The 72,089-nt window shown below is 39.6% G+C and overlaps 2 protein-coding genes and 1 long non-coding RNA gene across 7 annotated transcripts; 2 read left to right on the top strand and 1 right to left on the bottom strand.

Moving 5' to 3' along the window:
* Positions 1–20,579: 20,579 nt before the first annotated feature.
* Positions 20,580–49,578, top strand: cica (capicua transcriptional repressor a). Of its 3 annotated transcripts, none has more exons than XM_060865984.1 (21): positions 20,580–20,690; positions 22,278–25,971; positions 27,940–28,059; positions 32,211–32,352; positions 32,529–32,628; positions 33,028–33,210; positions 33,289–33,421; positions 33,662–33,837; positions 33,926–34,049; positions 35,583–35,680; positions 35,909–36,794; positions 37,169–37,302; positions 37,380–37,540; positions 37,884–38,068; positions 38,420–38,815; positions 39,724–39,971; positions 40,214–40,338; positions 41,733–41,881; positions 44,351–44,482; positions 45,066–45,188; positions 46,018–49,578. In XM_060865984.1, exons 2-21 carry the CDS (start codon positions 22,422–22,424, stop codon positions 46,302–46,304), a joined length of 7,452 nt encoding a protein of 2,483 aa, XP_060721967.1. In that variant the 5' UTR covers positions 20,580–20,690; positions 22,278–22,421; the 3' UTR covers positions 46,305–49,578. The 3 variants fall into 3 exon arrangements, with proteins under 3 accessions (XP_060721967.1, XP_060721968.1, XP_060721966.1); XM_060865985.1 differs by having other exon boundaries at positions 20,589–20,757; positions 33,971–34,049; XM_060865983.1 differs by having other exon boundaries at positions 20,589–20,757.
* A 1,309-nt stretch (positions 49,579–50,887) lies between these two features.
* LOC132842962 (uncharacterized) lies at positions 50,888–53,151 on the bottom strand. The gene is made up of 3 exons (XR_009648085.1): positions 52,955–53,151; positions 52,263–52,364; positions 50,888–51,378 (listed from the first exon to the last, which is right to left on the bottom strand). It is a non-coding gene; the product is annotated as an uncharacterized LOC132842962 (long non-coding RNA).
* A 16-nt stretch (positions 53,152–53,167) lies between these two features.
* Positions 53,168–67,153, top strand: si:ch211-264f5.6 (carcinoembryonic antigen-related cell adhesion molecule 1). 3 transcript variants are annotated; one of them, XM_060865988.1, is made up of 9 exons: positions 53,168–53,348; positions 53,589–53,924; positions 54,755–55,033; positions 57,431–57,697; positions 61,738–62,016; positions 62,393–62,650; positions 62,792–62,915; positions 64,102–64,128; positions 65,546–67,153. In XM_060865988.1, the coding sequence occupies exons 1-8, from the start codon at positions 53,300–53,302 to the stop codon at positions 64,118–64,120; spliced, it is 1,611 nt and encodes a 536-aa protein (XP_060721971.1). In that variant the 5' UTR covers positions 53,168–53,299; the 3' UTR covers positions 64,121–64,128; positions 65,546–67,153. The 3 variants fall into 3 exon arrangements, with proteins under 3 accessions (XP_060721971.1, XP_060721970.1, XP_060721969.1); XM_060865987.1 differs by having other exon boundaries at positions 65,543–67,153; XM_060865986.1 differs by having other exon boundaries at positions 64,102–64,129; positions 65,483–67,153.
* Positions 67,154–72,089: the final 4,936 nt, after the last annotated feature.

Here is a 72,089-nt window from a genome sequence, read left to right as displayed (position 1 = left end):
CTAACTCTTTTTCAGAATCTGATCAATCCTCCATGGAATCCAGTGAAGATCCATCGGATGGCGATATATGTTTATTGGTGTCCGGGAAAGAAGATGCCCCTCCGGCTATAGCACCCACTGTTCGTTCACCACCACCGCCTCTTCTTTGTGCTCCGTCCCTGCCTCGAGCCCCTGAGCATATTTCCATCTCACCTAGGAGTGTCCCTGATCTTGAGCCTCCTTTGGACCATGATTCCTTGCCTAGTGATCCTTCAGTAGCATCAGAGGACATAGTGCCTACTATAAGAGCACCATTATGTCAGGCTACTCGAACAAATACAGGCTACCATCCCAATGTCCATCACTTGCCAGAGACAGTGGGGCATAGAGGGGGTATTGTGAGCTCTCAGCTAACAGTAACTAACAGTGTTTAGACTCTCTTTTAGGCCTTGGAGTTAATGTCGTCGAGTCGACTAATTTAAAACTAGGGGGTAGAATGTGACAAGTGCAATATCTTTAGGTTTGTTTGCCTTTATTTTGATGGGTGGATTTCGGGTCTGAATACACTCCCACGGCTGCGGAGCTGCTCGTTGACATTGCGCACACCTGTGCCACGCATTTAGTGCGGTGTGTTAGTGGCTTTCTAAAAAGCACATTTGAGTCGGGCGCTTTAATTTCTCTCCTGTGTGCATGCTGTGTGGGCAGAAAAGGTCTTTTGGCTTATATTTTCCTGTTGCTTTCCCCTGGTGAGTCGCCTGCTTTATTCTTTTATTTTTCAGTTGCGTAGCATAGTGGCTCTTTTTGGGAAGGGGAAACTTTTTGAAATGTTTTGTTTCCTTTTGTTTTTCAGGTGCGGCCAAAGAGCGCTAGCTGCTGTTACTGTTTCGTGCTACTGTTTTGTTACTGCTGTTTTGTCAGCGGCTGTTTTGTTAGTTGCTGTTCTGCTTACTGCTGTTTTATTTTGTTTATGTACATTTCTCCGAGCTGTTTGATAAACTGGATTGATGGTTTACAGTCGGGGCCATGCGGACGTTGCGGCGGTGAACTGCTGATTTACAGAGTGTTTTGTGAAGCTTGTTCTGCCCCATTGACTTGTATGATGTGTCAGTAATGCATTGCTGGATATTTATCCCTAGTGCAAGTTTATTGAATTAACCGGTTTTGTATTTCTCCTCTGTTAAGCAGTTTCGGTGCTTTTTAAATTAGTTTGGCTTTACCGGTTACGTTTGGACTGTTATTTGTATTCTGTATTCTTTTTGTTTCCTTTGTTTTTATGAGTGTATGTTTACCGTCTATATATACACACCACCTACGACTATCGGATGATGAACTGTGATTAGTGAAGCTTAACAGAGGGAGAATATGTGTGTCTTATTTTCGATTTATCGCTTTTCTTTTTGGTTTATCAATGTGTTAACTATTATGCACTGATTTGTTGTGTGGTTTGTCCCTTCTGTAAAAGTGGATCCAATCTAGTTTCTTCTCAATTGTGGGTAATTAATCAGTAAACTGTACATGATATTTTAAATTATTTTTAAGAGCAAATGAATGACAGCAGGGTCCTTCATATTATTGTAACTTCTGTTTTGGTTTAATTATTCTTTTTTTGGTTTAACTTATTTTCCTGGGTAACCCAGGTGACGTAGTCGGTTCCTTTCCATTCTCAATACTTTAACCAAAGGTTACATAAGCAAGAGCAAATAACAGTAAAGTTAAGTTGATGTGATTCTGTCTCTATTCTCTATCTGACTAGCTAAATTAGCTGTGCAGTGCTGCCAGAGCATCTCTTGGCCTGTCAAGAGATTTATTGCATGAACATTCGTGTGAATAAACGCCCAAGGGCAACGGTGTTTATAAACGGCTGCTCGATAACTGCGCCGCGCGTGAACATGCATTCATATGTGTGTGCAATCGTGCACGAAATGACACACGTGCTTTCCAGCAGCAACATTTGTATGGGGACCAGTACAAAAAGTAGCATGATAGCACACCTAAATGACATTTATAGTCTCTCAATCAAGGTTACAACAACGTAACTGCAATATGGAAACCAATGGATTTACATTGGAATGGGCATAATGCCAGGTCAATACGAATGCACATCCCTCAGTAAATAATAACCATCAGGGATCAAGTATTGCTCTCATGCATACTATACAACACAGTGATATGGTATGGCAAGCCATTTTAGCTTTCATACATTAACATGATATGGATTTTTGATATCAAGAATTCAGTATTCAATACTTAAAATGTAAATATTAAGAGTGTGATTTCTAGTAGTAACCATATTTTTGATATCAGGAATTAAATTTTACACTAGTAAAAATGTAATTTCCGATATCTGCTATTGCATATTCACTAGTTGAATATTGCAAGAGCCAAGTCATATTATAAATAGTATTTTATATTTGAAAATGGAAAAAGAGGAATCTGAGGGAGGCAGTTAAAGTGGGGCCTAATGCAGCTTATAAAATGAATGGGGTGTCAAGTGTGAATGTGTGGCAAATGGTTTACATGGCTCATGGGTCAGGCAGGAGGGCCCCTTAGCAGAATTTTGCTTAGGGCCCCAGGGAGGTCAGGATCGGCTCTGTGTCTGCTACTGCAGAGAGATTTACCAACAATCTCCCAGAATTATCATCCATGACTGAATCACCATCTGACCCCACAGAGCTTGATCAGGTGACAGACTACTTACAGTAGAGACAGTGTTTTGCCACACCCTAGATATTCCAATTAAACTGAAAGTAATTTAAAGAGACGCCACCACCTTGTGTGTGTGGAGTTTGCATGTTCTTCCCGTCCCTCGGGGGTTTCCTCCGGGTACTCCGGTTTCCTCCCCCAGTCCAAAGACATGCATGGTAGGTTGATTGGCATCTCTGGAAAATTGTCCCTAATGTGTGATTGCGTGAGTGAATGAGAGTGTGTGTGCCCTGCGATGGGTTGGCACTCCGTCCAGGGTGTATCCTGCCTTGATGCCCAATGACGCCTGAGATAGGCACAGGCTCCCCGTGGCCCGAGGTAGTTTGGATAAGCGGTAGAAGATGAATGAATGAATGAATTTAAAGAGAAAAATCTTGCACCCTGGTACAATGACAATGCATTACATTCAAGACTATCAGCTAGGAAATTAGAACATAATTGGTGTCAAACTGAATTATCAATATTTTGATTAGCATGGAATGAAGCCTTCATGGCTACAAAAAATCTCTTTTGCTGCTTGATCGGTGTATTTCTCAAGCCTTATTGAAGATAACAAAAATAATCCTAAATTCTTATTAATACTGTAGCCAAATTAACCAGGAATAAAGGGGGGTGCTGTGGAGCCGTGGACTGAGATGGCAGCTTAGTTTGAGTGCTCCCCACGACTTTGCAAAAATCTTGAAAACACGACTTATTCAGACTTAAAACCGGGTCAGCACGATGTCTAAACAATCGACTATTGAAGACTGTGGGGTTGGACCAAAACCACGCGGCTCACAAAGAAACAGAACAACTACCACGAATGTGTTAGCCGCTGATGCTGCTAACAACATAGCTGATGCACAACAGGCCGACCTAGCCGCGGTGCTAAGTGAGCTGCAGTCTTTGCGTACCACGGTTTCTTCGATTAACACAAAGATAAGTGCTGTGGATGACTTTGGGAATAAGCTTGACAATGTGGAGAAACGTATAACTGAGATGAATGGTTCTGTTGCTGCTGTGCAGAGAAGTTTTGCTGATCTAAGAGTGGATATCATTGCCAATGATAAGCGGCTAACAGAGGCTGAGGACTGGATAGGGACCGCCGAAGATGACATAGAAAGAGTGAAACTGCAGCTGACTGATGCTGTAAAACGCATTGCTTATTTGGAGTCAAAGATGGAGGACTTGGAGAATCGCAGGAGACCCAAGAATTTGAGGCTTGTGGGACTACCCACAAGAGTCAGCGGGGAAAACTCAACCCATGGTGGAGTTCATTCAACACATGTTACCGATCTGGCTGGGTCTTGATACCGCTAGACCAGAGGTATTCAACTAAAATTTAAAGAGGTCCAGTAAGAGAAAATTTCTTGACGCAAAGGTCCGGAAGATCATAATGTCTAACTAGTTAGTGTGATATATATTTACGTAGCCTAGTAGTTGTATCAACATCTGCAGGCAATCAATACCTGACTGACAAATAAATTCAGTACAATTCAAAAACATTTTGACAATATTTATTGTCACGTAACATAGAACTGAACATATGTATGATTGTAGATATGTATAACGTTCTCTCATTAAATAAATAAAAGTAGGGCTACATTTCTAAATAAGAGAAAATAAATAAATTGCGAAAATTGTGTATGTTTAAATAAAGTGCTTAACTTTCCCTTTTATATCTCAGTGAGAGAACTGAGCTCTAGCTTGGCAGGATGTTAAACCTGGGCTTGAATGGAGTCAGGGCTGTTCTCATACACATGTGGAGGTGCTCATTAGTGACCCTGGAACGTATTTAGTTTGTATTATGTTCATTGAAGAGAAAGCTGCCTCGCAGTTGTATGTAGAGCCAAACATGGTCAGGATGTATAGGGCTACTTTCCTCAGACCTGGGAAAGCTGTCTCAGGGACGCTGTCTTCAGATTTGAGTGGATATGTTTGCTCAAAACCTTTATGTTTTGTCTCATAATGGCGTTTCACATTGCCACCTTTAATAAGTGTCACGGTTTCTGAACATATGAGACGCACTGGTTTAGTGTGAAGTGGGAAGTGTGAACAGAAATGAATCTGTCCATTCTGGATTAAATGTTTTCGCTGTTCACTTTTCTTTTTTCGGACAGCGGCATTACTCTAATTCTCTCTCATCTGTCTTGCACTGTTGAGTCGCTGTGTTTACTTCAGCAATGCACAGACTTTATTGGCTGAGTCGTATCACGTGGGATGGCTTAACTCGCATGCAATTGGTCTTTGCGTTTCCACTACCTTTACCGTAAAGATTGCAAAAGCTGTGCCAGGTAAAATAGAAGCGCTTCGTCAAGTTTTAAATCATAACCTTTTGTTTCGGCCGTAGGTCCGGGTCTGGATTGGACAGCTTCTGGGTCCGGACCCGGACCGCGGTCCGCCTGTTAGTGACCTATGCTCTAGACCCTTCATCTTGGAAAGGGCACACCGCACTTTGGCAAAACCGAGGCCGGGTAAGAACAAAGTGGTAATCATTCGTTTTTCACTATTTCAAGATCGGGAGTTTGTGTTTCAAACAGCCAAAAAGCGTGAGATCACCCACGAGAATCACAAGATCTTCTTTGCACAAGACTTCTCAGCGGAAACCATGAAGACACAGAGTCCATTCAACGCAGTGAAGAAAAAGTACATTGAAGCTGGATCCTTTAGGGCAGTGGTCCCCAACCCAATATTGTGATATCGGGCCGGGTTTAGGTGACGTCTGGAGCTGAGCGGCTGCAAGCGGCAGTGGCGTTGTAGCTTTGGTGGAGAGAAGGTGTGTATCGCTCTTGAAGACCCTCATTTAATTGCATTAAATCTGGCTAGCACCTAATGAAGACAAACCCAAATTTTTTGAAAATTTCTTCATTCATTCATTCATCTTCTACCGCTTATCCGAACTACCTCGGGTCACGGGGAGCCTGTGCCTATCTCAGGCGTCATTGGGCATCAAGGCAGGATACACCCTGGACAGAGTGCCAACCCATCGCAGGACACACACACACTCTCATTCACTCACGCAATCACACACTACGGACAATTTTCCAGAGATGCCAATCAACCTACCATGCATGTCTTTGGACTGGGGGAGGAAACCGGAGTACCTGGAGGAAACCCCCGAGGCACGGGGAGAACATGCAAACTCCACACACACAAGGCGGAGCTGGGAATCGAACCCCCAACCCTGGAGGTGTGAGGCCAACGTGCTAACCACTAAGCCACCGTGCCCCCCTGAAAATTTCTTTTTAAATTTATTGTCTTTACACGGCCTAAATATAATAGGTGGGGACTTTAATTGTACTTTGGACCCTCTGGTAGATCGATCAACAAAAACGGATCCCAAAAAATCTCAATCTAGGAAAACCATAATACAATATATGACTGGAGATATGGAGGAAACTTAACCCAGGTAAATTGGAATTTTCTTGTTATTCAGGAATACATAAATCTAGATCACGTATTGATTATGTTTTAGTATCTCAAGAATTGGTGTCAAAAATCAAAAACTGTTGGTATGATTGTATAGTTATAAGTGACCACTCGCCCATCTCCTTATCTATATTTTTTGACAAGCTAAAAATATCTCCCACTAACTGGTGTCTGCAGGTATGGTGGCTCCAAAATCCAGAGTTCGTTAAAGATGTTGGAAAGAGGATTGATTAATACTGATCAAACTAATGCATCAATTAGATGGGAAGCATTTAAAGCATACATTAGAGGGGAAATTATCAAGTTTCACAAGCACTAGAAGCAAGGAACAAAAGTCAGAAATGGTTAATTTAGAGAAACAAATAAAATCACTAGAAATAGACATAAATAAGCATGAGGATTATGGCAAACAAAAACAATTATTAGCTCTAAGAACACAATACAACAAGCTTACATGTGATAAGGCAGCAAAAAGTCTACTGTGGTTGAACCAAGCTTTTTATGATCGGGGGAAAAGGCCGGTAAATTGTTAGCATGGAGAATTAAAAAAATAGAATCTGAAAGAGCCATTAATGGCATAACCACACAATCAGGTGGGATCACGAATGATCCACAAGACATAATGCATCCAAAGACTTTTATCAATCATTATATAGATGAGAAACCTCTGCCGACTTTGTTGATCAAGATGCTTTTCTTGACCATCTTCAATTTCAAGTACTCACTGAGGAGGCCAGGATGGAATTGGATAATGATATAACTGAACAAGAATTATTGCAAGCCATAAAAAGCGTAAATTCAGGTAAAGTTCCTGGGCCGGACGGCTTGCCTATAGAATTTTACAAAACCTTTCAGAAGCAGTTGTTAACTCCGCTTTTGAATATGTTTAATGAATCATTTGATATTGGTAACCTACCTCCAACTTTAAGACTTGCTACAATAACTCTTATTTTAAAACCTGGTAAAGCATCAACTGATTGCTCATCATACAGGCCAATCAGACTTATGGGAGTGGACACAAAAATATTATGTAAGGTTCTTGCTAAAAGACTAGATCCATATGCCCCTTTTTTAGTGCATAATGATCAGAATGGATTTGTAAAGAGCCGTCAGGGCTTTCATAACATTAGATGAGTCCTTAATATAATTCACTGTAATAATAATTCCAGAGACAATGCACTATTGTCTTTACATGCAAGACAGGCATTTGATAGAATAGAGTGGCCCTATTTGTTCAGTGTATTGCCACGATATGGAATTGGGGGAAAGTTTTTAAAATGGATACAGTTACTATACACTGAACCTGTGGCATGTGTAAGGACTAATAATTTATCAAGCCAAATAACCCTAGAAAGATCAACCCGTCAGGGCTGCCCTCTGTCCCCATTATTGTTTGTTCTGGCCATTGAGCCGCTAGCCATATCTATTCGAAATGAAGCAAATCTGTCAGGAATTACTATTGGAGACCAAGAACATAGAATATCGCTATATGCAGATGATGTGATACTTTTCTTGTCCAAATTATCAACTAGCATACCAGCAATATTACAATTAATTAATAGGTTTGGTAAGTTTTTGGGATATAATATTAATGACAAAAAATCTTCCATACTCTTCCTAAACCAGGAGGAAAGGAGTAATCCAGTCATAAGATCGCCTTTTATTAATGCAAGAGAAGGATTTACGTATCTTGGAGTTAAGATTACCCCCCAAATTAATAAAATTGTTAAGGCAAATTATGATCCGTTAATGGGTGAAGTACGTGAATCAATTGAAAAATGGACAATAATGCCCATATCAATGATTGGCCGAATTAATTTGATTATATATTGCCTTTGATTATTATTTGATTACAATAATGCCCATATCAATGATTGGCCGAATTTAATTTTTATACCTGTTTCAGGTCACTCCCACTGCCACTGCCAAATCATTTTTTTAAGGAAATTAACAAGATTCTTTGTAGGTTTATCTGAATAGAAAACCTAGACTTAGGCTTAGACTATTGTATCTTCCATATGACAGGGGTGGTTTACAGATACCGAGTTTACAGTGGTACTACTGGGCCGCTCAGCTTCGATGCGCTATGTTTTACTTCCTCACACAGTCTCCTTCAGCCTGGGTTTCTATTGAACAAACAATATCTAAGCTCCCATTAAGATTATACTTATATTCATCAGCTCCAAAGACTTTAAAAAAAACAAACAACAAATCCTTTCCTAAAGAATACCATTGACATATTGGTGATACACCTTCTATTTCTCAGTTCTCTCCTATTTGGAGTAATGCACAGTTCATTCCAGGCAAAGCAGACGGCGGTTTTAAGTTTTGGGCTGGTATGGTGTGCAAAAAATTGGAGATTTATATGACAAAGGCATTCTGTTAACATTTAATGACCTGAGTCTGAAATATTCAATACCTCAAAAATATTTTTTTAAGTACTTAAATAATAAATAATAATAAACAATAATAAATTATGTAATAAATTATTTTATTATTTATTAAAAAATAATAAATAATAATTGAAACATTTTATTTCATCAAAGCATTGTGATGCCCTTCGGAAACCACCGCTGTCCTGTCTGGAGAATATTATGATTAAACCTGGACATGGGAAGCACCAAATTTCTATATTATATGCTACACTTATCTCATATGATAAGAAATCCAGTAAAGATAGAATGAGGGCTTGGAGTTTGGATATTAAAGAGGATATCGTGGTCACAAGCATGCTTAAATACAAATACAAACGATTAATACAAGAATGAAGTTATTGCAACATAAATAGTGGATGAGGACATATATAACCCCTGTTGGATTTTTATATATAACCCCAATTTTTAGAGATGTGGGCACCTTTAATTGATTTCCTTAAGAAATAAGAGGAGGCATGTAATAAGGTTTTGAGTGTGACATATTTTTGTTCTGTTTTGCTTTATTTTAATTACTGCTGTTTTGATCAACATATTTGGAAGGTTTTTGTAATTTATTCTCCTTTTGGTGATACAATTTTTGTTATTTGGTTATTGGTTATGGTTAGTTTTACTGGAAAATCAATAAAAAATGTTGAAAAAAAAACTAGGAATAAAAAGACTGTCGAAAAGCACACACTATCTATTTGTAGCAGTAATGACTTTATGCATTATATCAATGAAATACTTGATAACATCAGGCAGAAAATTCAGACCATTCATTTAATACCAATTAATTTGATAGACGCCATAGATAATATTTCTGTTTTTGATCAGTATTTACCCTGTTTTAATCCCCTTCAAGAGACTGACTTATTTTCACTGATTTCTTCTTCAAAATTATCAACCTGCATACTGGATCCCTTACCCACGTACAGTATTTCTTTAAACAGATATTACCAGTAGCTGCCTAGTCTAATAATAAATTCCTCACTTAGCACTGGCTATGTGCCAAAATCTTTTAAACTAGTGGTTATCAAACCTTTGATTAAATTACCTGACCTCGACCCAAGCCATCTGTCCAAGTATAAACCAATATCAAACCTCCCCTAGAAAAGGTTGTAGCTAAGCAGTTATGCTCATACCTACATAGGAATAACTTTCATGAAATGTATCAGTCAGGATTTAGGCCTCATCATAGCACAGAGACAGCACTAATTAAAGTTGTAAATGACCTGTTACTGGCCCCTGTCAGGGTTGTGTCTCTTTACTGGTGTTGCTTGATCTTTGTGCAGCTTTTGATACCATTGACCATGATATTTTACTTGATAGACTAAAACATGTTGTTGGTGTTAAAGGGACAGCCCTCTCCTGGCTCACGTCTTATTTGACGGATCGCTATCAGTTTGTAGATCTAAATGGTGACCACTCTAAACAAACTAAGGTAATGTTCGGTGTTCTGAAAGGTTCTGTTTTAGGCCCATTGCTTTTCTCCCTATATATGCTTGGTGCAATTATTTGTAAACATGGTATTAGCTTCCACTGTTATGCTGATGACACGCGGCTATACTGTATGTTTCAGATGAGTCAGATGTGAGTCACCAGCTTAATAAGATTTAAGATTGTGTGAAGGACATCAGACAGTGGATGCTTACTAACTTCCTCCTACTTAACTCTGACAGACAGATGTGCTTTTACTAGGTCCAAAGGCAGGGTTAGGGTTAGGGTTATGTAAGCTTTCTGATTACATAGTAACTCTGGATGGTCTTTCTATTACATCCTTTGCAGCAGTAAAAGACCTCGGTGTGATTATTGATACTGGTCTCTCCTTGGAAGCTCAAATAAATAATATCACAAGGGTAGCCTTTTTTCATCTCAAATATATTGCTAAGATAAGAAATATGATGTCAATGAACACTTGATGCAGAAACGTTCATGCATTTGTTACCTCTAGGTTGGATTATTCCAATGCTTTACTGTCTGGATGTTCCAGTAGGAGCATAAACAAGCTCCAGTTAGTCCAAAACACAGCGGCTAGAGTCCTAATTAGAACCAGAAGATATGAACATTTCACCCCCATCTTATCCTCATTGTATTGGCTCCCAGTCAAGTTTCTCATTGATTATAAAATTCGATTACTAAACTATAAAGTGCTTAATGGTCATGCGCCACAGTACCTGAGAGATCTTTTGTGTTTATATGATCTGTCATGCCTACTTCAATCAAAAGGTGCAGGCTATTTGGTAGTACCTCAAGTACAATAGGCTACAGCAGGGAGCAGAGCTTTTTCTTGCAGAGCCCAACGGTTATGGAACAGACTTGGAAGTTTAGTCCAAGTGTCCATTAGTGTTCAGGACTAGGACACAGTCTCCTAAATGCATTTGTTTAGTCTAGCTTATTTCACACCTTTGACACTTTTTCATTGTAACTTTGAACAAATGTTTTAAACTCATGGTATCTTAAGTATGTAACTTAGTGAGCCAGCATTAATGTATTCAATGTTAGAGAATTAAGCACTTATGTACGTCGCTCTGGATAAGGGCGTCTGCCAAATGCTGTAAATGTAAATTTTGAATAGCTTTTCTTAGATAAAGGAGCAGATCTGGAGGGTTCATGAGAATAGAGTGTCTGATGAACTGGGATGTCTGGATGCTGTCAGCTTACCACTCTCGCAAGTCGCTCAGGTTTGCAGACTGTGGAGTGGTGGGACGCTTTAAATCCAAGTAAGCCCTCATGTCACCTTCTCAAATCAAAATCAAATCAAATCAAATTTTATTTGTCACATACACATACATACAGAGTACGACATGCAGTGAAATGCTTTTTGCATCTGTCTGGTATTCAAACATAAGGAAGGCAATTAGGGAAAAAAAAAATGACCAAAAGGAGGTAGCTAAATAAAAAAGTTTAAACTATATAAAAAAAACTATATAAAATATGAAAATATAGTGAAAAATAATGTATATACATATACATAAATACATATAGTTTTAATTATTGTCCTTAAAGTGTCCATGTGCAGTATGGTGTATATAAAGTGTATAAAGTGGTACTGTGCTGTGCAAGTCCAGAGTTAAAGTGACAGTCCAGAGTTAAAGTGTCATAGTGCAAAAGAAGGTGTGCAGAAAAACAATGAAAGGGAGAGGTCCAGATCTAGATCCAGATCCTGGGAGTTTCCTGGTTTACACGTACTTATTGCCTGCAGGAAGAAGCTTCTCCTCATTCTCTCTGTGTTTGCTTTCAAGGAGCAGAAGCATTTCCCTGAACGCGTGTGGATGGTATTGTCAAACAAAACAGCTGAACATGGGTGGGGATTAAATGAGAAATCCATAGGTATAGGTGTTGAATTTGGATTATGGACAAAACTCTGAGACCCATGACCGCCAAGCTGCAAATGTTGGGCCCTTGAGCAAAACCCTTAAATGTGCCCTCTGCTCCAGGGTCAGTATATCATAGCTGCCCCTGCACACTGACCCCAACTTGAGATATTTGAAGAAAAATATTCCACTGTGCTGTAAGATGGCACAGTAACACTGATTGATAAGACCTGCCATAGAGAAACACAGGCTGAAATTATGAATATTTAAAATTTAGATCCTGACAGGTAATTGTTTTTATTGAGGGCATTAGTGAAACTAGTTGTCTAGTTGTCATAGAAAGGTCCTAAGACCCTGATCTGTAATAGTATTATTGTTTTCTACAGTGGTGGAAAAAGATTTTATTTTAAACCACATATTCCTTTTTTCAGTGTACAGGGTTAGCTATCTAATGGTCAGGTTTTAAATTTATAATCTGAAATTTTTGCCTGATATTTTTAATTCTACAACTAAAAAAAATAAATCAATGAAGTTATCTGTCACAACCGGGAGGAGGAGGGCAGACCCAGATGCAGGATAGTTTCAAACAAATAGGGTTTAATAAATAATAAAAACAGAACAGGAACACAGACGAAAACTAAACAGGACAATGGATGAGGGTACACTGACGATGATTCCGCCCTGCCATCGGCAACGTGGCACGGTTAAATAGACAAGACAATTAACAATAGGGAACAGGTGTGTGGAGACGGGGAGGAGTAAACAAGGGCGGGGCAGACACGTGACACGGAACATAAACAGAAGCACATGGCCAAAAGTCCGGGCTGAACCGTAACATTATCATTGCTGCATATTGATTTTGTGCATTTTTCTGTGGTGATTTTATTTATAGTAAATAAAAATCTAGGATTATTTCTGTTATATTCGGATGAAGCTACATTATCTAGAGCAGGAGTCACCAACCCGGTGCCCGCGGGCACCTGGTTGCCCGCAAGGAGCACTTAAGGCACCCGCGAGGCATGTTCTAAAAATAGCACTGGTCAAAATATAGTTCCGTTTAAAAAAAAATTCTTGCTGTAGTTTTTGAATAAAAAATGATTGCCTTAATGTAGATTTAAATTGACTATATTTAATTTCATTTTATTTAATTAAAAAAAATGAAAACAAAAATGTTTTATGTATATAACAAACTCTGGCCTTTTCTGAAGTCAAATGTCAATATTGTGCGCACGTCACATCCAACTCCTGACACAAGGAAGCGGTGCAGCAACAATCAGGAGTCAGTTGTGATTTACCCCCAAAAACATGGCAGAAAAGCAACAGAAAAAATACCATTTTCACGGTGTTTGGGAGGAAGAGTTATTTTTTACGCCAGTCAAAGAAAAGTGTGCGTGTCTCATTTGCGGGATGACTGTTGCTACGGCAAAGCGGCACAATGTGGCAAGACACTTCAGTACGTGTCACAAAAGTTTCAATGCTAACTACCCACCCGGCAGCGCATTAAGGACAGAAAAAGAGGTTACAAATCCTTTCATGCAAGTGGACATGACATGCACTGCTGAGCAACTAAGTTGCAATCCAAACGTTGCAAAATGACCTTCACCTCAAAGCCCATCAGTCTGCATCAAACTTTTTGTGCCTTGTGGACACAGAAAAATACAGTGGTGTATGCACAGCAGCTATGAAAGTTGCCTGCCTTTTTGGTTCAACCTCTCTGTGAATCAGCCTTTTCTAACATGAACTTTATCAAGAACAAACAGACTCACTCAGACTTGCAGTGTCAAATTATTCACCGGATTACAGTACACTGGTGAGCAGAATGCAGTGCCAGGCTTCCCACTAACAGACATTTACAGACAAAGAGATAACATGTGTTCATTGAAAACACCATAACATTAAACTAAAAATGATGCACAGAAATGTGAAAAATTGTTCAAAAAAGACTAGATAACTTGTTGTGACTTGATTAATGATTTCCTTGACATTACTTCCTGACTTTCAAATGTTGGAACAGATAAACATAAATAAATGTTGCATGTTTAAATATTCCTACCGTCATTGTTGTATAAATCATTGTTAATAATTGTGGGGAATAATTAACATTGACATGTGAGCAGTCTCTTCACCATATTATTATTATTATTATTATTATTATTATTATTATTATTATTAAAAAGTGATCTGTGCAATTTTGCTATTGAGGAAGTTTGTATCAAACAGGTAGCCCTTCATACTACTCAGTTCCCTTGAAGTAGCCCTCAGTCTTAAAAAAGTTGGTGACCCCTGATCTAGAGTGTATTTGGTCTATTTGGTTGACACTTGTGACAATCTGGATGATATTATATTATGTGTTTTGTCACACAGGCTGCTCAGGTACTTTTTCAGTCTCTTAGGCTGCTCTTACTTTTTCATAGTCAGAGATTAAGCTGGACTGTTATTCTGTTTTTTGGTTCAGAAGTAGACTATTGTTTCTGCTGTCTGTGTGTTCAATTGTCAAACTATTTACGAACCATTTTCATCAAAGGGCTACTGCGCAAATAGTCCAACAGACTTTTTTTTCTGAATAAAATGTGTAGCATTTTCTGGACGTTCTAACAACACTGAATTCTAACCCTAGAAGTGTGACATTGCACAGTGTGTTAATATAAAGCTGAAAAGAATGTTTGTTTTTCTGTAACCTTTTTAGGGGGGTATTCAAATATGTTCAAACTAATTTGGTGACTTTTAAAATTTGTTTGTACCTGATTTTACAGTGGTAGCCCTATAATGTAAAAATGTAAATGTAATGTATAAAGAGCATTAGACATTGGATGCTTATTGAGTAAGCTTTCAGATTACATAGAAACTCTGGATGGCCTTTGTATTTCATCATAAATGTGGTCTTATGCCGCAAAACCAAGTGCAAACTGATCTTTTATGAACCATCACACCTACAATAATCAAAAGGTGAAGGTGTTGTTGGTATCACAAATAATGAAGAATACCGTAAAGGTCAGAGCTTTCTCTTACTATCCCCTATAATTATGGAACAGCCATCCAAATTAGTCTTAAATTAGCAGGCTGAAAACATACTTGTTTAGTTAAGCCTATTGTGAATAGGAATTCCTCACCGATATGAGGATGAGGTTCCCCTTTGAGTCTGGTTCCTCTCAAGGTTTCTTCCTTTACCATTCAAGGGAGTTTTTCCTTGCCACTGCTACCTGAGTCACCTCAGCCTTGCTCATTGGGATAAATACAAACACATTTAAATATATCTAATATTAATCTTGAATTTTGTATTCTATTAATCTTTATATTATTCTTTATAATAACCTTTTGTTTTATGTTTATGTTCTGTAAAACTGCTTTGAGCCAATGTCAATTGTAAAACGGGCTATACAAATAAACTTAAATTGAATTGAAAACCAGGTTCAGGACATTGCTTCCTTTGTGTGTGGGGATGTAGCTGTTGAGTGTTGGGGCAAACGAGTCCAGAAGAGTCCAGAGGGAAGAAGATTGAAGCTTGTCAGAGTGGAGGTTGCCAGGCACTGTCAGAGAGGTGATATTCAAAGGAAAAGCACTAAGCAGTGTGTCCATTTCTTCCTAGGGGACCAGGAGGGCAGTAGACAACAATGATAACATGAGACACTGATGATAACTCATTGATGAAACCATGAGACACTGGCTTTACCATGCCAATCAATCTCTGGCAAGGGGACCAGACTCCAGCCAGCGGTAGAATGTCAGGATTGACGAAGTATCTCAATATCCAACCTCCACTGAATGCGAAAGTCTGAATGTGTGTGTGTTGAGACCAGGGTGGTGCCGCAGGCAGAGCCAGAGACCAGAGCAGGACTGGAGACCAGGGTGGTGCCGCAGGCAGAGCCAGAGACCAGAGCAGGACTGGAGACCAGGGTGGTGCCGCAGGCAGAGCCAGAGACCAGAGCAGGACTGGAGACCAGGGTGGTGCCGCAGGCAGAGCCAGAGACCAGAGCAGGACTGGAGACCAGGGTGGTGCCGCAGGCAGAGCCAGAGACCAGAGCAGGACTGGAGACCAGGGTGGTGCCGCAGGCAGAGCCGGAGACCAGAGCAGGACTGGAGACCAGGGTGGTGCCGCAGGCAGAGCCAGAGACCAGAGCAGGACTGGAGACCAGGGTGGTGCCGCAGGCAGAGCCAGAGACCAGAGCAGGACGGTGCCGCAGAGTAACTAGGAAAACTGGCCAGCATCGCAATCCAAGGCGGTGCTAGAGGTATTCCGAGCCTGTAAACAGGGACAGAAGGTAGAGGGGCTGGCCAATGCCAGTGAACTGAAGCAAAAGACAGATAACAGGAAAATTGGTTGGTTCAGGCCAGGCAGAGAGCTCAGGGAACCCGGAAATGACCATCTTGGGCCAGGCAGAGAGTTCATAGTTGGCCATCTTCGGAGATAAAGACATGCCTACTTTAAAGTCAGGATCGCCATAGTGCCCATTAGAGTAGGACATCTTGTCCTCGTTCGTGGATTCGCTCTCCGTAGGAAGCACCTGCTCAAAGAACATTGATAAAGACCCATCAACCTCAGTGGACTGTGGTGAGCTAACTGCAGCAGGCATTGAGTGGGTGGTGGTGGTCACTGAGGGTGATATATCAGGAATAATGTCCTTGAAACAGCTCAAAGACAGGAAACTTGAGTGTTTCTCCTTAGAAGAACTGGAGTTGCTCTCTTTTGTACTTTTTGGACATCCAGACTCTGAAGTCCTACGTGATGCTCCTTGCTGGCTGTCTGATCCCAAGCACATCTTAGCCGCTAAGCTGCTGCGGTCACTGGAGGCCCAAGTTTCCTCAGGGGATATGTGGTATGGTGTATGACCAGCACTGTTTGGGCCCGATTTTGGAGAACTCAACTCCAAAGTCTTTTCATCTGGGCTAATGCAGACTTTGATGGATTGTCCTTCAGCAGGATTGTCCTTCAGAACGCCGTCGACTCAACTAAACTCAGTGGGTGTAAAGTGCAGATTTATACTGTGCTCAGTCTTTGGATTCTCGATATTTCCAGAGGCCTCAGTGAACTTGACTGGATTCAGTACGTCATCTGTAGACTTCTCTGGACTCTCATACAGTAGCTGTTTTTTGGATCAACTTCACCTCCCAACTCCTTCCTTGCAGTAGTTTTGTTCAGTTTAGACTTGACACCATTTTCAGCGGACTTTGGTTTTCATCTCCATTCATAGACTTGAGCTTGACCTTGTCTTTTGGCTCCGGATTTCCATGAACTGATTTCTCCTTTGTTGTGCCACTGCTTGTCCTGGATTCTTTGGTCTGAGACTTGATGCTGTCTTGGCTCTCAGCTCCTTTTGGATGCTTCTCTGACTTCGGCTCCATATCTTTGGAGCATACTACAGGACGTTTGAGAAACTCCAGGTGCTTCAGCTTTTCTAGACCTTCCAGTTTCTTAGTTTGTGGTGTGGACCCAGGGAAAAGAACTTGTATGATCTGATCTTCTACTGGGGTCTCATTGGCAATCGAATTATCACCAGTGTCCTCTACAAGAGAGATTTCATGATCAGGTTAAGCTTGCTTGCTCATTTGTGTTTCAAACACTCCAGCTGCACGATCAGGGAAGCTGGACTTTGCTTTGGGTTTTAGTTCATCTTCACTGGAGCACTCATCCCACTCCTGCAATGAAAAACCTCTCATTTCATCAAGCGACTCACTTGGTTCAGAGGATTTAGATGATTCAGTAGATTCAGCGGTTTCGGTAGATACAGATAATTCAGATGAGGCAGGTGAGGCAGTGGGTCTGGTTGAATCAGAGGATTCCGATGATTCCATTGGTTCAGCTGACTCAGCAGCAGATTCAGTAGGTTCAGTAGATTCAGATGATTCAAATGGCCCGGAAGAGTCAGAGGGTTCCGAGTCATGGATTTGGGAACTGCCTGGTGAAACAGAAGAGCAGCAAACATACCATGGTGCCACAGCAAATACAGGAGGCATGGAACTGAGAGAACATACCTCTGTAGCCCTGGGGATCATTAAACTTGACAAAACTGGATTTCGACTCTTAGACACCCGTACAGACGTTATCTGGGGGTCCAGTAGACTAGACACTAGTAGTTGTGGCTTTGCAGGAGCCGGAGAGGTAGGTGAGGCAGCCATTTTGGGAAGTGGTTGGGATGCAGGAATGGCAGCAATCTTGACGACAGGTGTCGGGATGGTAACGGCCCTCTGAGGGACAGGTGTTGTCAGGACAGTGGCTCTTTTAACAGCTGGTGCAGATACGGTAGGAGCCCTCTTAAACAGGTGCAGATAAGATGGTAGCCTTGCTTGTGAAGCATTTTCTTCTGATTGCCCTCCTAGACAAGGGTTCAGGCACAGTAGCGGCCATTTTATGATCTGAGCCTGTCGTGTTGGCGGTCATTTTGGGAGTAGAGGCAGGCGTGGCAGCGGCTGTTTTAGGAGCAGAGACCTGCATAGTGGCGGCCATTTTGTCAACGGATTTTCCATCCGGGGTTTCCCATAAGTTCCATCGGGTTTGGCTTTCTAAATTACTGACAAAACCCCAAAAGTCCAAAATTTGTAAGCTTTGCATTTCTGCTTGAGACAAAGGTTCATCCAAACAGTCATTTAAGTACAACTTTAATTCCCCGTCACTGAGGTTCAAACCAGCCGCACATGTCCAGAATAATTGGGCAAAACAACTCACCGCTCGTCCTTGTTGGCGGAGAGACATCAAGTCGTCCAACCTGTCCCTCCATTCTTCCTCAGTGGAGGGGGGGGACACTTGAACTTGTATGCCGCTGTATCGGTACATGTCGTGGTACGGGAACACACCAATTGGAACGAGAAAATATCACTGCTGAATCCTTAGATGAGTGGTCGAAAAAGGTGCCGGAAGACTTACTGGGAATGCTGAATTTGGTTGTTGGGATTGTGGCTGATGCAGTGATGAAACCAGGGTGGATGAAATAAACCGCTGGATCTTGTCGGGCGAAGTATTCTGTCATGCACGTGAACAGGTTAGATCCAAATGCTGGTTTATTAGGCGATATCCAAAACAGGCAAGGGTCAAAACATCAGGCAAACAACAACATCAAAGGAAATCCAAAAAAGTAGTCAATAATCCAGGCGTAGGTCAGGGCAGGTAGCAAACATTCATAAACACGAAAAACAGGCAGGGTCAAAACAAGGCAAAAGACGGAACCAAATATACACTCAGAATGCAGACAAGCTAATACTTCAGTTCTGAGTGAGCTTAAATAGACCAGGTGATTACAAACAGGAAACAGGTGTGCTGAGCTGGTGGTGCAGTGGATTGTGGGAAGTAGAGTCCTGATGAAAAAGTGCGGCAAAGTCCTCTGCAGACCAGCAGAGGGAGCCATCATGGTTCTCATAACACACTATTGTATCTGGGTAAGATTTAACGCATTAACCAATGGAAAAAAAAAACATTCATTAGAGAGTGACTAAGGTCACTTTAACTCTGGACTTGCACAGCACAGTGCCTTTAATCTTTAAAAACCATACACATTTATGTATATGTATATTTATGTATATGTATATACATTATTTCTTCATATTCTCCATATATTTCATATTTTTATATAGTTTTTTATATAGTTTTCTTATATAGTTTATACTTTCTTATTATTTTATTCTCATTTTATTTTTTGCTTTTCTATAATTTTTTTAATTCTTTATTCTTATACCGGACAGTTGCATAAAGCATTTCACTGCATATCGTACCCTGTATGTATGTGTATGTGATAAATAAATAAATTTGATTTTATTTGAATTTGATTTGATTGAGAGAATATTTTCGATGGTCGGTTTGAACAAAACCTCAACACGTCACCTCTGGACGGGACATTGTCCTCAATCATGACCCTAAAAATGGCTGGGCCTCTCTCTCTCTCTCTCTCTCTCTCACACACACACAAACACACACACACACACACACATTAATAAATGGAAATTGAACAAATACTTTGTATGTAGTTAAAATGTGGTCAGTGATCCTGGTGAAACACTTTTTTTTTTGGTGGGGGGTTGCTGGGGGGTTGGAAATGTCACTCTTGCCTGTCCTCAAAACCTGAGAGCCCTGTGTTTGGGTCACAGTAATGGTAACAAGCAAAATAAGTTGGCCGTACTGCTTGTTCGTTGGTCAGGAGTTTTACTGTCACCGACCAATCATAGATCGATTTGATGACGTCAGCTCTACTTTCTACGTTTCGAAAGTGGAGGCTTAAGTGTAAAAAACAACCGCTTCGTTATTGACTGCATTTGATGCAGTCACGGAAAACAGTCACCTTTTATTCCTGTTTCAAGTAAAAAGCACAACATAGCATCACTATGATTTTTAGTTAAAATAACGACCAAAGACTTTTATATGTTTCATAATTAAAGCTCAGTTTCTCAGAACAGTATATAGACCCTTTCTATTTAATATCTAATATGAAGTATATAAATGATTAGGGTTAAGGGTCCCCTTGTGTGTAGTATTGTGTTGTATGGTGTTCAGTCTTAGAGGTAAAGTCGTGCTATGTTGCTTGCCTTCGCCCTCCCACTCGTTTCCTAGACATTTCCTGCATCCCCATTGGTTGATGCCGGTTCAGGTTTGACCAGCTGTTTCTTGTTTTCGCGTTACACGATTGGATTTAACGCTCTGTCAATACGGTGTACTTTGATAGGTGGCGCCTCCTTTAATAATGCTATTCGTCTTCTTATTGGTTACTGTAACCTACAACGGGCGCTGATTGGTTGTAGCAGGGAGTTGTCAAGGCTTTGGACTTCATTCACCATTTTGCGTCTGTAGTGTAGCCCGAGCCGTAAGCGGCTAGAGACTTTTCCCCTCATTTGGACTGGTTTTGCGGAAGAAAAGCGTTGTGTTTAAACCCGTGCGACGGCAATCGCGAAGGTTCTGTATTTTTATCCGTTTTGTTTTCTAATCAATATTTATTTCAACGACTGTTATTATTGAAAGGGTGAGTTACAAGCTTGCTACAAATCTTTATTGTGCAGCACTGCGGTGGTGTAGAGTGTGTTCTGTAACGGTTATATCAATGTTTTAGTAGGTTCACCAGGCACACACACACACACACACACACACACACACACACACTCTCTCTCTCTCTCTCTCTCTCTCTCTCTCTCTCACTCACACTCACACACAGACACAATTACTCTCTCTCTCTCTCTCTCTCTCTCTCTCTCACACACACACACACACACACACACACACACACACACACAGGCTTGTAGAGGTGCACAGGCAGCCTAAAACTTTTCTCCCAATGTATTTGCACTACACCGGATACAGTAACTGTGTGATTGTAGCTACACTGTAGTCATAAAGTATCCAGTAGATTTAACAACATACAGCGGATTCCATAACGTCCCTGAACTATGGTACAATTCACTACAACCTTTTCTCTTTTCTATGCGTCCTTTTACTGTTTCAGAGTAAACACGTCTGTGTTGATGCGATACTGCGTAGTGTTTTTAGCCTTACGACTTTATACCGACACCTCGGGAACCGCCTAATTTAACTGTTTCTGTTTATTTTAATGGTGACAGATCAGTGAATCCTGCTGTGTCACACTGCATCTGTACACATTATAGTGTTATATGTCGCATTTGTCATTATAACGAGGCTTTGTGGAGCGTAGAAATGCGCTGCGGCCTTGTGTTGTGGACAGGCCTGCGTCACTACACTACTGTGTGTGTGTGTGTACGTGTGTGTGTGGTAAGTGTGTGTACGTGTGTGTGTGTGGTAAGTGTTTGTGTGTGTGTATGTGTGTGTGTGTGGTAAGTACGTTTGTGTGTGTGGTAAGTACGTTTGTGTGTGTGTATGTATGTATGTGTGTGTACGTTTGTGTGTGTGTGTGTGTGTGTGTGTGTGTGTGTGTGTGTGTGTGTGTGAGAGAGAGAGCTAGGAGGTTGTACACAGTAGAGCACTATGACCAAAACGAGAGATCGAAACAATGATCCTGTTCTGGTGTATTGCTTCATACACATAATTACATTGTTATACGTGATGTGTACTACAACATATTTTGTACTATAGAGTTTTTACATTGTTTTATATTATTCACAGGCACCCTACATGTGGGTGTAGGGTGAAGATAGACACACATACACACACGCATATATGTGTATATGATAGATAGATAGATAGATAGATAGATAGTTATGAGAGAGAGAGAGAGAGAGAGAGAGAGAGACTAAAATACCAGTCAACAAGGAATTCCCCCGCCTCTGCTGTTCCAGCCAAGAAACAAAAACCAGTGTGTGACTTGTCCAGGCAAGCACTTTTCTCGGTGTTCAGTTCAGCTTTGTTTTGGCATGTAGTCAGCTACTAAGTTGCATTAAGTTACATTATAATGTCCATATGTATAAACATCACAATGAAAGCAATTATAACATTTAATTAAAAAAAAATATGAAAAGTATTGCGATTGTTAAATCCATAAGTAATATATTTTTTTTCTGTTTTCCACTGCAGGGCTGTATTTTAAAAACAGTACATAGCGCAGGAATAAGAAAAGATAAGAGGCGTAATGAAAGAGGGAAACAAAGAGCAAGATATTGATAGACTGAAACGTACAAGAAAACTTAAGGACTAAACATTCTGTACAAGCTTTTGAATATGAAGCCTTTTAAAAAACAAGGCAGACGATCACCTCCATCCACACGAGCCAAAGGGAGTAAGAGAAAAGGGCTGATTGATTCAAGTCCAGAAGAGGAGAAGAGGGAAACAGAGGAAAAACCAAGGCTCTCACCCTCCTCTCCTAAGAGACTGATATCCTCAAATTCAGATTCATCACAGGATGAGCTAGTTCGAGCCATCAGAACGCCAGAGAGAGAGGGGAAAAAAGAAGTAATACTGGATACATCAGGGGATTATGGAAAGCCAAAGGAGCATTCTCTGAGCTTCAAGTCAGGTGGAACACAGAGTGATAGTAACAGCCCCAATCCCCCATCCAGCCGCAAAACAGCCACCTTTAAGGCCCGTGTGCCGAAGAAAAAGTATACCTCTGAGCACTATGCTGGAAACCATGCCAATGATGGCAATTCCAGTACTCCCCCACAGAGTAACAGCAGTACACCTCACAGCTGCTCCACTTCTAGTCAGTGCAGCACCACTGGAGCTGAATACTTAGACCCAGTCAATCAGAGCAACCAGGTACCTGTGGCCAACACCTCAGGGGTCATGCAAAATAGCATGGCACCACAGTCAAACAGAATGGGAGAAGAGCATACTGAGAGAGAAAAGATAAATACATCTAGTCCTCAGCGTTGCTCCTCCACAGACACAGCAAGTGAGCACTCAGCAGACCTTGAGGTGACATCACAGCAACTTGGATCCCACTCCAGTGTTCAAGGAGGCCAATCTCATGTTAGTCCTGAGCCTCCATTGGAAAACTTACCAGCTGGGCTTTCACAAACACTTGCTAAGGGTTTAAAGAACCAGAGGGTCCTGGCCAGAGTGAGCACAGCAAGAGGGGACAAGTGGCCACCTGACAGAGGGCCAGAGTCATCAGGGGTTTTTCGTGCTGGTGTTGTGCGAGAAGTCAGCGGAGAGCATGGAATTGTGGAGGTGCAGTTACATGGAGAGGAAACATTATGCAAATACCCATTCCGAGTGGCTTCTGATATGGTAGATGTTATATTGGATGCACCCCCTCCAGGTCATGCATCTGTGCCCACAGGAACACGTGTGTGTGTGCCCTATGGAGGTGATGGTGCAGGCAGCGATGGAGCACAACAGTGGTACAGAGAAGGCCTAATCACCCAGGTGGACCCTCACCCTGCTGTCTCCTTCCCTTATCGTGTCCAGCTCCAAAAGGATCCAGCAGAAAAAAAGGATAGAAATGGACCAGAGGAGGATTGGAGGGGCAAAACTGCTCAAGCAGTGTGGGTCTCAAGACAGAGTCTCCGCCTTCTTGTTCCACCATGGGACCTTGAGCTGCCTCAACATTCTGACCATGGGAAGGATGGTCGTAGAGTGGGGGGAAGAGAGAGAGAGTGGGAGGATAAAGAGGAGATGGAAGTGGAATCAGAGCTACACCATTTCAGCATGGTGCATGGAGTAACAGGGCCAGTCTTAGTTACTGGACTGTTACACCCTGAACCTTCTTCATTACCACTCTCCTCATCTTGTTCAGTTAGCACTGCCATCACTTCTGTACTCAGCATAACTCCAGACAGATCTTGGGACTGCAGCCGACAAAAAGAGCTGGAGAAAGAGAGGGAGTTGCAAAGGCAATCTGAAAAAGAACGAGAAAGGGAAAGGATTTCTTTACAAGCACCAGCCCCAGAAGAGGACATGGAGGTAAGCCATTTCAGCATGGCTCCACTCAGGGAGGGTAGCCTCACTTTAGCCATGGGCACCAAAACATTGGGTGTACCCTCTCAACATCGACCCATTCTTTCTAAGACTGACTACCTCAGCTCTCATCTGTCATTGGTGAGAGGCATAGGCACAACATTAACACCCCACTTACCCCTTGGCCCCTCCTCTGTGCTGTTGGGAATGGATGCAACCGCAGGGACTGCAGTTATCTCTTCTACCCCACAGTTGCCTCCACTGCCTCCTTCTTCATCTCGCAGCTCTCTGGAGAAAACCTCTACTTCCAGCTCCCATGGTACATCAGGGGGAGGTTCTAGCTCATCTTCTTCATCACGTTCGCGTACACCTCTTACAGCTGCTCAGCAGAAGTACAAGAAGGGGGATGTGGTATGCACTCCAACAGGAATACGAAAAAAGTTTAATGGGAAGCAGTGGCGGCGACTGTGCTCCCGTGAGGGCTGCTCTAAGGAGTCCCAGCGACGTGGCTACTGCTCCCGTCATCTGTCTATGCGCACTAAAGAGATGGAAGCAGGAGGTGGTTTGGGCAGAGACAGAAGTGGTGCCAGCAGTACAGGCACGCTCACACCGGATCTTCGCTTAGGAGGTCGTACCAGCAGTGAGATTGATTGGGATGAGACATCACACGACAGTAGTGAAGCCAGCAGTCGTGGAGGAGACTCGCGTCCTCGTCTAATTTTGCCTTCCCTCCTCCCACAAGAACTGCCACGTGATTTGTCACGCTTTGACTTTGATGAGTGTGAGGCAGCAAATATGTTGGTGTCTCTGGGCAGCTCACGCTCAGGTACTCCGTCATTCTCGCCTGTGTCCAATCAGTCACCATTCTCCCCTGCCCCATCTCCTTCGCCATCTCCACTTTTTGGTTTTCGCCCAGCCAATTTCAGCCCCATCACAGCACCTTCATCTCTCACCCCGCGCCGTCCACGCCATCTAAGTGGTACCAAGTTAGGTACACCCGGTTCAGAGCAGGATCGCCACCTCTCTGGCATTATGCCCACTTTCCAGACCAACCTGACTTTTACAGTGCCTATGAGTCCCAGCAAGCGTAAGTTGGATGCTCCTCCACCCCCACTTCCGATTGCACCTGATTATGTTAAGTCTGATCCCCAACTAAGTGACTTACAGTTGGGTCTCAATCCTGCAGCCTTCAGAGCAGTATCACCTCAAAGCCAGTCAAACACACCCTCTTCTCTTTCTTTTACTCGACCAAGGAGCACAACCAGTCGTCCCTCATCTTCTGCTGCATCCACCCCACCACCAATGTTGGTTTCTCCTACACCACCATCACCACTACCCCAGGACCCCAGCTCACGCCGCATTGTTCCCCTGCGTGATTCCCCCGTTATCGTCCGCAATCCTGATGTGCCACTGGCAAAATTCAGTGATGGTCCCTTGAGCAGAAGAACAAGCTCCCGCACCAGGGAGCATAGTCAACCACCTCATCTGGCTGTGGGTCTCCAGGCTCCTATTCCTATTAACAGAGCTGCCACAAATGGTACAGTACTGCTCCGGAACTCTGCCTCCACCTTGGTGCTGGTAACCTCTGACCAGTCACTAACTACTGTGTCAGCTGGTCATCAAACCTACTCAAGCCAGAGCCCCAGCTGTGTTTCTTCTTCCAGTATAGCCACTGATCCTGCCAGTTCAGGCTCTGGAAGGAGAGACCAAGACAAGAAGTCAGGTGATCATACAGATGTACAAGGAGGGATTATACCACAACCCATGGCCTGCCATCCGAGTCCCACTGCGCTACTGCCACTCATTCTACCAGCAGAATCTCCGCATCCTGCCCCTCGCAAAGACATTATAATGGGGCGACCTGGCACAGGTAAGACTGTAGAAAAGGTTATAAATTCTTTGTGGTGGTGGAAGGGGTCTGTGTAGTCCATGTCCTCTTCTGATAGTGTTTTTAATGGCGCACAGTATGATAAACAGTTTTTCATCTTTTTGCAAGTCTCACCATTTAAAATGGTTTACAATTTACTGGTTCAGAACTGCTAGTCTAATAAAGACAAGAAAATCACAAAAACAGTTGTGTAAAGTCTATTAATCTTGGGAGAGATTCCAGGTTCATGTGTTGTTTGGCTCATCATCTTTTTTATTAGGGATAAAAAGACTTTTATTTTGGCATATTTTAATATATACAAACTACTAGTGTTATATTTTCTGTTCATTCTCTGAAGGTTCCATGGCCAGAGCCTGCTTTTTGCCAATCTGGAGTAATGTCCATATTTTCAGGAGTTCTCCCTTACCTATTATGTCATAAGAGAGTAAAAACTCAAATGCTTGTATTTATCCGACAAACACAAAGAAAATGTTAAGATGCCATCATTTTCTCTGATTCACACATACTTTTGACATCAACCCTGACTAGAACTAGATTCAATTCATATTGTAACAATCTAATATTATGTAGGGAGTATAATATTTTTATATTGCAGTTACATCACAGATTTTTACTGTGCTTCATTTTGTTTGTCTCATCTGTGTTTTTAAAAACTTACCTGTTCTTTATTCTGAAAAGAAAATTTGTCATGCATGAATGCTAATTAATCTGCCTAGAAGTTCTGCTGTATTTTGGGTGACGTGTGTAGTGTAGCAGCTCGTGGGATTTAGAGAAATGTGCTGTAACTACTGCATTACGGTGGATTTAAACAAATTCTTACAAACTCATAACATTTGATGAAAAAAGTATAACATTATGAATATATTTCATCAACAGACCTGCCAAAGTTGACATATTTTGCATAGTAGGTACACAGTTTAACATCGACGTATGCTAGAGACTAAAGACTTGGTGAATGAAATGTTTTGTGTTTGTTTATATAAAATAAAATATATCAGTGCATATTCATCTTCTATTAGGTATGTAAATTGTTGATGACAAATGAAAAGAAGGATTAGGGAAGCCACAGAAAAAAACAAAGCAAGCTGCGATGCACTTTATGTTCTGCCATATTTCTATCATAGCCAGCAATAACATTTTCAGAAATGTTTTTCTGTGATCGGACACAGCCCGGCTAGTCATCATTACCTATGTGAATCATGATCCTGTTGATGGTTCACTGGTTGTCCTTTTTGGACCACTTTTTGTAGGTACAAACCCCTGCATACCAGGAACACCCCAGATGAAATGCATTTTTGCAGATGTTTTTAGATTAATTCCTAATTAGTTAGATTAGGAAATATAGCAAATGAACAGGACATGCATGTAGTCAGAGTTAGAAATAATGATTTTAATTGCAATGATCAATATGTTCTTTAAACTTTGCTTTCATCAAAAAAGCCACCTATTGCACCAATTACAGCCTGGCAGACCTTTGCCATTCTAACTATCAGTTTTTCAAGGTAATCTGAGGAGATTTCACCAAATGGGTCCTTAGGCATCTCCCACAAGGTGGACTGGCTTGATGCACTACTCCTCAGTATGGTCAAGCTGTTTCCACAACAGATTGATAGGGTTCAGACCCAGAGACTGTGCTGGCCACTATATTACAGTCAGAATTCCAGCTGACTGCTTATTCTTTAAATAATGCTGGCATCATTTGGTTGGTGTTTTGGGTCATTATCCTATTGTAAGATGAAATTGGCCCCAATCAAGTGCTGTCTACAGGGTATGGCATAGTGTTGCAAAATCTTGTTATAGCCGTGACACTATAGACCATGACACTGTTGGTTGCGATAACGGGTCTCTGTGTGACAATGTAGATCTGATGTAAATCTGTTGTTTCTGAAATGGGTAAAAGTGGGTTTATATGTATCACACATTCTTATTGGATTCTCTGTCTTTCGATAGTCTGGACTAATGTGGAGCCTCGCTCAGTTCAAGTGTTTCCCTGGCATTCACTGGTTCCATTTCTGGAGACCAGCCAGTCAAATTCATCCAACCATCCTGATGGTCAAATACAAAGCAAAGGTAAGCAAAAAATGTTGGACTGAATCATGACATTCTAAATGTGAAATTAAATTTAAAAAATCTGAGCCACCTGAACTTGAATTTCTAACTGAATGTGAATTTCATGCTTTAGAGTGTGTAATTCAACGTTTGAAACTTTGTGTGTTAATAATCTACATCTGAACAGCATTACATGTTTTGTATTAATTCAGATATATAGATTCACTTTTTAAAATAACATCCTGATAATTTGTAGGCAAAAGCAGTCAAAGAACCCCCCTAGTGCCCTCTCTCTCTCTCTCTCTCTCTCTCTCTCTCTCTCTCTCTCTCTCTCTCTCTCTCTCTTTCTCTCTTTCTCTCTCTCTCTCTCTCTCTCTCTCTCTCTCTCTCACTCACACACACACACACACACTGCGGCATGTTGTGCATAGTAGGCGGCAGCAATGCTAGAAATAAAAGCTTGGAAGAAATATATTCCTATTGAAGATTCATGGTACCAAAATTTTCTCCCTTTATTTAATATAATCAATAACAAAGTTATACAAAGTTAAGATTAACATTTGAAGTAAGAATTATTTGGATGAGGGCTAGAGATTACAATGTTAGTATTCATGTTAGGCTGAAGGTGATGATTTTGGCTGGTTAATTAGTTTATTTAGAATGTTCCTCAAGTAAATAGCAGTTTCTCAGAGGCTTGAAGTTAGGTATTGCAATTAAACAATCAGCCACTAGATGGCATGTGTTACAGCAGTTTTTTCCATTCTCTGCATTTTTTGTCAACACCCTCTCTACACCTTCCCTGTAGACCAGTGAAAAGACAGTACCACAGGACTCCCCCAGTCTAACCAGCACCACACAGAGTATGTTTACATGCAAAGATTTTTGCCAGTGAATTCATTCTGATTGCATATTCCAAATGAAATGTTTATATGAATTCTGACTGTAGATAGTAATAGTAATCCTGTGGTACCATAGCACAGAGAAACATGTGAGTCAAATCAGCATGTTCACATTTTAAATCATGCTGCCCACCGTCGCTCAAAATGTCATATTTGCCCAAAATGAACTTTTCTTCATTAAAAGGCCATTGGGCTTAATTTATTATTCAATGAGTAAAGATGTGTGTAAATGTTTTCACAGGACAAGCAAGCTTACATTTTCTGCCAGATTTATAAACATTTCTGTAAGCTGATTTCTTCAATATTCAGTCGCATATTTTGATGAATGCCAGCTACTCCTAAAATGTAAAAGACATTAATGCCGTAGCTCATTTGCGTTTAGTGACACTCAAAAAACTCTTAAAAAAAGGGATTGCTCAGAGTGTTCAGGTCTCACAATACTGTATGCTCTTCAGCTTCTTACACATTTTGGCCTCTCACACACACCAATGCACCCCACCACCCCCACCCCCCATTGCTATGTTGGAAAAGCAGCAGAGCATGTGTTACAAGGGACCCTGATATATTCGAGATACTCACTGAAGGCACACAGCACAATAGGGACCATACTGGTTTTGTCGCTAATTGGACTGTTTAGTTTCAGTTGAGGAACTAGGGTCAATAATTACATTATTATGATTATGTTTTTACATGTTATCAAATCAAGTCAAGAAGCTTTTATAGTCATTTCATCTATATACAGTATATCTGCCACAGTACACAGTGACATGAGACATCGTTCCTCCAGGTCTATGGAGCTACATAGAACAACACAGAGATAAGGACTGAAGTAAGTTAGTGCTAAACACATAAAGTGTATCTGTACAACCTGGTGTACACAGTGTGAGACACAAGACAAGAAGACAGTGTGGGACAAAAGACAGTGCAGCACAAAAGGCAGTGCAGTACAAAAGACAAGAAGACAGTTCGGAACAAAAGACAGTGCAGGACAAAAGACAGTCAGGACTATTATTATTGTTGCAAACAAACAATACAAGACATTACACAAAGACAAAACACAAAAGCAGCACTGACCAGTAAACATAATGTATATTCTACAGTACATGTGCAGAAATCCTGTTATCAGAATCAGAATCAGATTTATTGGCCAAGTGTGTTGACACACACAAGGAGTTTGGTTCCAGCAGCAGTTTGTGACTCTCAAAGGTACAGACATAAATAACATTATACTATAAAGACAATACAGACATTAATAACACTATACTATACAAGACAATACAGACATTAATAACACTATACTATACAAGACAATACAGACATAAATAACACTATACTATTCAAGACAATACAGACATAAATAACACTACTGTATACTAGGGCTGGGCGATATGGCCGAAAACTGTATCACAATATCAGTGTCATATCGGCCAATATCGATAATTATTGAACTTTTTTATGGACCATTTAAAATAAGGACCAGGAGAAAAATATATTACATTTAAATATTTTTATTTTAAGCTAAACCGTCCTCTTATTGTAATCCCCTCAGTTTAGCCATTTATGTCTTTATAAGCAACTGAAAAAAGCACAAATGTCAGGGTATGACAGAACTTAATATAAATATAAATAAAACTGAGGTAGACTGAGATACATCTGTAATATAAAAAACAAACCTGATACAGTACAGTAACATTGTTTGAAATATAAAACCTGCAGAAATATGAAAAAGTAACTAATTGGTTTCCTTTTTAGAAAAATGAACTTTTATTTTTTAAATGCATAGTATGCAATGCATACAACAATATTTTCTATCAAAAATAAACATTTAGATATTACCCATTGTTTCTCTGTCTGTACTTGTACTGTGAACAATGACAAAGTTGACAGAAGAATTAAGTACATTTAAGTGCTGCACATTCTGGGCTTTAAATGAACCCTTTTCTGAGATGCAAAAACAAAAAAAATAATTATATAAGTATCAAAACTAAGGCATACATTAAAATAAATAGTAGTAATAATACAAAAATACTGCCTTTAAGTCGTGCAACTTAACTTTCAGAACTAAAGGATTCAAAATCTACAGTTCAGTCATAACAAACCTTTACTGTCTAATTTGGAATGCTTTGTGGTATTTAAGAGGCAAAAAACATGGACAAGAACTTGGACCTAGAGGCCATGCATGGTTTCACACCGAGTGCTTTAAATATATATATATATATATATATATATATATATATATATATATATATATATATATATATATATATATATATAATTGATCAGAATATAAAAGTCTCTCTCTCTCAACGTGTGGGCATTAAAGGTCTTTAAATGAGCATGTGATTGCAAAGAAAAAAGGTAACAACATGCTCAGAACTGAGGCTTGCCCTGCGCTTGGAAGAAATGTTTGCTGCTGCTGAAAACAGACACTCTGATTGTGTCCCAAAACTTGGACATTTTCTGTTGTTTTCTCCTGTTTGTTTCTTCTCTTTGCTCATTGCCATTGTTATCGTGCCCTTCCATTTTGCAGCCCGCACGTGCCCTCAACTCAAAAGACCGCTAAGTCCTCGCGTCTCGTTCCGCTTTTACGTAAGCGTGTTGTCACACACACGCGCACACACTCACAAACACAAAATAATTGCACATGAACGTGAAGTGAGCATTAAAATTAATTAAAAGAGGCTTCGAGGCAGAGGAATTTGCCTCGAACAATTTTTGTAATCGAGTTACTCGAGGAGTCGATACAGCCTTAGTTATAATATCAAAAAAACTGCCATACTGGCGAGCTGACTTTTCCTCTTTTATTTACAATTTCCTCGCTCGCTGCGGCTCATTTTCTGCTTATCAGTCGCCGGTTACCGAAGAGGAATCCAGCACCAGCACGAGACAACGATATGGCGCAACCAAAGTTAATACTGTTACATGATTGGCTGTTAGAGTGTTACTCCCCAAGTTGCTAGGTTACCAGAAAGTGAGTGCCTTTGTTAATGCAACCAAACTTGCTTCGCAACCTCGGGTTAGGGTTAGGGTTAGTTACAACATAAACATGTTTCTGTGAAATATATATATGCACTTTATTTTTACACATTCAGCTATACATCCTTCAGCATTAAATTCAGTTTCAGAGTTTAGATTGCTCTTTATAACACACAGGTTTTACTTTTAGATGCTGTGATACAGATTCATAGTGGCACCCCACAGCATACAGACTGACATGTAATCTTTTACTACAAATGATGAATGTTTCTGTCACTGTTTTCTGCCACCTCTTAGAGCCACAGTGTGGAGTAGCTCTCATGACTGATGACCAGTCTGTTGCTGAAAGAGCATCACCCTCTTGCCTGCCACCTTCTGTAGGTGATCCTCCAGCAGAGAGAGGAGGAGATAGTGAGACAGAGAGTGATGCTGATGATCTGTAAATATCTGTGTTCGACATATTAATATTACAGGCCTGTCTGTAACATTGTGATTTGAGAATTCACTACTGTGAAAATGTTTGTTACTTTAACTAAACTCATGATGCATGTTTAGCAATTCATAAACAATCACAAGCGGGAAGGCAGAAATGTCCATTTTTATTTGGTTAATTAGCTTTTACTCAGTTGGAATCCAAGATCCTGCACTATTGACTGGTCCAGGAAAGAGACGTACCCAATCCCTCAGCGCTCTGCCCAAAGACAGTGACAAAAAGGTGATATACTCTGCAAATAGAAATGTAGATGTACTTCTTAGGGATGTACCAGTCTGATATTGACGTATTATAACTTGTCAGAAATACTGGATTACTGTCAGATTTGAGATACTTTCTGGTTTGATCCACTGTATGTTTGATCTTCCAGTGAACAGTGGACATGACTGTTGGGTTACTGATTAAATGCCATTACTGTATCAGTCTTAGACCTCTTAAATCAAACTGAAATTGATAAAGTATGATTGTTACATCCCTGTTTACATTTACAAAACGATAATTATATAAATCCTCAACATGTGGCCATCTTTAGCTGGTGATTTTTTGGAAATTAATTTACGTGTTTCTTTTAGTTTATAAATACGTTCCTTTTCTGTACCTTCTTTCTATCCATTTCCACAGAGAGAGAAGGACCACATACGACGGCCAATGAATGCGTTCATGATCTTCAGCAAGCGGCACCGTGCTCTGGTGCACCAGAGGCACCCGAACCAGGATAATCGCACAGTCAGTAAGATCCTGGGTGAGTGGTGGTATGCTCTAGGTGCCAAGGAGAAGCAGAAGTACCATGACCTTGCCTTCCAGGTATTATTGCATTTTCGGTGATTTGTTTGTCTTTCAGGTTTTTTGGTCCGCCTGTCTATCAATCTGTCTATGTTTCAGGTTAAGGAGGCTCATTTCCGGGCTCACCCTGACTGGAAGTGGTGTAATAAGGACAGGAGGAAGTCTTTGTCTGAGGGCAGAGGCACTCCGGGGGCTAAAGAAACACGAGAACGTAGTGCTTCTGAAAGCACAGGTCTGTTACTCTGGGTATTGAAAAGGCTCATACATACAGCTGTGATAAGAATCGACTGTGCCCACTTTCACATGATGGACAAGAAATTACATCAAACTGTTTTAAATGACTGCCATTTTTTAACTAGCTGAGGGGAAAAAGCTCAATATCTGACAATGGCAAGAAATTTTGATGTGTGTGTGTGTCTTTACACAAGAGCTTATTATATATATATATCTGTACTGATTCCACTCCATCTAGAGACACAGTCTATTTCTCACCGGGGGGAGAACAAAGCAGCAGGGCCTAGCTGCCTGTCTACAGAACCTGAGCACTGGGGAGGACCAGCAGGGGGCCAGGTAACACGGCATCGCGCTTTGTCCCAGAGTGCAGTTCATAGTCCAGAGAGAAGAGAGGAAGAAAAGGATCTAGTAAAGGTAATGTTTAAGAAATGTGCATACACATAAACAGCATAATGCCTTAATAATACCAACCTTATTTCTTTCTCACTCTCTGCTTTGTCAGAATGGTGCACGTTCATTTAAGACTCGCCCCCCTCCTAGCTCACAGTGTGGGACTAGTGATGATGTAACTAGTGATGAAGAGCCAATGGTCATCTGTGAGGAAGAAGGAGATGATGATGTCATAGGTAAGTAATGGCTTCTTTAGTACCTAATTCTGTGACCGTAACAGCTTCTTATGGCTGTGTTGTATCAAGGCTTGCAATTCAGTTCATCTGCCCACGACAACTTATGATTATAAGCATAATGTTATTTCTGAATTCATTATAATTTTAGTTATCAACTGTTCAGTAAATGACTGCAAAACCATCATGGGTTAGGGTTAGGGTTAGGGTTAGTCCTAAGCCATCTTCATGGTTTCTAAGTGGTGCCTTGGCAGTAAGTTCATTTATCTTCTGCTATCCATGTGGGGCCATTCTCAGCAGCAGTGAGTGGTTTTCAGGTAAGGAGAACTCCAACCAGAAGTAGGGCATCAGCATGGCTCAGGCAGGCCGGGAGAGCAGAAAGATTCAGGATCATCTCAGGAGTATCATGTGTAACTTACCAAAGAGAGAGAAGGAGAGAGAAACACAGATGATGCAGTGACTCACATGCAGGAGAAATTGGAAGATCAGTCTGGCATTGTTAATAAAAACTGTTATAATCACAGACTTCTATATGCTTATATACTGCACTGCTCAAAAAGATTAAGGGCACACACTTAAATCACACACTGGATCTCGATGAATATGTTGAGAACACAAAGTGAAAACCTTTACTTATGTACAGTGTGTAATTATCCCTCCAAGGATAGTCCTTTCCTGACCATCACTGAACCAGTGTCAAACCTGTCATGGCGGACAATGTTGCATGCAGCTCTTTCACATCTGTCATATGTGCTCACTGTGAACCTGCTCTCATCCATGAAGAAAATGAGGTACCAATAGCAGACCTGCCAATTCTAGTGTTTTCTGCCACTCGAGCTGTACTGTGCTGGGCTGTGAACACAGGTCCCACTAGAGGATGTCGGGCCATCAATGTCACCCTCATCAAGTTTGTTTCTGATTTTGGTAAGAAACATGAGCACCAGTAGCCTGCTGCATTTTGTAGGGCTCTGGTATGTGCCCCTCTTGTTCTTCCTTGTGCAAAGGAGCAGATAACAGTCCTACTATTGGGATGTTGCCCTAATATGGCACTGTCCAGTTCTCCTCATATATAAGACCCTCTCCCGTTATCTCTTGCATGCTCTTGAACCTGGGAGACACCAAACATGCGATGGCACATGTGGGTGTGCCATCCTGTTGGTGTGCCTTAGCTGGACTACCTGTGCAACCTGATTGGGTTGCAGGTACTACCTCATGCTGCAAGTGACAAGAACCCTAATATAACAAAACTATAGACAAACATGGCCTCCCACCTACCAAACCTTTTTGATGGTCATCTTGCTGTTCCATCTCCAGTGCATCTGTTGTCACTTTCATTTGCACTAAACTGATTCACAATCAGTTATGCTTCTAATGGATAGATTGCTATATCTAAAGTTTACTTGACTTGGTGCTTTACTTTGATATATAATTGTTTCCATAATTTTGTGAGCAGTGTATTTTCTAGTGTCAAAATGCAAGCTAATACTGCATCATGCATTTTTCAGTGTCTCATATTTCTTCATGTCTCACTTACAGGTGATTCATTTCCAGAGGGTTCAATAGACCTGAAGTGCAAAGAGAGAGTGACGGACAGTGATGAAGAGAATGACCCTGCAGATGAAACAGATGGCAAGGTAAATTCTTACAGGACATTTACATTCAAGTTTTGTACCTAGCTTGAATTTCTGTTTTCTTTACTGTACATTACTGTGGTTGTTTTTCAGAGGCCTGCAGTTTATGATATGCAACTTATAGCTTCAGCTTACACACTTTCACGATTTCAAAATCATAGGAAAGCAAGTGAATATTTGTTAATACCCTGTCATTTTTTGTTCTTTCCTTCTTTGGCACCTCGTTTCTAGCGATTGGTTCACCCCCTCTTGCTCTCCTCTTCTGGAGGTGAATCAGCAAACAAAGAGACAGAAGACAAGGGGAAGAGTGCAGAAAGTAAGATAAAGCAGGAGACAGAGGCTGGAGAACTGTGTGTAGGAATAAAAGAAGGAAAGGGAGAAGACGGTGAAATGGGAGAAGGAGGATCAGGGCAGGTCCCTAAATGTTTTACCCTAAATGGCACTCTCTTATCTGAACCAAAAGAATTACAGGGTCCAGGGACAGTCCGAACAGCCCCCACGGTAGTTACAAATGTGGTTAGACCTGTAACCAGTGCACCCATTGCAATATCCAGCAAACCTGCTGAAGGGGGCATGTCTCTTGGGGCTCCATCCCCTGATGGGAAGCCTAAGCTTCTGGTTGGTGGGGGAGGAGCAGCAGGAAGTGGGGCTAATCCTGGAGGTGGGTACTTTTCTGCAGCCTCTCCCAAACCTGTTGGGCAAGGAGGTTTAGTCACAGGTTTAGTTCTTGGAGGATCATTCCCAAACCCATCCACTGTTCAGCTCATAACCCCACCTCAGCCCTTGCCAGGATCCACCACCAGTAATGGAGCACCTAACAACAGTGCCTTGCCCCTCCCTTTGCTTCAGCCTCAGTTCCTCCCAGCAGCTTCTCTCACCCCTCCAACCAATGGCAAACAAGTCACCCAGGTGCAGTACATTCTTCCTACACTACCAGCAACAGTTCCCCTAAACAGCCCCTCTACGCAGCAGACCAACCAGTCAGCCGGTGTTCTTGCCCTGCCCACTGCCCTACCAACACACTTATCATTGTCTAATGGATTGCATGCAGGGGCTGGGACAGGGATGAGATACGCCTCAGTGCCAGCAGTGGGAGGAGTCATCCCAGGAGGAAGAGGTGAGATGGAGAGATTGACTTTGTATTCCTGAATATCAAAATAGCATTCAAGGAAATTTTTATTGACCAGTCTCACTCATATCATGTTTCACAATCATTTTTATTTGGATAATTACACTGAATGAAACAAATCCTCAATAATTACAAATCTTTAAAAGCTGTATTGTGAAAATATTTCAGCATTAGTCTTCAGAAATACAAAAGATTAAAAAATAGGCATAATAATAACTGATAATATATTAATAATTATTATCTGAGCAAATAATAATCTGAGCAAGTTGAACAAAGCATTTAGTCTCCAATTAGTCTATTCCTTTTGTACAAATCTTTTCATTTCCCTACACTCTTTCTCTCCCTTTCTTCTTCTCTTGTAGCACGGTCTCCAGTCTTACAAAACAAGATGCTGGTTCCCATGACGACAGTAAGGCCAGGATCTACACCTTCACAACCTATTTCCCTAGTTGCTCAGCCACTTCCTGTTCAAAATGGGGTGCAACCTGGAAGTAAGGTAGGTCAGGACGCACAACCACACAAATTTCAAGGATATTTAACATAATTAAAGCAAGTTGTGTTAATTTATTGCAGCTTATTCAGATTGCCCCAATGCCAATGGTCCAAACTAATGTCCAGCCTGCAAGAACGGTACATCCTGCTGCATCCTTCCCAGTCTCTATGGCAACAGCAACTGTCATGGCCTCAGGTGGCACATCTCCTCAGACAGTGCTATTGACTCCATCTGCTACAAGGTAAACTCACCATCTCTGCTAAATCCATATAGTCTATATATGAAACAGTTGGACAGATTGACCATATAAATGTGTGTCAACTCCCTGTGAATATGCAAGAATTGCCCCACCAATGAAGTCAAGGTTCCAGTGATATCTTTTCAATTCTACTATTCTCATATCTCATATTTGTTCTATATTTATATTTGGATTTAAAGTACATATAAAAAAATTAATTATGCCATGGATGGATAATGTGATAATAGTACTGTAGTTTAAATAATATAGTATATAAATGTTCTGCTATTTATTATTTCTGTGTTATTATCTTTTATTTGATCAGTCTTGTATTTGATTATTTTAGGATTACATATGTTCAATCAACCACTAGTGTCCCTACCCCTTTGTCACTGGGGTCCACAACAGCAGTCTCCACACAACGAGCAGTGCCCCCTCACACTCAAGCATTTCTGCCATCTGCTATGGCCACACTGGGTTTCACTGCCATTGCGCCCGCTGGACCTACACTGGTGCATCCAATAGTGGCAGGTGAGTGGAATGTAGAGCCTAATGAAGTAGGCTTGTGTGCATGTTCAACTTATCTTCACAGGTTACAGTAGCATCTTGATATTGTACGTATTAACTGTCTTTACTGATTCTTTGTAGCATGTAACATTTGCATACTCAGTATCTATTATTAGCTTCCTATAAATGGTAGACAGACTGTATTACAAGATGCAGTAAGATGAAGTGGGTCTAAAAATAAGCAACACTTTTGTTTAAATAATAACTTTGGCCTGTTGTTTTGGTTTTGCCCTAGAATGTTATTAATTAATGAAAAATGGTCAAACTTATTGACAGACATGTGAATGAATCCTCATTACTGAATGTGTCTCTCAGGCCAGCCTCCACTCCTGGCTCAGGTTCCATCCCCCAGCTGTTTGCCCCAGTCCACAGCCTCAGAGACTAGTCGACAGGTAGTGACTGCTCTGTACCCTGGCCCAAGTGTCACCCTTGCAACAGGAATGGTTTCCATGACAACTACATCTCAAAATGTGACTAGTCCTCTGTCAGTTTTGACATCCCCCTCATCACCTCATATGAACACATCTATAGCATCGAATGTGAACTTGCATTCTCAGACCTTCACAGATGCACCGTCACAAGTCTTGTTGAAGATGGAAAGTCTTAAAAGGCCAGAAGCAGATACACACAAAGAAGCAGTGTTGTCAAACACCTCAAATCAGATGGAAGAATTAGGACTGCTTGCTAGTCCAACCCCACACCTGCATTCAGGTAAACATTAGGCACATTCACACAATGGCGTACACTTAGACAGCACCGGATATTGAAGTTGGCACTTTCTGGCATGCTTTCAAAGCTTTAAAAATTGAAATGGCTCTGGCTTTAATTCTTTAAAAAAAATCCATATTCATTGCAAATCCACATAAATTTGATTAGCAATGTCTGCTATGGCAGATAACATAAACCAATGTTTTCTCCAACTCTCACCTTCTGGGGAAGCGGACATGCCTGCACATTTTTAAGGAAGTCTGTGTTCCTTAAAAGCAGAGTTCTCTGCTATGATTTAAAACACAAAAAATATAATGAAAAAATGTGTAGTCCCCGTAAAAACTGTAGATGAACTATTTTGACATAGACCTCGCATTTCTCCATTCTCACACGATTAGTAATGTCCTGTGATGCTGTGCCATCAGTTTCTGTAAATATATGGAAAGAAATATGTAAATAAAGATTGTTTTGGGTTTGTTTATGTGAAATAAAATTGGTCAGTGCCTGTTTTTATTTAACATCAGTTAACTGTATTCATTAATCAGTTAAATATAGCAGCTGCCCAAAGATTTCAGAACTGTTCACTAATAACATCCAAACAATCTTGTCAGCCTTGTTGAGAAGTTCTGCCACAAGATGCAGATGGTTGCATGCACTATGGTTGGCAGGTCTATTAAAGTCTGCTTGGGTCAAATCGGGCGTTTTGAATTGGCACAAGTGATACAAAAATACAATCGATCAATACCACAAAAATCCTTAATGGTTGATAGAATAATTTATATATAACAAGTGTAGTTTTTTGATTAATATTGTACCATAAATTAGTGTTTTATGGACTACTGTTAATGTATTGATTCATATTTAATGTATTGATTCAGGCCTGTTACCTGATTATTTTTGCACATTCAAAGGAAGTAGGTCAGCGTCCCCTGAACTGCCCCTGAGCCCTCAGAAGATCAAAGTTCAAGTTGAACATCCTCTGTCAAGACAAGAAGGGGAAAACCAAGAGGGAAAGAAGGCAAACCGAGTTGAGCATGACAGTGAGAGAGATGGTGGAGGAATGAGGTCTACTTGGGTAGAGAAAGCAGTGAGGGACAGGGGAATAGAGGGAGCGCCAAAAAGTCCGTTAACTAACAACAAGGAGGAACATGGCAGAGAGGCAAGCAGCAAATACACTTAACATGATATATGAGTCCATATAAGTTTGTAGGCTTCTTTTAGTTTGTATGTATTTCTGAATGTGTTCTACACTGTAAACTGTATCTCAGGGTTTTTCTTTTTTTTAAAAAATGTAATAAATACTTTATTGAGGTATTCAGGTTTGAATGATATATGTCTATATGTCATACTGCACTTACATGTTTGGTCATTTTTTTACATTTGTCCTTTTTTTCTTGTCAGGCTGGACAAAAAGAGGTGTTTGGTTTGGACCTGCCTCCTCCACCGATGCAAAGTGACACTCCAGCACTGAAGAAGAACAAATGCCGCCCTCCACCACTCAAAAGCACCACTGGCTCTGTGGACAAGTGAGTGGCAGAGTAGCCAACAACATTCTAGTCATTACGCATTATGACTAGGGACACCGCAACTTAACATTGGCGTAAACTAGCATTATTATCACTGAACAATGTGCCAAAAGTCTTTATCTTCCAAATAAAAACAGATGAGTCAGCTGACATAAAAATGAGGTCAACATAATGCTTTGAGCAGAAGCACTAACTGATATTATCTGAGAGCTCCTAAAACAAGCTTCTGTCAGCTGAACTCTCACTTGCTATCACCATACAGAGACAATGTTGTTCCCAGTTGCCTAGCTGGACATATTATTATGCCTTCTTATACATGCCGTAAACCTTTTTAGGCTATTGATTGTGAGAAAATCACAAGTAAGGAAAAATCTAGATCACACAGACCCAAAGTGGACTTTTATTACAGATACAGTTAAACATGTATAATCATATAAAATAATATTAATATAAAAGCAGAAGTGAACAGATTATACTTGTTTGGTGGAGAGGTGGCATGGAAATATCTGTGGGGCTTTTTACACCTGGTCACTTCATGCGTTTTCTGTGATCCGATAGCTATCCATTGGTAAAAAGACCAGGTCTGAATGCCCTCCGAAACATTTTCGAGACGGATATAAATCCGATGGTTCAAACCACTTCAGGAGGTGGTCTGGGACGCATTTCAGATGAAACTGGACAGGTGTAAATGAATGTGGTTGTTCAAGCCACATACGTACTCCTCCTAAACGGAAGTACGTCACTCGCACTTATTGCTCTTTGGAGCGATGAAAGCGTCCAACAAAATCTTTGTAAAACATATAGAAACAAAAGTATATTTAAGTATATACACCAAAACGTGTTCCATTTCAATTACCCCGGAAATGAGGTAAAATATATTTGCATCTTGGGCGGGAGCAGAAAGATAGACGCATTTATATGGCGTAATGTAAGTGGAACAGTTTTAACAAATCAGATAGCTATCGGATCAGAGAAAACGCATGAAGTGACCGGGTGTAAAAAGGCCCTGTGTGTCTGGTACAAGTGTAACAGCTGACTACTGAGTGGAGTTATAGTCGACAAGCAAAATAAAAAGTTCGGTGACCAATTATACGTGTGTGTGGGGGTGGGGGGGGGGGGCTGTAACTCAGCTGTAACTATATTGTACACCTTCATGTTGGACAGAGTGCTGGCTCTCCAATGATGGGGCACATGAGTGTGTTTGTAATGATCCATTATAACAGATTGGCAGCTAATTTCAGTCAAATGTCCAGTGATTGTGGTAAGAAAGTGTAGGTGTATATAATTAACCCGCAACACATATCATTTATTTTTTTGTATATTTTCTCTTTATAATTTTTGGAAGGGAAACGTTTCTACTCTCTCTGTCTGTCTGTCTGTTTGTCTGTCTAAAGAGTGTTGTCAGACACTTATTTTGAGGAGCGCCTAGCTGAGCTGCCGGAGTTTAAACCAGATGACTCCTTGCCTTCCCCCAGCCTACAAAATCTAGCCACATCTCCCCGGGCAATACTCGGCAGCTATCGCAAGAAGAGAAATTCCACAGGTGCGTCTGTATATGTTTTTGAAAATATGTGCTTAATGTATGTATACAGTGTTATTAAAATCTTAATTGTTGTTTTAGAGTTTATATATATATATATATATATATATATATATATATATATATATATATATATATATATATATATATATATATATCAGTGTTGTATAAAGTACTAGAAAGCAATACTTGAGTAAAAGTACAAGTATCGTACTAGAAAAAGACTTTGGTAGAAGTGAAAGTTACCTTTTAGAATATTACTCAAGTAAAAGTCTAAAGTATCTGATATATACTGTACTTAAGTATCAAAAGTAATTTTCTGATATTTAATGTACTTAAGTATTTGAAGTAAAAGTAAAAAGTAAAATTTCAGTGATTTTCGGTAGGCATAAGAGCAGGGGCAGTTCTAGGATTTCATCTTTAGGGTTTTAGCCCTCAGTGAGAATTTAAAACAAGAAGAATTTTATATTGTATATTATATGACTACATAGTAAGCCAAAAGTTATGGTATTATTTAATAACAAAAGTGGACCCCAAAATTTTATGCATGATGTCTTGAATCAAATCAGTACATGTGTGTGCATTCTCTACAAACTGTGTGTCCAATGAATGCAGTCATTAATAAAAAACAATATTCATAAGACAAAGACCAAATCAAAAAATGTTATTTTTATTTAGTATTGAATGGATTGTTTGCATTAATATTTTGTTTGTGCTATCAACTCTGGTAATAGTGAAATTTCACTGCTTTTGGTTGCCGTCTTTGCGGTTAGATAAATGTCTCCAGCTCTGACTGCGCGTGTGCTTGTGCTTCTCCGTAGAGCGTGCGGATGTGCGTAATGCAGTCTAGGAGCAGTGATTCGCCAAACCTCCATTATTGCAGTCGCACACATTTCTTCTGATTTTAGTTTGTAGTAACGAGTAACGAAGACGTGTAGCAAAAATTTAAATAGCGAAGTAAAGTACAGATATGTGAAATTTCTACTTAAGTACAGTAACAAAGTATTTGTACTCTGTTACATTACAACACTGATATATATATATCCTGAAAGAAATAGTTAAGCATTGCCATTTATTTCGAAAATATTACTGATAATGCAAAAGATTTACTTTAAATCAAACAACCCTGATCAAAGGTTTGATGTTTGGCCACATTAAAAACAGAGCTTTTTAGTTTCCACACCAGTGACTCATTGTAAATGTAATTAGTGTCTGTACATAAATAGTCAGTAAATTTCTCAGCTCATGAGGTGATGTACTGCTGGATACTGCATTATGGGGAAGACAAAAGAACTGCCAATGGACCTGCGTAATAAGTTAGAGGAACTTTATAAAGCAGCAAAAGGATATAAAGAGATCGCAACAACAGAAAAATACAGAAAAAATACACTCTGGGAAATGTGGTGTTGTTGTTTCAAGGAGCACAATAAGGAGGGGCTTGAACACAAACGATTTGCATGGTCGAGTTGTCAGGAGAAAGACGTTACTGCGCCCATGCCACAAAAAGACCCTCCTTCATACACCAGACAGAACCTAGACAATACTCACAGCTTCTGGAGCAGAGTCATGTGGATTGATGAGACCAAAACTGAACTTTATAATCACAACCATACACACTATGTTTGGAGAGGAGTCAACAAGGTCTACGGTGAAAAGTACACCATCCCCATTGTAAAGCATGGTGGTGGATCTCTGATGTATTGGGGCTGTGTGAGCTACAGGGGCACAGGGTAGTGAGGAAAAATGAATAGAAAGATGAATGCAGCATGTTATCAGAAAATACTGGCAGATAATTTGCATTCTACAGCACGAAAGCTGCACATGGGACAATCTCGGATGTTCCAACATGATAATGATCCAATGCACAAGGCAAGGTTGTCCCTCTAACGGCTCAGCAGATAAAGGTGAAGGTTCTGGAGGACATCACAGTCTCCTGACCTCAATATCATTAAGTCACTTTGGAGAGAACTGAAATGTGTAGTTTGTGCAAAACAACCAAAGATTTTACAGGAACTGGTGGCATTCTAACATGAAGAATTAGCAGCTCTACCACCTGAGAGAATTAAGGACCTCATGCACAATTATTACAAAAGACTTCATGCTAACATTGATGCTAAAGGGGGCAACACACCATATTAAGATCTAAAGGTGTGCAAACTTTTAAACAGGGATTATTTCTTTATTGTCTTTTATGCTTTGTTTGATGATTGTTCCATTTTTTATGCCTTACATATTAACTTGAGTTCTATAAGAAATAAAATAAATTTGTTTTGCCTTCTCACTCATGTTTTCTTTACAGCATGGTTCATATCTTGCAAATTAATCATTCTGTGGGTCACCTGTACATGTATTTATGTATTAGAGTGCAGATGGCATACAGTAGTATTGTGCTGTTCCTCACATGCTTTCTCTTGTGCTACTTCCACCTATCGTTTCTACCTAACATTCTCCATCTCATGATCTGTGTCTCAGATTTGGACTCTGTTGATGATCCCAGCTCTCCAAGGAGGAAGAGTCGTCGTTTATCGAGTTGTAGCTCAGAACCCAACACACCCAAGAGTGCTGCCAAGTGTGAGGGGGACATATTCACCTTTGATCGAACTGGTGTGTTCATAACACACACACACACACACACACTCACATAGCAATGAAATAGTATAATAATCACAAAAAGACAAATTTACCAAAATTAAAGCTCAACAATCTTTAACATTACTAAGATATTAAGAAAATGTTTAATGGAAGGTAGACAGTGTACATGTACTGTAAAATCGTCTGTTTCTATTTCCCCGTAAGTTCCTTCATAATTTAGCATTAGTTTTTTTCATTATTTACTTACATGGTGATGCATAGAACTTGTGTCTAGGCATGACAGCAGCAGCATTACTGCATGTTTGAGTTTAACTAGAAAGGATAATATATTATTATTCAACAGCTTTCTATGAAAATAGACAATTTTTGCAAATATACAGAAATAATCTATTGTGTGTTTACAACTTAAAGTAATATAATGGGCATTTCATGGCTATATGTGGCTCAGCTCTATTATTTTCCATTTATTTCCTAGCATGAAGGTGAGCCACCATGTTTGGATTTATAAACGAGAAGCTATAGCAAAATACAAAAAAGCCTAATTATTTTGGATCTGGAGATCTATAATTTTTACTGCGTCTTCCTCTGTGTGCAGCAGAGACAGAGGACATTTTAGGTGAGCTGGACCGTGTACCGTACTCTCTACGCCGCACGTTGGATCAGCGCCGAGCTCTTGTCATGCAGCTCTTTCAGGAGCAAGGCTCCTTCTTCCCATCAGGTAAACAAACTCAATGACTCTTGCCTGGCATTGTCAATCAAGCACCAGGTCTGTTTGTTTAACAAATATAATACCATACTAATGAAATAATGTAATATAGTAAGTAAAGGGTATTGATTAGAGGTTGTGTCAGGCTGTGTGAACTTGTAAAGACTAATACTGAACTGACCTGTAGTACTATTCAGCATTTTCCTGCTACCAAGAATTCAGAGTAGAACAATGGTGTAACAGTGACCCACATTTCACATCTTTCTCTTACTAGGCTGAATTACTAGTTAAAAGCAACAAATCACATCTGCTGGGTGTGATGCACATCAGACCTGCATCCAAAATGATTCAGATATACAGGGGGTGCTAGACTTGAGTGTGATTCAGTGATTGAACAAATCCAGTATCAACCAGTATAGAGTCCTACAAACAAGCGAAGAGAAGTGAACAAAAGAGGAAGAGTTATGAGTTATCCCAAAAGAGGATATGAGTCTGTTATCTTGTATATATTCTTCTTATGTCCTACTTTCCTTTCAGGTCCTAGGGTTTGATTGGTTGGACATTAAATTGTCATAATTACTCTTTAATGCTGATGAAAAGGGCAGAATGACACCATGGATTATAGTCATTTAGAAGAATTAATCAGACTTGATATCACACAATACTGTGTACTTTAAAAGTCTATTTGTAATACCATTACTTCTTGGTGAAAAGGGGTCTATAAAATGTCAGTAAATACGATCAGTAGATAGGAAACTAACTGTATTTTAATATTTATACTTTTATAATCATAATTTATATATTTATCCTCTCTTTTCTTGTTTACTCTTCTTCATCTTAGCCCAGGCCACAGTTGCTTTCCAGACCCGCTACTCTGATACTTTCCCCAATAAAGTGTGTTTGCAGCTGAAGATTCGTGAAGTGAGGCAGAAGATCATGCAGACCGCCACACCCAGTGGTTCAGAGGCCACAGGGATGGGAGGAGCTTTCAGTGGCTCAGATTCTGCTTGTGCACCAGGACCATCCAATCCTGTAGCCAGTGAAGACGGTGTGGCCGAGGTAGACGAGAAGGGCTGCGAATGGGAAAAGCCTAAGCCTGGCATGGATGAATCACAGGATCTTAGATGAAAACTGAGAGTATAGACATGTTAGAATGTGGGATTGGGCAGTAGGCAGATTTAACCAGGTCCACTGACTATATACAGCACTTGCATGGTTTTTGTTGAATTTATAACCAACTGTGTGAACTGTTTTGTTCCACTTGTTTTCACATCATTGTTTTCCTGTCAGTGGACACTATCTGTGTCACCGTGACCATTTACACAGGCTGACCAACACACATATGTTTTATGCAAGTACACAAAATTAACTTTTATACCAGGCACAAGCACCTTTTCAACAAAACAATCCTGCAGCACTCGATCGAGTTGTTGTTCCGTCATTCACTTTAGATTTGGAGCCCATAACTGCAGCACCTAAGACTTTTCTGCACAAAGTTTCTTTGCCTGGCATAAAAATATGAGACTGTTTGGAGGAAATTGTTGGGAGTGAGCGCGCTTGCACTTTGCTTTGTGAGAGACTGAGACAGAACCATGTGAGAGAACCGGCCGAGACAAGGAGGCATCTGTGTAACAGAACACGTCCATTTTGAAAGGGGGAAACAGGCTCAGAACCAAACCTTCCAAAAGCAACAAACTGAAGACTTTCTCAACTGCAGCTGAGCAGAAAGCAAAAGCTATAGTGACTGCCAAAACAGCACAACAACAAAGAGTCCAACACAGATCACATAAACCGAGGCAGCGATGTGCATCTTCTCAGATGGAACATCATTAGCATGAATAATGAAAAAACACACTCTCTGTCTCACTCTCTAAATCCATGCTTTTTCATTTGTAGTTGTGTTGTGTTGGTGGAAATGATACCCCTCTACCCTCACACCCCACAATAGCTTGCTCATCTTTTGTTAAGTGGCATTTCTAGCACAGACCACTCAGTCTATCCATGCCTAGGGGCAGTAGAAAAAGACTGTTTTAGCTTGTTATCTGAAGCTCTTCTTCCCATGTCTCTATCGCTGGCCTTTCCTCAGCTCCACCTCTCACTGTACATAACCATGATGGCTCAGGGGCTTAAGGCTCTTTGCTTCCCCTCACCCCTCTTTTTTTTAATGTTTTTATCAGATGTTTGCACAATATGTGGTCCAGGACCACACCTTAAATCAGGAAAGTGTTTGTTTTTCAAGATGTAAAAAGAAACTAACCAACAACTGCATTTCAGTTCATTTTATTTTTCTGTAGCATATAGTTTTCCTTAAAAAACACCCATTTTATATTATTTTCTGCTTCTTCTTCTTAAACTGTTACCTACCTTGTTTAGAAAGTGCCCCTGCAGGGCTGGTCCAGAATTTGTAACCTTGGAGGATTTGTAACCAGGATTATGCAAAGGGAAAGACCTGAGACCAGCACTAAGGTGGCATTTCTCAGGATCTGCCCTTTCCTTTAGCTGCCACATCTTTCATTGGTGCAATAGGACTGTGTTGATGGGAAGTTTCTTTAGATTAGCTGAGTGACCAGTTTTTGTGCCATAGTTATTTACTGTTCAAAAGGATAATGGTGTTACAGTATGATATATACAGAAAAAAAGATATATATAAAATAACATTAATAACTGAGTGTTAAGAAAGTAATTCAAACTATTTAAACATTGGGCCTCATTTATCAAGCCAGAAATGAACAGATTTATTCAGAAATTGTTCCTGGAAGCATTTACTTAAGAAATTTAGTAGTCGTGGAAGTTGTGTTTGAAAGAACATTGTCATCTTAGGAAAGCTCTTGGGTTTATGTAAATCTACCATAAGGAGACTAACTAATGTAAACCAACTGACTTGCTTCAAATCATATAAATGTTGAAAAACTATTGTGAATTTTAAAATTTTATATTATTATATATTATAATTATACTGTCATGGATAAATCGCTCATTTATTTCAATTATACACAACTTTAATGAAAACATGGTGAAACCCAGACATTTTGTATTAATAGCACTAATTAATGAAATATTTAATTTAGCAAAAAAGCAAGCAAGGCAATACAAATCCATAAATTAAGACAAATAAGACCAGTGAGTTAAGTCTCTACAGTCATGCCAGTTTTCTTTTCACCTCACTTACCTCATACCTAACTGAACTTTTCTGCAATTTGTCTCTAGATTTTTTGCCATTTCAGATTCTGCTACATTGTTAAATAATATTTTGGTGTCGGCTTTATGGGTTTTGTGGGCATCACAAAAAAATGATAAATGAGGCCCAGTAAGTGTATTGACACTTTGCTACTTCCCAGTTTTTACTATTTATAAAACACTCACTGGCCACCTTATTAAGAATATGTGCCGTTATCCAATCAGCCAATCATGTGGAACAATCCAGTCATGTGATCTCAGTTGCATGGTTGTTGGTGCCAATGGGCTGGTTTGGATATTTCAGAGACTGCTGATCCTGGAATTTTGTACATTCGGAAAAAGACCAGTCAGTGTTTTTCCCATCTCAATCTTCTGAGAGTCTTCTCCAACTGAAGCTTCAGATTGTGGTTCTTAGCTGACATGGTCTTCTGCTGTTATAGTCCATTCAGGCCAAGGTTTTATTGTATTATATGTTCTGAGGTGCTTTTCTGATCACCATGGCTTTAAAGGGTAGCTCTTTTGGTAGCAGCCTTAATGTCAGTTTGGTCCTTCTCCTTCAATTGCTTCAAGGCATTTACACCCACAAAACTGTCACTCACTGAATGCTTGGAAGACTGTTGTGCATGAAAATCTCAGATCAGCAGCTTACAAATAAAATACATAAACCAAACCATCTGACACCAGCAATTATACATAACTGATGTGAACATTAATTCTTTCTTGATTTATATCTATAGTGCATTGCTGTTTTACTGACACATGATGGACTGATGAATGAATAGGCATTTTTGTTCTTAATAAGGTATGTCCAGGGTATTCCATATAAAGAGAGTGTATGTGTGTGTGAGCAAGCATAGTGTATATAATGTTACCTAATATGGCAGATCGGAATAGCCCCCAAATGCAAATATATAGTAGAAGACTGTTTTTCCTGTGAACTGGTTAATAGAGAGATAAGAGGATTCTCAACTACAATAAATTACATTTGGCACTTATATCTCATTCATTTCCTAGCATCAGAGAAATGCTTGCACACACACACACACACGCCTGTACATGTATGTGTGTTCACCATTTGATTGTATATCCAATAAATTGTCATTATCTGACTAAGAAGAAGGAATTTTTGGATGAAAAGATGAGCGTGAGCTCATAAGCAGGCATGTTGATCATGTGCAATATTTCTAAGCAAAAGAATATTGAAAATATTAAAGACTTAACAGTATTTGTGGCCTTGTCTTTTATCAGGCTCTTGAAGTTTTAGTAGGAAGAAGAGCAGGGTACATACAAGGAAAAGAAACATGAAGCATGAAGGTGTAACCTTGTGCTTTCCTTATATTACATCCCCTTTATTTTTCACAGAAATATCCCGAAGTATTGATTAAGATCTGTGGTGAGAGATACTGCCTTATGTGACAGAATTAGGCAAGAATATATTAACTGTAGTTAAGCTATCTTCAGCTGTGCTTACTTTTTTTTTAATCTAAGTGAGCTGCCCTGACCATAACACCCATATGTGGTTCTTCCCCATTCAGCATTGCCATTTCCTTTCAGTGGAAATCAGAGACTCAAACATTTTCCAGCATGACAATGCCCCTGTACACAAAGCCTCAGAGCTCCATGAAGACCTGCTGTGTTAATGTTTGGGTGAAGAGCTCCAGTGTCCTGCACAGAGCCCTGACTCTGACTCAATCCCACTGAACACCTTTAGAAAAAATGTTAATACTTCCTTGCCTGACATCAGTGCCTGATCTCATTAATAGCTTTGTGGCTAAAGGGCAAATCCATGCAACTACACTCCAAATCTAGTGGAAAGGCTTCCCAGAAGAGTGAAGGACTAAATCTGTAATAAGTTGTTTAAAGAGTACACGTGTATGATTAATTCAATTATGTTCAATTTTTTGGAATAGCACAATGTCTCAAACCAGCTTTACAGAAATATAAAAATTCAGAATAAAATTAGTGTAATCAAGTTGAGTTGAATAAGAAGGAGCTTTAGAGCAACTTTTGAATATGAACAGTATGATTTCTGAATGTATTCTAGTTTTGAATATCAATTTTTGGTTAATTTCCTCCTCCAAAGCCATCAATGATGGAGACCCGACATGCCAACAGTAGCTCAAAGCCGGCACCATAGTCTCCAAGCGCTCAGACCTGAATCAGAATGGATCAGGCAGGACTGAAGACCAGTGGGTGACACAGACATAAGGGCTTCCTGGAACATAAAGGTTCCTTCCACTCCACAGTCAACAAACCTGAGTGAAGGCGTGAGATAGAGCATCATTACTGATACATTTTATGATACATTTTATATTGACCTTGGACAGCTGACCGGGTCAAGGTTGTTTTTTTGCGTTTTATAATCAATTGTATTCTATTCTAAGGTTTTCTACATTTATATTATTACATTTCACTAGTCTCCTGAACTGTAATAACAGATCTGTTTAAACATTTGAGGAGATACACTTCATGCACTTATGTTATAGTGCCCCCTATTGACGAATTGTTACAAAATTTGGCCTCAGAGTACTGTGAAATTTGCAGAATGTTTATATGTCAGGTGAACAGCAAACAGGATAAACTCAGGAAAACTAAAAAAAAAATAAGGCCCTAACCACATTTGGTGAGAGAAGAGTCCATTATTTGGATGACTGAGGTCCTTTACTATATTCCTGCCGTGGTCCAGCACTGCTTGCTTTAAATTGAGTGCAGGTCAGAGAGCTCAATGCAGATGGTACGTAAAGCTGATCGCACCAATTTGTGGAGCGCTCCACTGTCCTGCTTGGTTCTGTTCCCATACAAGGCTGTGATGGTTCCATCAGGATGCTCTCAATGGTCCTTAGCCTCTGTGAAGGCAGTTTAAAGTCCTTTAATTGTTTAAGGTCTCCTGCTGAAGTCCACTATCAACTCCTTTGTTTTGCTGACGTTCAGGAGGAGATTATTCTACTGGCACCATATCTCCAGGTTTTTAATCTCCTCTAGGTAGACTGTCTCATCGCTGTTGGAGCTCAGGCTCACCGCAACACTGTCTTCAGCAAACATGACGATGGTAGTTAGAAGTAGCCACACCGTCATAATTGTATAAGAAAATTTACATTCCAGTGGATCCAACTGTCTATATTGGACATTTGGACATTCTTATATTTTAATAAAAAACCACTTAAGTTAATGAACCCCACTGTATGCTCTTCTCTCAGATCATAAAGCACCAGAGAAGCCATATACAACCTCTTAATGTTTGCAGAACTGATTCTGTTCTTCATATAAATAGAGTGATATTAATAGTAGAAATGCACTATTAAATTTTATCTAAACTTTATGTAAACATTTTTATACACTTATATAGAAACCGATGGAAATTTTGTAGCTGTTTCCCAAAAAGTGCACAGAGAAATGATGATATTATGAAATGATGATATGATTATACTATACTAATTATACAAATTTCTCAGTCACTGATGAAAGTTGTTTCTTTACTTTAAAGCGGCCAGGAAAAAATAATGCACCTGTGATGATGATGATGATGATGATGATGATGATGATTACTGTTATTATTATTGCCATTCTACAAAATATTTTCTGTGTATGTTCAACTGAAATCTGTACATATTTTTAATACAACTTGTAAAGATTTTTTTTAAACATATATATGTAAATGTGAAATGTCTGCGAAGTAAAAGAAGTATTTATGGCTATTATTTTTTGTTTACTGACTCCCTTAATTGTATAGCTAACATATAAAGTAAATATTGCTGTGTAATTATTTATTTTCTTCTTTTTTTTTTAATCAATACCCTTTGTACTTAATTCCCATCTACTCTGCTGTTTCTCATCTGGGTGTCTTGTATTGTTGTTTTATTAAATCATCAAGAGGGGGTGCTGTCTTATAACACCGACAGATTGAAATACCTTTATGCTCCTTATGCTGTGGTTAAAAGTGGTTTGTCACCTCTGTTTACTTTGCATAGCTGTCCTCATTTTTCTTCTGGGGAAACCAACTGTGTATCAGCTCTAAAGATATAAGTAGCACAATAATATAATGCAATTGGTACAATTGTAGATTGTTATATATATATATATATATATATATATATATATATATATATATATATATATATATATATATATATATATATATATATATATATATACATATATATATACACGTGTGTGTATATATATGTGTGTGTATATATATATATATGTATATATATATATATATATATATACATATATACCCTATATATATATATATATATATATATATATATATATATATATATATATATATATATATATATATATATATATATATATATATAGGGTCTTCAACCTCTGATAAGGAAACACTCTGTTAAAACAAGTTTCAGTAAGAAATACAGGGCAATTCTGTATACTGTTCAAACTTGTTAGACACAGGCATTCAGTGAAGAATAGTAGGTTTAGAGATACATAAAGGTGTTGTGAGAAACTTCTGCTATAAGGAGCTGAACTGTCTCATACAGTATCTTAAGTAAGATGAATTGCTAAAACAGGTTTCACTCATGCAGGGTGTGAAGGATTAAAGCAGGTCGGTTACTAACGACGTGCCTTTTTCTTACCTTACCGTAATGACGTGAATATCCATTTCCTTGGGGGAAAAGATTATTTATGGTGTATATATATGTGGTTATAGCGCGCCCGCGCACTCTCTCTCTCTCTCTCTCTCTCTCTCTCTCTCTCTCTCTCTCTACTTGACTCTGTACTACTTAGTGCACGTATATATGACGAAGTGGAAGATTTGGGATTGAACCCAGGTGTGAGTGTGTGTGTGTGTGTGTGTGTGTGTGTGTGTGTGTGTGTGTGTGTGTGTCTGGGTGTGTCTCCAGTTCTGCACTCATCACACTGACAGCTCAATGACCGAACTTGGTTCCTGGTTGTGACTTGAGACATTCAGACGGTTCACAATGGATTTGTATAATTCTTGGTTGATTTCGTTTCTTCTGGTAAACATGTGTAAGTATTAATATACCAGAAATCTTAAACTTCATAATTAACGAAATAAAAATATGTAAATTTTTAAACTATGTTTTTTATATTATATATAAATAATATAAACAGAGTCTAAATATTAAGACATTATTTACTCTTTGCTTTACATGAATTAAAATGTAATAATAATAATAATTAGTGGTCAATGCAGGCTACAATAATTGGTATTTTTTTGGACACTTCTAACATGTGTTGATCTCCCAGGGTTGTGTTGTGGAGCCCAGCTTGTGATGCCCGCACGGATGAGTGGTGTGAGGGGTAAAGGCATGAACTTCACCGTCACGGTTCCTCCTAACACTAATGTCCAGACAGTGACGTGGACTGTCACCTTTAATACCGGCAACACTGTTCCTATCTGTACGGCCAACACGCTGAACGAGAAGGTGACCGACACCTACAAGGGACGTGTGAACTACTACAGGAGCTCGTACACGCTGGAGATCATCTCACTCCTGCCCACCGACAGCGGAGTTTATACTCTCACTATAGTCGATGACAATCTGGACCAGCTCATGGGTCAGACTACACTCGTGGTGCTGGGTAAGTTATATTGGTTATATTAGTTATATTATTTACATTGGTTATATTAGTTACACTAGTTTTATTGGTTACATTAGTTATATTGCTTACATTAATTATATTAGTTACATTGGTTACATTAGTTACATTAGTTACATTGGTTACATTAGTTACATTGGTTACATTGGTTACATTGGTTATATTGGTTATAGAGTGTGGGGGGGCAGAGAGAGAGACTGAGAGAGAAATGGAGGGGGCAGAGAGAGACACAGAGAGAGAGAGAGAGAGAGAGAGAGAGAGAGAGAGAGAGAGAGAGAGAGAGAGAGAGAGAGAGAGACAGACAGAGGGAGAGGGAGAGGGAGAGAGAGATGCTTATTTGTTTGTGTACACTTTAATCTTATATCTTGCCCAAATAAGGCATACGTTAGCCATCTCTATAGCCCATATACACAAATAGCCTTTGAGGCATAGCGGGATCTTTACAGAAGTTAAAAACTGAAGTACTAAAATCTGTTAAAGTGTTAAAAGTTTACTCAGACTGACTCGCATGTTGTGTGGCACTTTGGTAAGATTTTTAGCTGAGCACAGACGGGTGTGGTCATTTAATAAAGTGACTTACACAATCATGTGCTCATTTAAAACAGTGTGTTACTGAAGCTGCAGTCAGATTTCATCCAGACTTATTAAAATGATCACTAATTAAATATTTGGTGAATAATGAAATTTTGTTTCAATATTAAAAAATGTCAAAATAATAAAGAAAAAAAAGGTTTTGAATGCTTCACACATATCTGAACTTGTCTGGTGTCTGTCTCGTGTCACTCATTAACATATTCATGTATGTCCCACAGAGCCTGTGGCAGATGTTAGTGTAACCTCCAACCTCAATGAAGCCGTGGAAATCAACAGCACTGTAATTCTAACCTGTGTCGCAAAAGGGTCTTCACTCTCGTACATTTGGCTGAACACCTCCACTCCCCTGGTGGTGGACGGGAATCATATAGTGCAGAACGCCAGCCAGCTCATCATCAATAACGTTTATCGTGGAGATTTGCTAGGGCCGATCTACTGCACAGCCCAGAACCAACTGGAATCCTCAACTAGTGCCGCTTTCAACCTCACCGTCAACTGTAAGTCCACAAACATTGCACACAAGTTCACCTGACCATGCTGATTAGGTCTACAGTGTGCACACATGAGTGGTAAAGAGTGTTTGCTAACTTGTATTAAAGGTTGATTTCAAATAAATGCTAGAAGTATATTGTAGGGTGAAATGCCATGTAGTCTGATACTGTGCTACAGTTTTATTTAAATTCATGTTTTACCATTAAAGCTTTTCTTAGAATTCACTTTAAATTTACTTGAATTTTTGTAACTTTTGTTTTGCTAGAGCACACATGGCCTAACCTATAGATAACTCTGAGAGGGTCAGAAATTGAAATCATTTATATATATATATGTGTGTGTGTGTGTGTGTGTGTGTGTGTGTGTGTGTGTGTGTGTGTGTGTGTGTGTGTGTGTGTGTGTGTGTGTGTTTGTTAGCACAGAACCACAAATTACTACAGTTTACAGTTTACTCGTCTATTTTCTACACCACCGTCTACAATAAAGCAGTCGTGTTAGCTTATTCAGCTCTGAGCTTTTGATTTGAACAATGCTCTGATCCCAGTCTTTCATAACTGTCAGTAGTGCACACAGCACTGTGAACATTGTGGCAATAGAACAAAGCCTGTGGAGGGATCCTTGAGGTCATGGAACAATTCAGGTACATGGAAGTGTGTTTAGACCATGTCAATAATACACAACAAAGAAGTGTGCCTGGTACAGGAGGATGTGTGTATAAGCCTTCTCAGATGGTCACTGCATCAAATTGTCACTTTGAATCTTAACAGAAAAAATGGTGTAATTAGAGAGCAAATGGCAAATTTAAAAACAGAGAGAAATCCCCGGGGATGGGGGTTGGATCTTCTAACGGACCTGGCTGTCTTTACCTGCTCCACACAGTCCCGTACATTGCTATGGGAAGAATCAGGCTTAGTAACAACATTTATTTGCTATAATCACACTTTAACAACAGGCTCTCTAACAAATTAAACATATTTTGAGAACCATTTCTTTACCTGCACACCTTCCCGTCTTAAGCAACCGAACTCCAGTCATCACCTATGTGATCATTTAAGATTTCAGCATAGTTTCAACCTTAGAATAAGGGGCAGTTTAATGTAGTTCTGCCCAACTGATTGGGAGAAAAACAACTTTTAATAGGAAATTCTGTTAGACTGTTTTGCACTTCATTGCTCTGAGGCTGTTTTTCAATGCAGTGTCTAGTTTGCACTCATATTTTTCATCCAGTACGATTCTCTTGTTCTATTTTGTGTGCCCTTTCACATGTATTTACAGTCTCATGATTTTTTTTACTTTGCATTTTTCTCATACTGATGCTTTCACTTGCACGTACATGACTTAGCCCTGTGTGCCTATATAACGTCGTTCTATGTTATATAAAGCATTATGGTCGTGAAGAAATGACATTTTATTCTAATGTATACAAGCTGTATAGAGGAATTATGATACCTAGAATGATGAAACCTAAGAGTTATTGTAAGCATAATGCATCCTGCTTCCTTTAGCTTTTACTTTAATAGTCACACAGTACATTTTCAATCAGCAAAATGTGAGCAATGTTTTCAGATGTACAGTGAGTTGACACTGAATGCTATTTCACATGAAACTTCTGTTTCTAAATGACCTGCACTTGACCGATTAGTAAGGATAGCATGCATGTTATCTCTATCAGGAGTTTACAATATTTGTCTGAAAAGGTTCATCTCTGTTTCTGGGCTTTTTATTTTTATTTTTAGTATTTCACATAGATAATGTCATGATTTCTGTTTGCACCACTGCAAATGCAGCTCTGCTGGGGTGTTTCCCCTTGGTTTCTTAGGAAAATTTAAATCACGTTAAGACAATCTGGAAAACAACAATTGTAAAAAACTGTAGAGAGGTTTGCTTGAAGTGATAAAGCAATCTGATTGAATGGAAAAACAAAACAAAATGTATAACAATGCATTATGAGATCTGCAGTTCATTTAGCGAATGGGGCACAACATGAATCACAGGCTAACATGCTAATTTATTTAGATGTAGTTTCACCACTCACTGGCCTACAGTGTATAATACAAGTCTCATTAGCCAGTAAGTGTGCAGACATAATAAAAGTGCTTGAGCCCCTCACGATTGTTAGCTCCAGCAGTTCCCTGGCTGTTGCCTTTAGATTCAGTAAATAGAGTTTGAAAAAAGAAAGAATTATTATTAGGGGAGAACTTTTATTACTATTATTAGAACTGTTACTATGTGCTTGGAACCCCAATAAGAAAAGCGAGAGCAAAAACAATTTGGTATAATGACCATTGGTGCTTGTTTTTTTTTCTATAACATCTCATTCGTCTTTTATTCTCTCTGAATTGTTTGACCTAGCATCTTTTTTCTTTGACACTTAATCACACACCCTTCCTTTGAATCTATAGATGGCCCTGATCTTGTCACTATAACACAAGACCCCACTACTGCTTCCCTGAAGAAAGGATCCAATGTGACCTTGTCGTGCTCTGCTAAGTCCAAGCCTGCTGCTACATTTATATGGCTTTTTAATCAAGCTCAACTTCCCCAGACGACTGATACATTAGTGCTTTTAAACCTAGCAGAGGAGCAGAGTGGCAACTACAGCTGCATGGCCTACAACAGCAAGACCCAGCGCTATGTCAGTTCAGATGTCGTCAAATTCTCCATCATAGGTGAGTCCTTCAAAGTACATATGAACTACAAAATGAAATGGTGAACTCTGATTATATAGATCAAGTGTCAAATTTCTTAACATAGTTCAAAAGTCACATCTTTTCATGTAGACCCGAAACTGTCCAACTAGCTACTCTTGTATAAAGGCCTGATCGTTGTAGCCTTTCTTCCCGCTCGCTGGTCTTTGGAGGAAGTTTTAAGTTCTGTTTTAGTGGCCTTTTGGTTCATGATCATTTTCCTGTCCAAGGCTCTTTTATCCCACTTAATGAGCTTGATCAGATGGCCAGATTATAACAAAATTCTAACCTTCTTCCATTTTACAATGTTTTCACTTTGCTCCTCTGTACTGTAGAAATAATTTTATGCATAATTTGATCATAGAGGATCTACAGAGAGTTTCATGAACTTGGGTTGTGAATTCAAGGAACATATAAACACAGATGTATATTTCGCTAAATCATGTCCAGTTTATCAGTCATTACATACAGTCATTGTATTGTGCATCAGGTGGATTTCAGGAATCTTTGAGACTCATCTAAAGATAATCAAGGCTAAACAGAAGCACCTGAGCTCAGCTTGGAGGGCCTTAGTTAAGATAACATGCCACAAATTTCATAACTCCACAATGAACATGCACGTTTTTGTGGTTAACTGGGTCGTACACTGCTGAAGAATCAAAGAGGATGAGGACTGATAGTTTGGATGAGCTAGTAGCATGGAGTTCCTCAGTGAAGGCTTTTGAAGACCAGATCAAAGGATTTTAGATTTTCTTTGAGATACAGAGAGATGGTTGATTGTAGGCGGTACATTTAAGGGTTTTAGAAAGACCACCAAGTGTGTGTAACTTCTGACTCACTGAAAATGTAATGAATGAAAATTTGAACTAGATCATTCTCTGTACTATCATTCTGACATTTAACATTCTTAAAATGAAGCAGTGGTCCTAAGTGACATAAGACATTAAATGTCAGGAATTGTGAAAAATGTACATTATTTAAATGTATTTGACTAAAGGTGTGTGTAAACAACTGTTGTTTTCTAAAGCAGACAAGTAGGCAGTGCAGAGAAACCTGTCTCAGGAAGTAGACATAAACCACAACTCTTTCTGCCTGTTAGGTTTGGGTTTGTTTGTAGTATGAAAAAAAAATGAACAAATAGCAATGAATTTGAATGTATTTGTTATAAGAAATTGAGATATATTTTATTATATCTTAATAAAACAAGGAATTTTGTATTGCTACCCCAGCATAGGGATAGCAGGTAAAGAAAAATGTAATAAAAATTTAAATAGAAATATAATAGTATAAACACACAATACTTTTAGGATTTAAAGTGTCACAAGATTATTGCAGTATTCCTATATGAGATGGAGGATGAATAAAGACATGGAGCAGTGCTGGTTGTACAGTCTCACTGTACAGCAGTAGGGATTAAAGTCCAGCGTTACCGCTCCTTCACACGCTTGGGGTGAAGCAGCCTAACAGTGTAGCAGCATCTCCTACATGGGGTGGGAGTCATTCTAAAGCATACAGGAGAGCTTTGCTATTATCCTCCTTTCTCCCACCTGCTACACTAGATCCAGAATGTGTCCCAGGACTGAACTGGTCTGGATTTTATCCAGGGGAGAAACAAAACACAAAAAAAAATTTAATATGATCAATTTACTATATCTTAAAGATAAATGTTTAATAAAGGCTATATTTCACTTGTAGGGACTTGTGACTAATCGGCAGTTTGTGCTAACTGTGGAGTAATGGAGCTCGCTGTAGCTCTGTAGGGTTGATGAGTCAATGAGGAAACAGTGTGTGTGTGTGTGTGTGTGTGTGTGTGTGTGTGTGTGTGTGTGTGAGCATGCATGCATGCTTAAGTTTTCAGGGTTGTTTGCTCTGAGCATTGATAGGTAGCTTTCCTGTATTTGCTTTCTATTTGAGCCAAATGTAAAAAAAATGATGGTTACTGTACTAAAGGTTACAGTAAGAAGATGTAAGTGTTCTACAAAATTCATTACATATAAAATACAAGCCTGCTGAATGAATTGTAAGAAGTGTAATAACAGGCATTAGGTTAAGTAAAAATGAGCAGTAGAGCAAATGGACAATGAGCAGGTAAAGAGGAAGCCGTGTGTATGTAACATCACCCAGGCAGCAGAGAGAAGGTATTCAGAGAATGCTGCTCAGTAGGTATGGTTCAGTCGTTCAGGGGTGAATGTGGTTATTTGTATCAACTGACTGTAATGTGTAATGACCACCTGAACAAAAGTGAATGGAAAGAACAGGAATGTGGTTGGATTATGAAAATGCTGAAGTAAAAACACACACACACAAAGGGATTGTTTCATCATTGACTCACAACCTCATCAAGACAGCAAGACAACAACAAAAATGAAAAGTTGTTGCAGGTTGTGCCACAGACAATTGACCTCTCCTTCTCCCTCCTGACTGATTTGTCTCTAGATTATGTTTTGTTAGGGTCCTTGTCACTACTACACTACTACACATGAGGCTGTACCTTCAATGCAATCAGGTTGCACAGGTAGACCAGCTCCTCCAGGATGGCACACCCACACGTGCTGTTGCAAAGAGCTTTGGTGTGTCTCCCAGCACAGTTTCAAGACAATTGAGGAGATACAGAGAGAAGGATCGTTACCTGGGGAGAGCTGGATGTGGCCATAGAATGGCAGCACAGCAGCAGGACTGGTAATTGCTCCTTTATGTGAGGAGGAACAATAGGATCACTGCAAAAGTCCTGTAAAATGAACTCAAGCAGGCTACTAGTGGGACCTGTGCTCACAGCCCAGCATGGTGCAGCTCGATTGGCAGAGAACATCAGAATTGGCAGGTCTGCCAATGGCATTCTGCTATTTTCACAGATGAGAGCAGGTTCACACTGAGAACATGCACCAGAAGTGAACGAGTATGTATATTTCTTTTGGGGTCATTATGTCATCTGCAAAACCATCCTATATGACCAGTTTGGTGGTGGGTCAGTGATGGTATGAGGAGGAATATCCATGGAGGGTCGTATAGCCCTCCACATGCTTGCCAATGGTACCCTTACTGCTGTTAGGTCAATGTCAGACCTTAGCCCTGAGTTCTTCCTGATGCATAATGATGCCCAGCTTCATTACATTCAGACATTAATGCCCTTGACTGGCCTTCACATTTCCAAGACCCAAATCCAATTGAGAGCCTCTGGGATGTTATGCATTGGAGCATCTGAAGCAACGTCCAGGAGCTCACTGATGCTTTAATCTAGTTGTGTTAGAAGATCCCCAGGATACCATCCATTGTCTCATCAGGAGATGTAATTTAAACTTTTTACTTTGATTTTTGGTGTGATTTGGAATCCAGCCCTCGGTGTGTTGATGCTTTTGGTTTCCCTTCAGACATGATCAGACATGCTGTTTGTACCATACATCACTGTACTGTATTCAGTGTACAGTGTGATTAAATGTCAGTGTCAGTATCACTCCCAAGCACAGGGAAGGGACTAGAACAGTGGTGTCCAATCTTATCCACAAAAGGCTGGTGTGGGTGCAGATTTTCATTCCAACCAAGCAGAAGCCACACCAGAGTCTACTAAAAGTGAAGAACAACTGATTAAATAGGTGGAAGATTTGGGTTTCATCCCATTGTCCACAAACATGGGGCTGTGTGTGTGAATCACATCTGGGATTAATATTCTCACCTTCATCACTGTGTTACAGAGACCCAGGCTCCAGATCTATCCCAACATCTATGACCAACATTAAGCAGTTTCTGAAAATGACTGAATAATCTTTACTGTATTATTTATCTGTAGTCTGCTAACCATCCCGAAAGCATAGTGGTGATGAACTTAGAGTTACTGAACACACTGTGATTGTACTGTACACTATAGATTTTCTAGCTCTGTCCAACCCTGAAATTGATTCCTAGCTAAGCTTTTTTTTTATTTATCAAACGTATTCAACTGCTGTAATGTGATATTGTTATCATATCATAAAATGACTGAAATGTTCTTAACCGCTTCACCTGGTGTCTCTCATTCGGTTTAACAGAAGCCCTTTCAGGGACAAGCATCAGTGCCCCTGCAGTGACTCTTATTGCTGGTAACAGCACAGTGAACCTTACATGCACTTCCAGTACAGGGAAAGCAGACAGTGTGCATTGGCATAAGAATGGCAAACCTCTGGATAGCAGCAATCGCATCATCTTCTCCATGGACAAGAGCACTGTCACCATCCTCACTGTAAAGAAGGAGGACACTGGAGAGTACAAATGCCAGATGAATAATAAAATCAGCAGTGATACCAACAATTACACGCTAACAGTCAACTGTAAGTATAGTGATGCTGTGATACTGTGTCTCTTTACTGTGTCCCCCACAGACTGATTTCTGATACACAAACATGTCTCTTTTCATTCAACAATATATTGTTGGTGATTCTGGAGCCAGTGTCTGATCTTAAAACTTTCTATATATTTCCACTACAAAAGAAACAGTTATTATTAGCTGTTATAACCTGATGTAGTTAGGTGTGTTTCCATGACAACATACTGTATTAAACCACAAATATTTTTCCTGACCAAAAAAGGATTTGAAGATGATTACTCAAAGAAATTATAAAATGTAATGTTTTAAAATTAAATGAATGATTAAATGAACAAATCCACTACAATCTCTATAAACCTCCTTTTTTCTTCTCCTCTCAGATGGACCAGATGATGTGGTAATAAAGGGAGACAAACACGCCATTTTGGGTGACAGCGTGATGATGAACTGCTCCTTCACCTCATACCCAGTTCCCACATTTGTGTGGAAGTTCAATGACTCGGTTTTAATTGGCGAGACAACTAACTGCTTGACAATCACGAATTTTGAAGACAAAAACAGTGGTATATATACTTGTGAAGCCTTCAATAGCGTCACCGGGCTCAAAAGGACTGCTACCCAAAATGTCACTGTGAAGAGTAAGGACCATGCACAATACTGTGAACCTGCTTATCTTATACACACAAATCACAATCTCATAAAAATCTCACATTATGGACTAAAATTGAATATCCTTATTTCTCTGTATGTCTAAACGCCAGCTGTTGTTTCATGTGCAGATACAGAAGATCAACAGCAAGACGGACTGTCTAATGGAGCCATCGCTGGAATTGTCATAGCTGTTCTAGTGCTCCTGGCAATCTTTATCGCTGTCTGTGTCCACAAGAGGCGGAAGATTTCCGAGTGAGTTTACTGTTCATCCTTCAGTTAAATTCTCCTCTAATTGTTTGCTATTAGTTGCTGCTTAGCAACCGGCTGAAATTTCCCAAATGTGACAGCTTTTATGATCTGCTTAATTCAGAAATACACTTGGACATGTTTTAATAAGGAATCCAGGTTTTGTTTTTCATGTTCTGCCTGACAGGAAACTAGCATGAGTCATGAGTCAAGTCCAATTATGTAAATCCTCCTTCCATTGTGGTGATCCTAATTTTACTGATGAACTAACTGATATTCGGAATTTGTGTACATTGTCTCATCTGTAACAAAATCTTAGATTATCTGCTCTTAAAATAACACTTTATGTTTTGACACTAAAATGCATACAGGGATCAAAATGCAGAAAATTTTAGTTGAGCATGAAAAAATGTCTAAACAAAGATTAGATAAATCTAGAAAAATCAGATAAAAATGTCACAGACTCAAATAAACATAAATCCACCTATTTTATGCCTTTCTGTCAAGTTTCACCCGACAGGAACGACAGGTTGAAGGCCCACTACTCATTAATCACATTAGCTTCTGCAAACCCCCCACCCCCACCACGCCACCCCCTCCTCGTTGTATTTTCTACTATCCCATGCTTTTATTTGAACATTTAGGAGCTAATTTCCAGAATGTACTAGTCATTTTTTCGACCTGTTCTCCTTTATCTCCTCTTCCTCATCCACCCTCTTTACTTACAGGGTGTGGTGCCTTCAGGCCCATGTAGTGGATTCATTCAGAGTTAATGTTACCTTATGCGACCCATATATGTTCTACTGTTTCAACCTGTTCTACTGGTCAATGTATGCATGAAGAAACAACAGTAGAAACATTGGCTCATAAGTTAATGTCATGTTTAGGACCCTTTAGGTCTGTGTTCTAAAACATGCAGAGAACCAAACAGCCCGAGTGTACAAGCAAACCATAAAGAGTAATACGAATGGAATGTGCAGAAGTGAGGAGGTGTGTGTGTGTGTGTTGGGTTGGGGGGTGGAGTGTCAAAGCAGGAATACCTTAGGAATGTCAGTCATGTTTACACATGTCTCTCTCTCTCTCTCTCTCTCTCTCTCTCTCTCGTTAACCTCACCTGTTAAACTCTTTAAATTTCACCGTCGGTTGTGTTCTACATTTTGGTAATTTGCTTTTTCTTCTTCTCTTTGTTTAGTGTTCCATCACCATATTAAAGACAAGAGGTGAGTCTTCCTTTATTACTTTTGTTTCAGTCTCTGTCCACAGTAGCAAGTAACATGATCTTGTTTCAAAGGTATATCTCACCCTGACTGATTGGGTCTTGTTTGCTTTGTGAAACACATTCCACTATATCTGACATCAGAGACTGGACACACACAACCTTAAATATCTGGTAAATTGACTCGTAGGTTGGTAACTGCCAAAAAATAAAAAATAAAATAATACTACTAATAAAAAAATAAGAAGAATAAGAATAATACAGATTTGGCCAGGTTGTGGCATGCCGTAAACACTGACCCTGAGTAGGGTGTGCCAGAGTGACGGAAGTATGACGCAAATAATAGTGCAGGCTGCAAATCACTGTAATTTGTCCTGCATGTGTTGCAACTACATACTTGTGTACTGATGTGAACGACGGTAACAAAAACCAAAGACAAATACTTTTACATTTTATATTGTTTTAATAAATCCTTATGTCACACCTTAAATATGATACATATGCCTTATATAAATAAATATATATATATATATATATATATATATATATATATATATATATATATATATATATATATATATATATATATATAAATCTCATTTCAAAAAAGAAGACTATAAATCCATCATTAGCATAATCTAATGTATGACAAGAGGAAACAAAGTAAAATTCAATTTAAAATTAAATCTGTCACTTTGTCATAGTTTATTTTTTGTACGTTTTACTTAAGTACTTCAGAAACTGTGGAGATACATAGAATGCTACAAAAAACAAAGAACACTGAGTGAAGAACAGTTCTGTGGAAATCATGCAGACTCCCCAGCTGTAAGGAATGATTCTATTAGCTGCTATGGACCTGTCAGCTCAGACCAGTCTGCTCATTATCATCTGCCTCATCAAGGTGTTTCAGCCTGCAGACTCTAAAGATCACCAGCTTTCTGAGTCACAGAGATCACATTAGTGATATGTGATGAAACACGTGAACATTAACTGAAGCTCTTGACCTGTGTCTTCATGGTTTCGTATATTGTGCTGCTGTCACATGATTGGCTGATTGTATAAGTGTGTAAATGTGCATGCGTACATTAGATACAGAGCTGTATTCATTGACTCAATCAGTGCTGTTTTAAATTAAATATTATTAACTCATTTCATGTAATAGCCCTCAGATAGACTCATGCTTACACACACACTGGTGTGTAACTCAGGTAATATCTGGTCAGTGGTTAATAGATAATAGCAACAGAAATGGATATTTTATATATAACTATATTATAGTACTATAACTATAAATATAATATGTAGTTGCTGTTTAGTTTGCATTATTTTATTTATCTTGATGTCTTTCATGTTTCAGGATCTCCCAGAACACTTCTTCAACCTTTTTTGTGTTGTTTTTTTTTTTTTTTCACCCAGAAGATGATTCCATCAGGCAGCTGGAGAAACTGCCCTCATTAGTGGATCACACCTTTAGGGCTGGCCCTCTCTCTCTCTCTCTCTCTCTCTCCTCCATGCGGAGTTTCCATCTCGATCCGTGGAGGTTGTTTTCTTAATTAGGAATTCACATCTCCCCTCCACCTGCCCACTTCATTTCTCTATTGGAGAATCTCACTCTGAAATCTGCCACTACGTGTTGACCCCAATGTTCTTTTTCTTTAACTGAAGAGAAAACTGACATTATTTTCATTTGTATGGAATGACTGTGATGGAATAACATGGTCCAACCAGTACACTGTCCATTTCAACTGAAATAAGCTTATCAGTCTCAAACTTGGAAGGCAAAATATAATTAAATATTGTATTCAGTGACATCACAGAGCTTAGTGTCATAGTTATTACACCTGTATGTCAACAATGTTTTTTTTTTTTCAGTTTAATTCCCTCCTTTGTGGTCTTTTTAATATGATGTATGTCTAGAGTTAAAGCAGAAGCAGGTGGAGTAACTTCACGTCCGCTAATTGCTAAAATTTCTACTGTGTTTTTGTCAGTCAAAGCACAAAGACGTTGATCTTCTAAGAACCTTCTCTAGGTGTCCACTGCAGGTACTACAGTAACATCTAGTAGTGTTTAACAGCCTGTTACATCAGTGATAAAAACGTACCTGCTTTTTACTTTACGTTCTTTTCCCCACCACCTGACTAGGTGACATCCTGGCAGCTTTAGAGGGAATTTTTTCTATGCTCCAAATAGATTTGTTTTAATTTTGTTTTTTTTTTATAAGCTCACCAAATAGTTCTGATTTCTGTTAAACAGTTTTCAGTGATTTGTTCTCCTGCCAGTTAGAACCCACTGAATATTCGTCTGGTTTCTTTGTTTTTAAAACAAATGCACAAGGTTAAAATGGCAATGAATTTGAAATGTGGACACTAAATACTGTCCTTGTGTTTGTGTGTGTGCGTGTGTGTGTGTGTGAGAGAGAGAGAGAGAGAGAGAGAGAGAGAGAGAGTGTATGTGTATGTGTGTGAGTGTGTGTGTGTATATGCCTGTGTGTGAGTGTGTATGTGTGTGTGTATGTTTGTGTGTGTGTGTGTGTCTGTGTGTGTGTGTGTATGTTTGTGTGTGTGTGTGTGTATGTTTGTGTGTGTGTGTGTGTCTGTGTGTGTGTGTGTGTGTGTGTGTTGAGAATGAGCAGATTATGTGTTTCATTCAGACCTGCTTTCTGTTCTGACCATCAGACTCACATATGTTGATTATTCCAGCTTTTAAACTTTTATTCCTTTTTTTTCTAGCAGTGATTTTTTTATTATGTGTAAACAATGTCGACTCGGAGGGCCTTTTAATCGTCCACTGCTGGTATTTAGAATTACGTGTGACCTTCACATATTTTTTTTTTTTTGACAAGTTAAAGGATATATTTGATTTCAAAATTAAAGTTGTAATTCCAAATATGTGTTAAAATGTTCTATGAATTATAATTTGAAAATAAATTAAAGAATGAATAAATGATTTTTTTTTTTTGTTTTAAATGGAGTTAACTCTGTTTGTAGAAACATTATTAAAAATAAGTAAAGTAAAGGACCAAACTGAATCTATTGAAGTCTGTATCTGTACCTCCTCTTATGTCATATACAGTGGTGTGAAAAAGTGTTGGCCCCCTTCCTGATTTTTAATTTGTTTTTGCATGTTTGTCACACTTTAAAGTTTCAGATCATCAAACAAATTTAAAAATTAGCCAAAGATAACACAGTAAACACAACATGCAGTTTTTAAATGAAGGTTTTTATTATTAAGGGAAAACAAAATCCAAACCCACATGGCCCTGTGTGAAAAGGTGTTTGCCCTGAGTTCAGTTTCTCTAGCCACACCCAGGCCTGATTACTGCCACACCTGTTCACTATCAAGAAATCACTTAAATAAGACCTGAGTGACAAAGTGAAGTACACCAAAAGATCCTCAAAAGCTACACATCATGTTGAGGTCCAAAGAAATACAGGAACAAATGAGAAAGAAAGTAATTGAGATCTATCAGTCTGGAAAAGGTTATAAAGACATTTCTAAAGCTTTGGGACTCCACAAAGCTTTAGAAAAGCTTTCACTGTGGTTTCCACAGTGAACCACAGTGAGAGCCGTTATACACAAATGGTGAAAACATGGAACAGTGGTGAACCCTCCCAGGAGTCGCCGGCCGATCAAAATTACCCCAAGAGCGCAGAGACGACTCATCCAAGATGTCACAGCTGACCGCACAACAACATCCAAAGAATTGCAGGCCTCACTTGCCTCAGTCAAGGTCAGTGTTCATGACTCCACCATAAGAAAGAGACTGGGCAAAAATGGCCTGCATGGCAGAGTTCCAAGACTAAAACAGCTGCTGAGCAAAAACAACATAAGTCTTAGATTTGCCAGAAAACATCTTGGTGATCCCCAAGACCTTTGGGAAAATACTCTGTGGACTGACGAGACAAAAGTTGAACATTTTGGAAGGTGTGTCTCCCATTACATCTGGTGTAAAAGTAACACTGCATCTCAGAAAAAGAACATCATCCCAACAGTAAAACATGGTGGTGGTAGTGTGATGGTCTGGGGCTGTTTTGCTGCTTCAGGACCAAAAAATCCAACAAAGTGCGGCCTTCTGTTCCTGACCTCGAGCTGAAGTGAACTTGGGTTCTGCAGCAGGACAATGATCCATAACACACCAGCAATTCCACCTCTGAATGGCTGAAGAAAAACAAAATGAAGACTTTGGAGTGGCCGAGTCAAAGTCCTGACCTGAATCCTATTGAGATGCTGTGGCAGGACCTTAAAAAGGTTGTTCATGCTTGAAAGCCCTCCAATGTGGCTGAATTACAACAATTCTGTAAATATGAGTGGACCAGAATTCCTCCACAGCGCTGTAACAGACTCACTGCAAGTTATCACAAACGCTTGATTGCAGTTCTTGCTGCTAAGGGAGGACCAACCAGTTATTAGGTTTGACAAACATCAAAACAATAAAAACTCAGGAAGGGGGCCAACACTTTTTCACACCACTGTATATATTTAAGCATCATGGTCCAGCAGTAACTGGTTTGGTTAATTTATTGATTTATTAAAGGTTTATTATTGTCTGAATTTATTTGTAAATATTTTTGTTGTGTTAAAAGTTAATTGTAATTTTGTAGTCCAGGGTATTAAATTAATCCACTAACAATTTTGACAGCACTACAAAATGTCTGCATCCCAAATATGGTGTGAATAGAGAGCAATGTGATGACTTCCTGCAATGCCGCAGACTACAGTAGTCCCTATAGCCTACAGCAGAAGAAGAGGGTGTGTAGTACAAACAGGATGTATATACCTTCCACATCTGAAAAAAAATCTTTAATAGGTTACAAAAGAAAAAGATCATGAAAGAAAAAAAAACATATCTACGTCAGTTCAGACCTTTTCCGGGATTTTGGAGATAAATTGTATTAGATTGATACTGAAGAATATAATGAGAGAGAATATAAAGACAGATGTATATATTAGTTATAGATAATTCAGATGACCAGGATTAGTTCACATGGTCACTCTGACCTACAGGTCTGATCATTTTAATCTGAGTATTTCTAGAATCTTACTACTGGTAGCATTATAGTCATAAATTTATAAATATACTACGATCTGTTATAGCAAAAGAATTAACCACAGCTTGCCCTCAGCATAAGCTGCAGTAATATCTGTCACTAGGTGATACAATGCAAGCAGAATTCGTATTCCAGAAATGTTAGCACGTTTTTTAAATTTGAATAAAATGAAAACTAAAAGACTTTCAAATCACATGAGCCAATATCTTATTCACATGAGAACACAGATAACATAAATGTTTAAACAGAGAAATTTTTCACTTTTATCCACTAAATGAACTCATTTCTAATTTGATGCCTGCTGCGGAATAGTTGACACAGGGCAAGAAATGGCTGAAAAAGCAAGAACATTTGAACAGATTCAGTTGGAAGAACATCTAGCAACTAATGAAGTTAATTGATATCAGGTCTGTAACGTGATTAGCTATAAAAGGGATATGTTAGAGAGGCAGAGTCTCCCAGATGGGCAGATGCTCTCCAGTCTGTTAAAGAGTGCATAAAAAGATTGTTGAATATTTTAAAAACAATGTTCCTCAGCGTTCAATAGACTTTGTGAATCTCATCATCTACAGTGCAGAACATCATCAAAAGATTCAGAGAAACTGGAGAAATCTCTGCGTGTAAGGGACAAGACTGAAGACCTTTATTGGGGTCCGTGGTCCGTGGTCCATGGTCTTCGGCCCCTCAGACGACACTGAATCACTCATCGGATCATGATTGTGTCAATGACATCACTACACAGACCCAGGAACACTTCCAGATACCACTGTCAGTGAACACAATCCGCCTTCTATCTGCAGATGACACCTGAAGCTCTATCATGCACAAAGGAAGCCGTATGTGAACATGGTCCAGAAGCGCTGTCATGTCCTGTGGGTCGAGTCTCATTTTAAATGGACTGTCTCGAAGTGGAGAAGTGTTTTATGGTCAGACGAGTCCAAATTTAACATTCTTGTTGGAAATCACGGACGCCGTGATTTCAAACCGTTCTGAAAAGAAGAAGAGATGCTACACCATGTAAACATGACCCCATCCCAACTATAAGACCTGTAGCAGGTATCAAATTTTAAATGAGCTCATTTAGTGGATAATAGTGTAAAATTTCTCTGTTTAAACATTTGTTATCTATGTTCTATTGTGAATAAAATATTGGCTCATGTGATTTAAAAATCGTTTAGTTTTCATTTTTTTAAACTAAAAAAATGTCCCAAGTTTCTTCATGAAAACCTGAACTAGCACTTTCTCCTGTAGCCTAGTGAACCAGTTAATTAATAGAGTTAATGTATTCAACGATAGAGACTTAAAGCACTTTTGTGCGTTGCTCTGGATAAGTGAGTCTGCCAAATGCTGTAAATGTAAATTTCGGGCTGTAGAATTGTTTTTTCCTAAATGATCAAATGAAAATTGTGAATAGTTATAGACTGGCATAATTTTTCATGAACTTAGATATATCATTTTATACATTCATGTCTGTTTTAGGTTGTTGTTGTATTGTGTTAAGGATCTCTTTAGAAACAGCAGGTCAAGCAGGATCTTTTACCTTATGTCAACAGGGCAAATCCTTTAAGACAGACTAGGCTGGCTCAGACAAGAATGAAGACAATAGAGGGATTTTGCAACACTGCACTTAAATTTAAGCATATTCAATATTACTTATTTAATAAATATATAATTTTAAGAAATAAATAAGAAAGAGTAGTGGAAGCTAGGCAAAGAAAGGAAGTGTATATTTGTGAGCAGCAGTAAGGCTTCATGCCCAGAAAGAGCATGACTGACACAATGAGAATGTTAATGGAGAAGTACAGAGATGGTCAGAAGGAGCTGCAGTGTGTATTTGTGGATTTAGAGAAAGGGTATGACAGGGTGCCGAAAGAGGAGCTATGGTACTGTATGAGGATGTCAGGAGTGATGGACAGGTACTTTCATGGATTATGATGTTTGTGGATGACATTGTGATCTGTAGTGAGAGTAGAGAGCAGGTGGAGGAACAACTGGAACGGTGGAGGTCTGTTCTGGAAAGAAGAGGAATGAAAGTCAGTGGTAGTGAGAGAGAACACACGTGTATGAACAAGAGGGAGGGAAGTAGAACAGTGAGGTTACAGGGGGCTGAGGTCAAGAAGGTGCAGGAGTTTAAGCATTTGGGAGTCAAACCTCCAGTGTGACGGGGGGTGTGGAAAAGAGGTGAAGAGACAAGTACAGGTGGGTTGGAGTGGGTGGAGAAAAGTGTCAGGAGTGTTGTGTGTGACAGAAGAGTGTCAGGAGTGTTGTGTGTGACAGAAGAGTGTCAGGAGTGTGTTGTGTGTGTGACAGAAGAGTGTCAGGAGTGTTGTGTGTGACAGAAGAGTGTCAGGAGTGTTGTGTGTGTGACAGAAGAGTGTCAGGAGTGTTGTGTGTGTGACAGAAGAGTGTCAGGAGTGTGTTGTGTGTGACAGAAGAGTGTCAGGAGTGTGTTGTGTGTGTGACAGAAGAGTGTCAGGAGTGTTGTGTGTGTGTGTGTGTGTGTGTGTGTGTGTGTGTGTGTGTGTGTGTGTGTGTGACAGAAGAGTGTCAGGAGTGTTGGGTGTGTGACAGAAGAGTGTCAGGAGTGTTGGGTGTGTGACAGAAGAGTGTCAGGAGTGTGTTGTGTGTGTGACAGAAGAGTGTCAGGAGTGCTGTGTGTGTGTGTGTGTGTGTGTGTGTGTGTGTGTGTGTGTGTGTGTGTGTGTGTGTGTGTGTGTGTGTGTGACCGAAGAGTGTCAGGAGTGTTGTGTGTGTGTGTGTGTGTGTGTGTGTGTGTGTGTGTGTGTGTGTGTGTGAGAGAGAGAGAGAGAGAGAAGAGTGTCAGGAGTGTTGTGTGTGACAGAAATGTGTCAGGAGTGTTGTGTGTGTAACAGAAGAGTGTCAGCAAGAATGAAAGGAAAGGTGTAGAAGACAGTG

This window comes from Tachysurus vachellii, chromosome 3 (assembly GCF_030014155.1).
Source record: "Tachysurus vachellii isolate PV-2020 chromosome 3, HZAU_Pvac_v1, whole genome shotgun sequence".
In the NCBI taxonomy this organism is placed as follows: domain Eukaryota; kingdom Metazoa; phylum Chordata; class Actinopteri; order Siluriformes; family Bagridae; genus Tachysurus; species Tachysurus vachellii.
This window is presented reverse-complemented; position numbering and strand designations above follow the sequence as displayed.

What these genes read in the sequence shown, in the direction of transcription:
- cica (XM_060865984.1), top strand. Translation starts at nt 22,422, where the DNA reads ATGAAGCCTTTTAAAAAACAAGGCAGACGATCACCTCCATCCACACGA. An exon ending in GGTGCATCCAATAGTGGCAG is followed by an intron (nt 38,069 to 38,419) that starts GTGAGTGGAATG and finishes TGTGTCTCTCAG; the next exon opens with GCCAGCCTCCACTCCTGGCT. An exon ending in AGGAGGAACATGGCAGAGAG is followed by an intron (nt 39,972 to 40,213) that starts GCAAGCAGCAAA and finishes TTTTCTTGTCAG; the next exon opens with GCTGGACAAAAAGAGGTGTT.
- si:ch211-264f5.6 (XM_060865988.1), top strand. Translation starts at nt 53,300, where the DNA reads ATGGATTTGTATAATTCTTGGTTGATTTCGTTTCTTCTGGTAAACATG. An exon ending in GTTTCTTCTGGTAAACATGT is followed by an intron (nt 53,349 to 53,588) that starts GTAAGTATTAAT and finishes TTGATCTCCCAG; the next exon opens with GGTTGTGTTGTGGAGCCCAG. An exon ending in TTACACGCTAACAGTCAACT is followed by an intron (nt 62,017 to 62,392) that starts GTAAGTATAGTG and finishes TTCTCCTCTCAG; the next exon opens with ATGGACCAGATGATGTGGTA.